The 72,089-nt window shown below is 46.5% G+C and overlaps 1 long non-coding RNA gene across 1 annotated transcript; it reads right to left on the bottom strand.

Annotated features, from left to right (window-relative positions):
• Nucleotides 1-37,890: 37,890 nt before the first annotated feature.
• LOC138513079 (uncharacterized) lies at nucleotides 37,891-56,930 on the bottom strand. The gene is made up of 3 exons (XR_011281692.1): nucleotides 56,822-56,930; nucleotides 56,651-56,714; nucleotides 37,891-38,188 (listed from the first exon to the last, which is right to left on the bottom strand). It is a non-coding gene; the product is annotated as an uncharacterized lncRNA (long non-coding RNA).
• Nucleotides 56,931-72,089: the final 15,159 nt, after the last annotated feature.

Genomic DNA, 72,089 nt, shown 5'->3' with positions numbered 1-72,089 from the left:
GGAGCGAGGGAAACTCCTGCTACCTCAATACCGGCCGTGACTCCAGCGAAGAAGAAAGCCAAGCAGTTTATCACAGCCAATGAGTCAAGGGGAGAGCCAATAAGAACTGGGCTGTAGTGAATGAAAGAACCAAAGTGGCAAAATGAACTAAGTTGAAAAGAACTGTAAAAGTGTTAAGGGGAGACCAGCTGCAGAGGGAACCATCACCACATGGGTGCTAACTTGAGAGACTCTGGTCGATCCCCTTGTGACTGAAACTACAGGCACCAGAAGGCTGTAGGAGAACCGCCAAAAGAGGTCAAATAAAATCTTTGTAAAATCAAAAGACTTTGATCTACAAACTGAGAGAAAGCAAGCAAGGGAAGTTAATCCCCCATTGAGAGGAGGTGAGGGACGTGAATCCTGCAACACTTGAAAGTAAAGTGAATGTGAAGTTAGCAAGAGTGAACCAGACCAAGGGATGCTGACGAAGAGGGGGCAAGTCCCAAGAAACAGTGTGACAAAGGGGAACCCGACAGAGGAATGTCCACTATGAACTGTTCAAAAAAACATTGACATTTGAGAAGGGTCTGAGCCCGAACAAGGGAGACCCAGGGTTGAATCCATCACCCGAGAAAGTAGAGAAAGGGTCTGTGCCCAGAAGAGGGGTCACCCAGGGTTCAACCATTATCACCCTGATCAAGTGAACCCAAAAACGGGAGGTTCACAGTGAACTGCGTTTAAAAAGGCAGAGAAAGGCAAGGAGAAGTGCACTATCCTGCTTGTCAATTGGGGTCCGAGCCCGGTGGAGGGAGAAACCAAGAGACATTGTAAAGCTAGTGGAAGTAAACTATACCCTTGTCATTTGGGATCCGAGCCCGGCTGAGGGAGATGTAGGGGTGAAAAGCCATCACCCAAAGTCTATGAAGGAATGGTTATTTGATTTGTGAAATACAACATGTGAGGAGTTAGCGTCCGGAAGAGGGGGACTCAGGGGTGAAGCCATCACCCAATGTCAACTGTGGAAAAGAACTTTCATTTTGTTAAGGGAACGTTTTGTTTTTGGTTACTTGAAAACGTCAGGCCCTCGAAGGCAAGATACTTTTCAGGGAAATGAGACTTGGCCATCGAGGCTACTGATAGACTCAAACAGAACTGTCATGCAAGGAAAGCTTGTGTGCGTGCTGTGCTCCAAAATCCCACTTTTCTCCATGCTCAAAACGTGGGGAAGGGAGACCCAAGCTACTGCATCCTGACATATTATTTGAGAACACTTCTTTCTTTTCTTGAAAATCATCCCACACCCTTTTTGTATTAAAAACAAGGGGGGGTTCTGGGAGTCCCTCTACCAGCATGGACACGGCCCATTGACCTGATGAGGCCCAACAAGGCTGAAACGCATGCATGAGGTTGCTGTTGGTACTCTTGTTCAGAGGGGAATTGCCCTAGCATTTCAGTGCTGGACTGCCCATGTGGACGGGACCCCCATGTGCAAATGGATTTTTCCCATCTGTGAAAGGTATACTGAGCAAAAGTGTGGCTGCGGACTCTCGAGTGGGTACCCTCCCAAAGAAGAGGTCAATGGGCCGTGTTCGTTCTCGCAGAGGGGCGCCTATGGACATTTTTTTGATTGTTTAAGGGACTAAGGTTTAGTTACCCTAAGTTTCCTAGGGTTATCCAGGTGTGGATCCCTTGCTCACTGTGCTCAGAGAGGCACAGCTTCACCTCACTGATGAGGCCCAACAAGGCTGAAATACGTGTATGGGTTGCTGTTGGTACTCTTGTTCAGAGGGGAATTGCCATAGCATTTCTGTGCCGGACTGCCTATGTGGGCGAAACAAAGGCTGATGTGCAAATGGATATTTACCATCTGTGAAAGGTACACTGAGCTAAAGTGTGGCTGCAGACTCTCGAGTGGGTACCGTCTCAAAGAGCAGGTCAATGGGCCATATTCATTCTCGCAGAGGGGCGCCAATGGACTATTTTGTGATTGCTAAAGGGACTTAACTTTAGTCACCCTAAGTTTACTAGGGTCATCCAGACGTGGACCCCTTGCTCACTGTGCTCAGAGAGGCACAGCTGCACCTCACTGATGAGGCCCAACAAAGGCTGAAACACATGTATGGGTTGGTACTCTTGTTCAGAGGGGAATTGCCATAGCATTTCGGTGCTGGACTGCCCATGTTGGCGAGACAAAGACTGATGTGCAAATGGATATTTCCCATCTGTGAAAGGTACAGTGAGCTAAAGTGTGACTGCAAATTCTCGAGTGGGTACCTTCCCAAAGAACAGGTCAATGGACCGTGATTGTTCTCGAGAGGGGCGCCGATGGACTATTTTGTGATTGTTTAAGGGACTTAGGTTTAGTGAACCTAAGTTTCCTAGGGTCATCCAGACGTGGACCGCTTGCTCACTGTGCTCAAAGAGGCACAGCTCCACCTCACTGATGAGGCCCAACAAGGCTGAAACACATGTATGGGGTTGCTGTTGGTACTCTTGTTCAGAGGGGAATTGCCATAGCATTTTGGTGCTGGACTGCCCATGTGGGCGGGACAAAGACTGATGTGCAAATGGATATTTCCCATCTGTGAAAGGTACAGTGATCTAAAGTGTGGCTGCGGACTCTTGAGTGGGTACCTTCCCAAAGAACAGGTCAATGGGCCGTGTTCGTTCTCGCAGAGCGGTGCTTATGGACTATTTTGTGACCCTTTTTGTATTAGTTGTAAGGTCTGGCAATAGGTTTTTTAGTATAGCCCCTTTTTATTTTGACTCAACACCACTAGGACTGCCTTGTTCTCATTTGATGGTCGATGCTTGCTCCCATCATAGATTTAGGTTTAGATTAGGTGTTTTTCCATTCTGCATACAGTTTAATAAACAACCATAAACTATGATCACTTGTGTCTGTCTTACTTGTTCTCACCATGAGTTCCTTACAGGTGACACAGGAGATGCGACCACCACAGAAAATAACCTAATGGATCCCACAGATCAGAGTGGGTACAATTTTTTGCCACAGGAAAAAGGGAATGAGCCTAGAGAAGGAGGACGAGGTGGATTTCAAAACCCTCAGGAAAGAGGAGGATTTAATGGCAGACAGCCACAACAATGCTGGAAGTGCAGAAGAATGGGACAAATAGCCAGAACATGTAGAAGCAGAGGAGGCATGCAGCAAAATTGGCAAGCTCCAAGAGGGGGGGGTGGACTATGTTCTGCAATATAATACAGAATCGACTATTATGCGCAAGATCACACGCATGCTCAGACATATGCACTGCAACCACAGCAAGCACCATTACAAATGCAATTGCCACAAGGGGAAACCACAGCAAGTGACCATGCAAACAGAACAGGTACAACCCCAGCAAGCGCAAACACAACAGGCTATGTTATCACAATGGAATATGACTACAGGAGTTCAGCAAGCACCTGCTCCCAAATTAGGGAGCGTGACTAGGAGGTAGGAGGAAATCCTTTCACAGGTGCAGGGATGAATTTATATCCACAATAGGACAGCCCACAGAGGGACCTGATGTGTTCAGTACAATCAGTGACACCTACCCCCAAGCAGAACCAATGGTCAAGGTGGACGATAGGTGGCAAGACATTTTCATTTCTTATAAACACTGGAGCAACTCATACCTGTGTCCGTGAGGGAAAATATCTAATTTCAGGATTTGCCATGAATGAGCAGGGATTCTCTGTGGTGATGAGTTTAGATCCTTTCACAGACGATTTACCAACCTCAATAGGAGAACACGATATGTCAATGTCAATATTATATTCTAGGCAGACGCCAGTTAACGTATTAGGGCTTGATTTAAAGATTAAATTTAACATGACAATATCATTTACTGATGAAGGAATAGTGTGTTTCACAACAGGGATACATTATATTAATGTGAGAGAGCGTGTATTAGCCTTCACAGGCCAGAAGGCATCATGAGGGGTCGCTTTTGACCCAGAAGTATGGCGTGTATGGAGCGACCGTTTTATTATCATGGTTGCCCAGATTGATAGATAAGCTATTAAGATTAGCTGACAAGTTTTTGTTCAGACCACAAATACCTCTGGACGATGAAGAAAGGCAGATTATCCCCTTGGAGTTAGAATCGGCAGTGGTCAGAGAGGAAAGGGTGGTTCTTCATGATATGATATGATATGATATTGCCTTTATAACGCGCCTATACACAACTGTTTCAAGGCGCAACGAGGCAAGGGAGGGGAACAGACGGAAGACAGAGACAACAATCTTACTAGGCCAGGTGACATTGATATTGCGCAAGTGCAGGGGAGGGAGGAAGGGGAAAGTGCAGAGGGAAATGGGGAGTGGAAGTGCAGTACATAGGATGAACAGTAAATGATAAAAACAATAGTAAGAACAATAAATAAGAAGCGCGGCCAGCTGGTGGCAGGTACAAGGGTAAGTGCAGAGAGCAGGTGCAATTGCTAGTAGGGGGCTGTGGGAATAAGGAACCAGCCACAGAGTGCAAGGGTTACCAGAGGGGCACTGCAGGTGAGCAACTGGCAGGGAGGGGACCTGGGCCCGGGAACAGAGGGTAGCCAGGTGACCATTGCAGTTTCAGTTACAACCAGGAGTTCAGCAGGGGCGAGGAGGAGAAAAAGCGAAAGCTAAGAGGAATGTCTTGGGGTGCTTGTGGAACCGGAGATGGTTCTCCTCAATTTTCAGAGAGTCAGGGAGGCTATTCCAGAGGGAGGCCCTAGCCGAAGAAAGATCTACCACCAACTCGGTTGCTTGGAGAAGTGACTGACCCTGGGGGAGTTGGAGGCATATGAGCAAAGAGCTCCAGAAGGAAGATATTTAGGAATAGAGTTGAAGGTATTGCGGTCCCAGGCCCCAGAAGGCCTTGTGGACAATGCAGAGGGTTTTGAACTTAATCCTTGCAGCCACTGGGAGCCAGTGCAGAGATTTCAGCCCTGGAGAGATACAATCCATGGGCTTGAAGCCAAGGACAAGTCTTGCAGTCCAGTTTTGGATGAGTTGCAGAGGGCGGGTAGCAGAGGCAGTTAGATTTAGAAAGAGGCTGTTGCAGTAGTCCAGCCTAGAGAGCACCAGAGCTCTGGAGACAGTGAGCTTCTGGGGGAAGGAGAGGAAAGGAAGAATATCTCTGAGGAGGTGCAGCTGATAGTGTGACTTCTTACAGGCGTCAAAGATGTGAGGAGAGAAGGAGAGTGTGGAGTTGAAGATGACCCCAAGGTTTTTAGCCTCACAGGTGGGAGCAGGAAGAGGGCCAAGAGAGGCTGGCCAAAGAGAGACAGGAAAGGAGGGAGTTCGTAGATTCCTAAGACAGTGAGGGAAATGCAACAATGTTTAGGCCTATGTAACTATTGTAGGGTCTAGGTTTTCGATTACAGTACATATATTCGACCATTTTTAATAGGACTCAAAGAAGCATAAGTGGGCATGTGTGATATTTTTACCCATGCCAATGAGGAGAATCTCAGTCTTACTGGCATTAAGGCTGATTTCATTGGCGGCACACCACTCCTGGATTACAGACAGTCAGAGATGAGGGAAGGAGAAGAGGTGGCTGAAGGGAGCCTGAAAATGAGCTGAGTTTCATCCAAATAGCACTGAAAGTTGGGGCAGAGAGCGGCAATGCGTTGGGCAAGAAGTGCCAGGTATTGGTTGAACAGCCAGGGAGAGAGGTTAGACACCTGGGGAACACCACAGGTAGAGATAGAGATAGAGGAAGGACACAAGTTGGACCTGGGAGGGTCGTTTGGAGAGGAAAGAAGTCAGCCAAAACTGATCGGTTATACCCAGGTTACCACAGAGACGGTTGAGCAGGATGGCATGGTTTACTGTGTCAAAGGCAGAAGAGAGATCAAGTAAGATGAGGACACAGGGGGTGTTGGAATCAAGGTTGGATAGCAGATCTTCACGAATGTTCAGGAAAGCAGTTTCCATGCTTCTGGCAGCTCTGAAGCCAGACTGATGGTCATGGAGACAACCAACAGATTCAGTGTGAAGATTAAGCTGGGAAATGGCCAGCTTTTCCAGGAGTTTGCCCAGAAAAGGAGTGATGGAGATTAGGCGATAGTTAGCCAGGCAGATGGGTTGGTAGAGGGTTTCTTAAGAAGAGGGTGCACAAGGGAGTGCTTCGGGGGGGGAGGGAAGACACCAGTGGCGAAGGAGTGGTTGCAGATGTCAGCCAAAGCAGGAGCCAGGGTGTCAATGTGGTCCTTGATGGTTTTGGAGGAACAGCAGTGAACTGTTTTTGACGAGACTTTCATAGATCAGACTTGTCTAGAAACCTTGTCAGGGGAGAACAGGTGAAAGGCAGAGAAGGAGGGAGGAGAGGTGGCTGAAGAAGGGCTGGAGGAAGAGCAGGGAACAGAGGGAGGCGGGGGAGAGGAGGAGAGAGGACAGAATGTTCTGAGTTTTAGAGATGAAATGAGAAGCCAGAGCTGTGCAAAGTGGCTCGGGGGGAACAGGACTGGTAGAGACTGCAGCAGGATTGGCCAGTTCCATGCAGATTTTAAAGAGTTCAGCCGAGTTGTTAGATGCCGCAGAGACGTGGGCTTGGATGTGAGCTCTCTTCTTGGTGTGGACAGAGAGCTGGTATTGCCTTTGGAGCAGGCGGCAGGCCAGTTTGCCAGAGGATGTACCGGAAGCATGCCATTTCCTCTCAGCCACCCTACAATTGCGTACAAGGGTGACAAGGTCTGAGTCGTACCAGGATTTTCACTTGGCTTTGGGCTTCAAGCAGATCCTCATGACAGGGGCAAGAACATCAAGAGTATCGGATATAGCAGAGTGGAGCATGGAAAGTTAGGTGGCAGTGCTGGAGGTGGCTTGGCCTGAGGAGTAGAGAGGGTGCGCTAGGAGGAAAGGAGAAAGTGATCACTCCAGGAGAGAGCAGTGGTGAGAGGGATAGAAAGGGGAAGGTCTGACGAGATCAGAACATCCAGAGTGTGCCCTGCAGAGTGAGTCGGGCCAGAGTGGAGAATAGAGAGTGAGAAAGAGTTGCAGAGGTCGCAAATGAGTTCAGAGGAGAGACAGGAAGAATCCAGGTAGATGTTAAAGTCTCCAAGAAGGAGGAGTTGAGTGGTCAAGACCAGGAGGGAAGCGGTATGCCCACTCGGAGGGGAAGGAGGAAATATGACCAGGTGGTCCATATATGGTAGCCACAGTAAGGGAATGGCCAGGAGAGAGAGAACCTACAGACGAGGCATTTGAAAGAGGAGTAGGCCTGGGTAGGAATGACAAAGGCAGGGATCCACTCAGGGAAGATCAGGGCTACACCCCCTCTGGAACGGTTGGATCTGGGCACAGAGACGATCTTGTAGCCATCAGGGAGGAGAGTGTGAAAGCTTGTGATGGAGCTGGCTGTGAACCATGTCTCGGTGAGACCGAGAACATCGAGGTGAAGCTCTTCCAGGAGGTGGCAGATGTCAGAGGAGTGTTTGACAGCTGGGCGAGAGTTGGGAATGGCAATACGGTTGCCATCCTTGAAAGCATTCCGGGGAGGAGTACAAATCAGAGGTACGCCCTGCAGAGGTGTAGAAGAAGCCCGAGGGGGGCAGAAGAGGAAGGAGGAGAGGGCAAGCTAGCCAAGGAGGAGACAGTAGGGTGAGACAAGGAAGCCGTGGGGGGATGAGAGGGGACATCAGGAGAGGATAGGAAAGGAAATTGATTAGGCGCGTGAAGCATCTATCAAAGAGGAGAAGGTTGGCCTGAGGGCTTTGGACCAAGACAGTAGCATTCAGGTAATTATTAATGATGACCTTAGAGGAGTGGAAGGAGGCCAGGAGAGAATCCCACCACGTGCCACCATTGATGGGAGAAGAAGGGAAAGGAGAAAGCACAGAGACCATGTGAAGAGTCCATAGGTCTGGCGAGGGAACATCAAAAAGGATGTCGGTGAGGGTTTGTCTGGAGAAGGCATTGGTGTAGGTGTCGGCGATATGGAGGACTGGGTTGGAGACCAGGATGTCCTTTTTAAACTTCTTCCTACCAGATTTAATGAGGGGAGCAGGATAGTCTATAGAGAAGCAGTTAGAAAAGATAGGAGAGACAGTGAGCATCATATAGTAGGTAGGGAGAGTACAGAAGAAGGGTTAGGGGATGGGGAGAAAACTAGGGAAGGACACAGAGATGGGTGCAAGCAGATGAGACAGAGAGAGACGAGACAATGGTAGACGCTTGGACAAGACGGCAGGAGCTCAGATAACGGTAGAAAAGTATGCTAGATAATGCTTTGCAAAGAAGGCAAAACCCACAGAATGGCACTACTTTCACAATGTAATTTTAAATACTTTCACAATGCAATTTTAAATAACACAACTAAGTCTGAGAGTCCTGTGTAGCGGGAAGAAAGGCCTAGGTTTCACAATGTAATTTGAAATACTTTCATATCATACTGTATACTTCTTGTAAAAATCATTTTCTTTGATTACACACAAGTAAAATAAAAAAAAATAAAAAAAAAATACTTTCATAATGCAATTTTAAATACTGGAGTAAAACACACCTAAGTCTGTGAGACCTGTATAATGGGATGAAAGGCCTAGGTTTCACAATGTCATTTTAAATACGTTCACAATGCCATTTTAAATACAGAGCAAAACACACCTAAGTCTGAGAGTCCTGTATAGTGAGAAGAAAGGCCAAGGTTTAACAATGTAATTTTAAATACTGGAGAAAAACACACCTACGTCTGAGTATCTGCTGAGTGGCAGGGTTATCAGGGTAGAGTGAAGGCTCTATCCCTAGCCCGGGCCACTCCTACCTTCCTTAGTCACTGCTGGTTGATGGCTGACAACTGGCTTCCCCTGACACCTGCAGACACTAGCTGGAGCCGTCTCTGTGGGAGTCGCCCTTAGCCGCAGGGGCTGCATGGGCAGAGGGCTACCCTGGGTAGGTTAGTGATGACCAACAAAGCCACCAATCAGATGAGGAGAGCGGGTTGGGAGGCGGGAGGGGGCACAAACAAGGAAATGTATACCATGGAGGGGTGGGAGGAGGGAGAAAAACAGCAAAGGCGTTGAGAGCGCAAGTTTAAATAAAAAATACACAATAACACAGTGAGGGCCAGGAGAGTCTCGTGCAGATTATATGCTCACTTGCTGAACACCACCAGAATGGCGAGCAGGACACACAATAGGCTGTTAGGCAAAGGCCCAACAGATCAGCCACCAATCAGGTAAGGAGGGTGGCCTGGGAGGCTGGAGGGAGCACAAACAAGGGAATGGAGGCCAGGGAGGGGTGGGATGAGGTATAACAATGGCAACAGCACTGAGAGCGCAAGTTTGAACAAAAAATGCACAATAACACAGTGAGGCCCAGGAGGGTCTCGTGCAGATGATATGCTCACCTGCTGAACGCCACCAGAATCATTCATGGTACGGATGATGAGGGAAGATGATGAGAACAGTGATAGCCCTCCGTAAAGGATACAGGCTGACAGATTTGACAGATGAGGAGCTCTTTAAGGATGAGTACTCAGATGATGTAAGGAAGGGAGGGGGAGAGTGGGAAGGAAATGGAAACAGACAGGTGGCTACCGTACTAGGCCTGATGACATTTCTGGAGAAAAACAAAAGGTGAGGGGAAGGGTTGCAGAAAGGGAGGAGGGGCAAAACAAGCAAATATCTTAATAGGCCTGATGACATTTCAGATAGTGCTGGAGGGGAGAGGAAAACAACAAGTAAGGGGAGGGGGGAGGAGACAGACGAGTTTGCTATCATACTAGGTCCCGGGACAATTCTGATAGAGTAAGTGCATAGAAGAAAAGTAAGGGCAGAATGGGAGGAGAAAGGAAAAGAGAGAAAGGAAGAGGAGGAGAGAACAGAGAGTAAGCAGTCAAAAAAGAGTAGCGAAGCAAGAGCGGAGAGCGAGGGGCATGGGAATCAGAAAAGTAGAACAAAAAATGGTTATATTGGCCTTGTGGCAATCCTACCGTGCAAGTGCATGACAAGCTGGTAAGTGCAATGGGGAGAGGCTAGAGGGAGAAGTGCAGCAGTGGGGTACCCCCAAGGGTGGGGGCAAGCAGGTACTGTGTCGGCCATGGTGGCATGCACCAGGCGAAGGGATGGAGGGAGGATGAGTGCGGTGGACAAGGAGTACCAAGTTGGTCTAGTCCAGGGAAGGAAGCCCGAGCGCAAGTGCTGGTGAAGGATGCTGGAGGAACTGGTAGGGAGTGGTCTGGCCCCTGTATGACTCTGAAGGAAGAGGAGAAAAGGATATTAAAAGGAGTAGGAGCAGTTAAAATGAACTTAAACCAGGAGCCCTTTTGCCACATACAAAGCAATACCCCATATCCAGAGAGGTGGATGAAGGTATATTTGGGACCATTTCAGCTTTAATGAAGCAAGGAATACTGTTACCGTCCAATTCTCCATGTAACACGGCTGTGTACCCAGTGAGAAAATCAATGGGGGGGGGTTGTGGAGATTTATACAGGACCCTTGCCCCTAAACAATACAGTCAAAGCTGAGCTTCCTTTGGTTCAAAACCATGTGACAATATTATGTAGCATCCCATCTAAGGCCAGGTATTTCACAGTCGTAGACTAAAAGAAATTTCAATTGAAGACTCACAAGATTTGACTTTCTTCTCGTATAGAAACATTTGCGTGAAACATACTTGTTTGCCACAGGGATACTGTGAGTGCCTTTTGATCTTTAACAGAGTCCTTCAGATGGATTTTAGCAATGTGCAGCTCGAAAGTGTAATGGTTCAATACGTGGATGACATTTTGATGTATAGTGAGACAGAAGAAAGATGAAGCAAAGATTCAGTTAATCTCATGATTATACTCTCAGAGAAATTGTATAAAGTGGACAAAGAGAAGTTACAAAATTGCCAGAAAGAAGTCTTTTATATAGGACAGTTGGTTGCACACGAGGGGAGGAAAGTGACACCTGAGATAGCAGAAGCAATTGTGATGAACTCAGATTCCTAAAACAGTGAGGGAAATGCAACAATGTTTAGGCCTATGTAACTATTGTAGGGTCTGGGTTTTCGATTACAGTACATATATGCGACCACTTTTTTAATAGGACTAAAAGAAGCATAAGTGGGCATGTGTGATATTTTTACCCATGCCGAGGCGCCCCACTGCACCCTTTTGCCAGTGGGGAAAGAAACAGCCAGAAATGGATGCGCTAACCCCTGTGCACGCAATTATCTGGAAAATTGCACATGGTTCATGTTCATAAATCACAAAAGGCTGCACAACCCTGCCACACACAGTCAAAGTTGGTGCAGGAGAATGCCAGTGGGTGCTGTTACATGTAACATGAAGCAAGGCCACAGACGTGGGCCAAAAACCGAAAATGCCTTTTAAAATTCAGCTTTCCCAACAAATTGCAACCTTCAAAGTGCTGTTTTGACGCTAAATTCAGTCATTTTCCAAGTGAACTATTGAAATTAAAAGTGTGCTGAAACCACAGATCATACAGTACAGTCAGAAGAAACCGGCCTCACTGACTGACAGCAGCTAAGAAATGTATTTCATGCAAAATAAATCCCAGCACTCAAAGACAGAATAATGCTGAGTTAAATGTGTGTATGCTGCAAAGGAAACTCTGATGTAAAAAACTCAGTTTAAATGTGTGTTTTTCTCTGAGGAAGTGCAAAATTTGCTTGTTGAAAAGCATGTTTTTGTGAAGGGCTTAATTCCTTTAATTGTCAAAATCCATTATAAATAAACTCTGTTCATTTTATATCTTTTAAATGAAAGATTGTAGGTGAATCTTAAAGTAACCCAGTTGGAGTTAACTGGTTAATTCAGATTGGACAGTGCCCAGCCTGGGAAAGATGACACTCCATGTTGACACTAAGCTGCTCCCATGAAGGCTAAATGGGTGCTGGAAGTTCCCGCATATTTAGAACAAAGACCTCATTAGCCATTCATCTTTGGCTGACTCAAGGACAAAGGAAGGCTTAGACACCAACCTCCCAAATGAGGGGCAGGATGTGGAGGAGGTTTCTCAGTGAACTTCAAAGGACTGGCCATTTTCTCTCTTGGGAAGTAAGAAAAAAAACCTGGCATGGATTTTGAATGGAAATTACTTATTTTGCCTCAGAACTTTATGACATTTAACATGGCAGCCAGAATAAGTAGACGAGTGAAAAATACATACTTATAAATCTGAACTCATGCTAGACATTTGAAGATTTGGTAGGAGTTCTTACAACAGAAGGAACCAAAGATACACCAAAACACTGATTGTGGCAAAACTATTAATGTTGCAAATATGATATTGTATACCATGTTCTAGGAGTCATCGCCAAGATATGTAATGAATTAGAAATTGTTAGGCCAAACCGCTATGATTAAAACAGCCAAAATTCCACAGGACGACAAAGACAGCTCTCACAGAGATGGGAATTGGGCGCCCGGATAACCCATGCAATATGTAATGCATGTGTCTGATTTTAGTAGAGGGCATAATTATAAAAATATGTATTTAAGGGAAAGTTAAATTGTGGTTCAAATCAATGAGGGAGTTCCTAAATCACATCATAAAATATGACAGCTCTTTCTGACTGCCAACCAGAACAAGGCAAGTGCCTTTGGCCACTCACAGCCGTGGGGGTGTGGTTTGAAAGTCTGCCCATACCATAAACTTTGAGATGTCACTTGGTAGGATAAATATAGGAACTTCACCACACATAGACACACTGCTTCCTGAAAACATCCTGATTTCTGCGCAGCGCTTTGTTCCAGAACTCTTCATCTTGCAGCTGATTCCAGATTTCTTTGCAAAACCCAGTCCACAGCATTTGATGAACCCAAAATCCAACCATCCCAAACTTAAGGGAAATTAATTCTGATCCGGTCTGGCTTGCTACCATCATGCTTGCCTGCTGAAACTCGCCATCACGCTAATATACTGTGTCACATGACCATAATGGCTAATCCAAATCCAGTCTGAGGTGCAGTCCAAATTGACCAGAACCGCACAGCTTATACAATTCCATCAGATGTGCCCTTCTGCCGGTAGATCCAATCTGATGACCAGAACCCTGATGGTCCAATCTTAATTACAGTGGACGGTAAGTATCAACAGGAATAATAGTAAACCATAGAATATTGCCTTGTCCTATCTCAATCTCAACCCATCCTCTCTTTAACTTAAGAACTTGTACTAGTGTCACACCAGTCTGAAACCTTGCTTTGATTTCTTATAATATTTGTTTGGGAAATCCTTTTGTCTTTTGAAAATCCCAAACCCTTAATATCATCCCACGGGTAATCCGACTGAGTCCTCCAAGACGGACACGGGGGTGCCGGGGTTGGTTTTCGCAGACCACTCTGGGGTTTACTGTGTTTCAAACTGGTAACCAACCTGAATACCCTAGTTTAGAGCATAATTGTCATTCTAAGAACTGATTTCTGTTTTCATTTTCGCGCCTATTTTTTTCAAAAATGCCTCTTTAAAAATAATTCCATAACTTCTTACATTTTATAGATGGAACCTAATTTCAACTCTCACTGAAACCTAAAACCTGTAGCTACATCCACAACCAAAAACTGCATCGCGGAACAGTGTATTTGACCCGTTTTGTAGTGAAATTTTGCCACGAAATTACATTTTAACAAAGGTTTTACATATGCCTTTTCCCATCCAAAGTGTTTCTCAACTCCCATTCTGATCCAAAGTGTGTACTGTTGTTTATCTTGTAGGTCATGTGTGTTAGGACCTATTTAGTATTGCTCCCATAGGAATTTTTTTATCAATTTAAGCATTTTTGCACACTTTTCCTTGTTTCACAAAGTTAATTTCACCTGTCAATTTAAAAAGTGTAAATTTCCCAAAAACAGTTTTCTCTCTTGTTTGGGGAGGGAAGATTGCATTAAAACTCTAGACATTGTTTTTCATTCCTGAATACCTGCGGCTTACTTACATCTGCGTAGAACTGATCATTTGTGCATTAAGAACTTTGCAGGGGTAAATATTAACCTAAACGCTATCTGTTCACACACCAAAACTGGTCTTTTTCTTGCGTTTCCTATTCTGAATTACTATAAGTGAATTCAATTGCTTTACTTATCTTCTGATTGATGTCACCATTTGGTGATTGCTGCCACATAGATATATATTAAAATGTGTGTGTGTGATTTGAAAAATAAATAAATATTTACTTTTACCAACTAGCCTGATTCCTGGTCCAGTGTGACCTGGGGATATTTTGAGATGGGTGCGATATGCGTGGTATATCACTCAGAATATTGAACCTATACACATAATAAATAAATATTTCATTTGTGCATTACATGCTAGGAGAGACTAGTGTGTGCCTGATTGAAATCCTTGATTTTGAGTTCGAGATACCACCCGTGACAGTCTAACACAGCATACTAGCCTGCAGGGTACAGACTCCTTGCTGGGTTGGTGTACTGTGCTACACTGTACAAGCACCTCTCAAAATAAATATTCCAAAAATCAGGCCTGTCTGTAAAAATAAAAGTAAATTTACCGTAAAATAAATCATATGGAAATTGATATTTCTAAAATGGCGATCCCAGTAGAAATTAATATTGCTAGGGAACACCCCCTGCACAAACTGTTTTTCATGGGTGAGTGGCCAGAACTGGATGAACAGATCTGGCTGCAGGAAATCAAAGAACAGGTCACTGCTATAGATCTAGATACATGGCAGGACAATGGCCCATTACACCAAGCTCTTAGTGAACTGTACATGGTCCCAAAAGTAAAAGAGGAGCAGTGTAAAATTGCCAAAATAGTGGCTTACCTTTACCTCCACATAGGGGTAATACAGGAAAAGCATGCAGAAAACATAGTTCTGGCAAAGAAGCAAGTGGAAACACCAGAGACAATCCAAACTAATCTAGACTCTGCAGAGCAAAGGCTACGGAAGAGCCAATAATCAGAGACAGTAGCTAGGCAGTATCTGACAAAACTAAAGGAAGATCTGCCCCCCCTACAGCAAGAGAAGGCAGAGCAAGATAGAAAATTACAGACACTGAAAGATGAGTGTCAGGAAAGGGTTGACTCTTTACAACAGAGTCAACTGAAGCATCAATTAAATTATAATACAGTCTGTGGAGAACAGATAGTCACCTTACAAAACCGCCTAGAATCCTTGAAAGAGGAAAATAATAAATTCATTATTAAAGACCTAGAATCTCAAACAGAATTTGATGGGGAGCGCCAGACATCCAACGGCTTTAAAAAACAAAGGGACAACCTGGCTGCACAGAGGGGCACACTAAGTCAGGAGAGGGACGCCTTAGGTCAGGAAGTCAGCCAATTACAAACCAAGCTAGAGGAAAGAAAGCTGGCCCTCCAGGAGCTCAGTGAAATAAAAACCGAATATGAGAAGCTACTAGAGCACACAAGGCGGGTGGAGGATGCTCTGGAAAAGAACACCCAGACCAATAATGATAAAAATCAGGAGGTGAGTCTCCTACAGCAGAAATTGGCCCAGTATGGCCAAACCAGGCAGGAAGCACAGAGAGACAATGAGGCTCTCTGTGGAAAGAATGATAGGCTCCACAAACAGATAGCCATGCAAGAGCAAATCATTGAGACCAGTAAGGCCTTAATAGAGGAGCAAAAGAGTCAGATTTTGGCATCTCACCACGGAAAAGGGCTGAAAGATAAGAGGTAAGAAGGGACAGAAAAAATCCCTGAGCATAACATCAGGACCCCTGTAATCAGGGACTCTAACCCCTTCAGTACCATGGACTCTGCCACCTTCATGTCCACTGGCTCATATGAACCAAGGGCCAGTGGGATGGTAGACTTCAGCAGAATTGGCCACATGGGACTGATGGATCAGCACCTCCCGGAAATTGATGGATGTGCATCTCTGTTCAGAGCCCCAAATGTTAGGGCTAGCCTCTCTGATCAGGAAGATTCCTGTTAGGGGAGAATCAGGGAACTGGATCCTCAAAAATACTGCCTACCAAAGGATCAGTTTGTCAAATTTGGTGGGGAACTCCAGGAAAGCAACCCCCAAAAGTGTATCTTAAAGACCTCTTCCCAGCTAGGGCAGTGGGGGGGGGGGTTACTCAGCCAATCCTGGGAGCAAGGGAGAGTCAGAAGACTCTTCTGAGCACCACAGGCATCAAGACATTAGGCCCCCACATTCTGCAAGCCATTCTCAAGCTCGCAGAATCAGGGAGAGCCTAGAGGATCAGATAGCCACCTCCTGTAGCAGTGCCTCTGAGTCAGAGGATGAGTGGACTCGGGTGACTAAGACCAAAAAGGCCAACAAAATTAAGAGGGCTCTACTAAAAGATCCCCTAAAACCGATCAAAACCATTAGGAGCGTCATAACTCCCTATCACAAAAATGGCAAGTATTCAGTCTGGGAGAACCTTGAGTTATACAAGTAGATGATGGATACTTTCAATCTGAAAGATAGCCAGAGTTGCATCCAATATGTCAAGTGGACATTTTTCCCTGAGTACTCCAGCTTCTTTGCTGGGCTGGAGGATCAGAACCACTCAAGATGGTCCACCTGCAGGGCGGCCATCTTAAAACATTTGTCTGTCCATAGGAACCCCCAAGAGGCCCGCAAGAGGCCCACAATCTGCAGTGTGGGGAAGATCAGGCCCCACAAGAATTTGCACAAGAACTGAAACGTGCCTTTGCTCAGACCACCAGGAGGGTGCGCACAGACAGTAGGGAGTTCATTAATACCTTCTTTCATGCACTCCCTAAATACATCATGAACTAGCTGGTGAGGGACTTTCATGAGAAGAGATCACTGGACTGGGTCATTGAACAGGCGACCTGTATTTATGAAGTGCAGAAACCTGTAGAGAAAACTAATACCAATAAAAAACCCAAACTGGCCAACACCCCAGCTCCTGCTAAGGTGACAGAGGTGAAGGTTGCCCCCGTTTTAGATCTGGAGATGGGGGCCTAAAAATATTCCTGTACAGAATCATCTTCTAGCCAAAGAACCAGAAGGCCCTCGGGCCAATCCCAGAAGGTAGACAGGGAAGTAATCCCACAAATGGGTCCCCTAACTCCCCGGACTAAATAAGCCCCTGTTACAAGGGCAGCAAACCCATCCTGTGATATGTGTGGACTCCCCCAGCCCAAGGGGGGGATCGAATCCGGTAGGCGCCACCCTGGGAAACTTCCCTCCTAACTTTCCCCAGGAGGGCAGTAATCCCCCAAATGCCGGGTACCCGCCAAACTTCAACCCACAAAACAACCCTCCTTTCTTTCCCCACTTTCCTGAGCCCAGACTGCCCAATCCGGTAGAGGGAAGGCCAAGGGTGGAAGGTTACCATAACTATCCCAACCAAAGGTATTATGGGAGAAGGGACAGTTATCCTTCCTGTGATCCACCTAGGATGGACCAGAGACCCCCATACCAGCCAGAGCGGGTGTCCCAACGTGAGTGTCAGGTCCAGAACTTGTCCCAGGATCTGGATTGCGTGTTGAGGGCTCAGCAGAACCCTCAGATGAACATGGCGGCCCAGAACTCCACAAATCAAGGGTCGGGTACTCCAAAGCAATGATGGGGCGAGAACCCCGACAATTCACCGGTTCCCCAGGAGGAGGCACGGGGGTAGGGGGTGTAAAGCTTTAGAGGAAGCTTCCTTCCCCACTTGTGAAAAGCCCCTGGGAACCCAGGAACGGGAACCAAAATCTCCTGCCCCCGAAGGTCTGCAACCTAAGGAATAGAATAGAGGGAGGGTAGGAGAAATAAAGTACCTAAAAAGACCCATTTTGTGGAGGAGGTTACTGTCCTCCAATTTGAAGGAGAGGGGTCCTCAGAGGACTCTGGGAAAAGGATCTTCTCCTTCAGGGATGGGGGTACTTCTCCCAAAGAAAAATGGGTCCGGAGAGATCCTACTAAAGACTGGGTAAATGTGGGGACTGAGTTAAAACCGTCCATCATTGAACCCAAGAATAATTGCTTGGAAAGCCGCCTTGCCCAAACATATTCTTGTGACTGCCTTCAAAAGGGGGGGCACCCAGAATCAGAACCAGGGGAGCCCAAACCTCCCCCAATATCCAACTGCCACATTTTTCTTACAGATCCCCAAGTTCCCACATAGAATCCTGCCCAAACTACCCCTGTGTCAGAACCAAGAGTCAAGAAATTAGCCCACCAATTGGCCCAAAATGTTATTATCTTTGCCCCCTTGAGGAGAAGGAGGAAAGATTGTATGCCCCGGTCCAAATACAAGGGCAATTACATTTTTGGCACTGGTGGCCACTGGATCCCATTCTGTCAAAGAGGGCCTTTGATCAGCTGAATTCAGGAAGGGGGAGAGATACCAGATCCCTCTCACCCCTCTTCCTGGACAACTTCAGAACTTCGATGGGAATGAAATTCCTGTCGAGGGGACTGCACATTTGGAAATTAAAATTGGGCGACACAAGATGAAACACCCGGTCATAGTTGTGACTCCACAGGGCACACCATATTTACTGGGGAATGACATCCTGCATAGATTGGCTCCCCTAATAGATTGTGTAAACAAGGTCCTTTGGACCCAGACTAACTGACCAATAAAATTAAAACCTAGTGTCAACCATGTTAGTTTAAATGGCACATGCCTCATGGTTAAACAAAAACCCGATCATATTGGGCCTCATTACAACCCAGGCGGTAAGTTCCCTACTTTACCACCATGGTGTAAACTCCGTTTACACCATGGTGGATGGCGGATTTACCGCCTCATTCCAAGGTGAGTGGGGCGGTAAATCCCCATTCCCCATTTACCCTTCCCCATTCCCATTCTTGCCCCATAGGGCATAATGGGAGTGGGGAAGGCGCTAATTACGGCACCGTAAATTACGGTGCCGTAATTAGCACCAAGGCGGGTTAGCGCCTTGCATTTTAACACCTGCTAAAAGCAGGCGTTAAAATGGTAATCAGGCGTTAAGGGTTAACGGCGCCGACGGCGTCGTTAAACCCTTAACGTCTGGGTTGTAATGAGGCCCATTGAGTTCTACTTTCAAAACAACAAAATCCCTGATGTGACAGTCATTGCGGTAGGACAACAGACTGGTGATGGGAATTCCTCTCTATTTCTGAAAATCAAATTTCCTTTACTCTGAAATTCTATACCAATTCACAATCAGAAAATCCCACTTCCATAGTCCAAAATTATGAGAAACCAGCTCAAAGTTTATCTGACATTCAGAAAAATGGAGAACAGTTGTTCATCCCTATTCAGTTAAATGAGGGGAAGGACTCTGTTCTCGCCCGAGTGTGCGTGAACAATGGTAAGGGCTTCATCATCGAAGCCATGTTCCAAAAACTCCCAAAAGATCCAGCCATTCCCACATTTACATTGATAGACAAATGGGAAATGGACTTGGAAACTCCCAATTCCAAACATCTCCTGCCTAGTAGGTATATGCTCAACAAGAGTATAGTACATAACTATTGGGTCGTGCGAGATGTCCCTGCTGCATTTTATTTAGGCAGTGACATTCTCAATCGCTTTGCCATTTGTTTGGACCGGATAAACTTCAAAGCCTGGTCCAAATTAGCGGGTAATCCCATGGACTTTGATGATCCAGAGAAAGCATTTCGGTCAGCTCAACTGCTGCCATATGCAGTTGAAGTTCAGATTGGAGAGGAAGTCACCATCCCAGAACGGACCCGACTATTCCCACTTATAGTAAAATGAAAAGAGGACAGAAACTGCAAAATCCTGATGCATATGTTGACCTCAACACCCATCTCCAACAGCAAGGGTTGGGGGTAAACCCAACACCACTAGTCAATAGAGAACACGACTCCATTAAAATAGTGGTGGATAACAGCGACCTTAGGAGTATCGCTCTGGGCGCAGGCACCATTATTGGAATGGCGGTTGATGACCGACATTTTTCCATAGATTTAGGTAATGAACTGATAGGACCAATCCCCAATGACTGTTTTGACAGTGATAGCGACAATGACACAACACCAGACAGGATCTTCACCCGGCATGGGGGGAATTTCCTGGTGTACTCTTCCTGCCCTTATGGTAAGGAAGAGGTGACCTGTGACTTCAGGAGGGATGAGGTGCTCTTTCAAGTCCACCAGGACTGCCTTCCTGTCATGACCACCGTGAGGGGGCACAAGTTGTGCCACAAGAAGGCTCCCATCAGAACCCTGAGGACCCTTAAAACCACTGCAAAAGGACTCCTGGAGCCAGTCCTGGCACCTCTGGCACCAGGCTCATATGTAGGAATGCAGGATTGTTCAAACTAGGTACCATTTATGTACATGGGCCTTTAAATCCAACATGGTAGCACCCACACAGCCAAGTTCTAAGAACCAAGCCATGCGGTCTAGTGGTTTGGGTGTGTGTGATGCTGGAAATGCATCAGAGGGACAGGGCCTCTGAATCCTTGTCCTTTACTGCTTTTTATCGTGTGTTCTGTCATGTTTTCTGCCCAGGAGTCCATGTGGGACTCCTGGCAGTGCAGTTCTCTCTTTTGGTTTGGTGAACAGACCCATGGGATACCCTTATGGCACCCATGGGTAGGGGTACAACCCTGTACCCCTAGTGTATGTTTTTGGGCACCTGTGGGTGGCCCACAGAGCAGGGTATGGGCTGGTGGCAGCTCCATGCTGAATTTGACAGGTGCTCTGGGTGTCCTCCATTTTGGGATACCCAGGCCCTGCCATTGGGATCAGTTGATTCCTGATAGGAAACAAGATGGCCCCTGTGGCCTCTTGCTCTCTATTGCCTGTTACCTTGTTTTCCCAAAGTCCTGGGAAGCCCTGACTCTATCCCTTCCCCCTGACTGGCTGTTGGGTGGAAGTTCCATATATGGTGTTGTTGTGAAGGCCCAGCTAGACTGACTGGAGCCTTCCCAGTGACTGTATGTTGTGGGTACCTCCTGTGGGTGGGACCTGGGTGAATGGAGTGTGTGACCAATATACACTCCTTGTTGTGGTTGTCTGGTTTCTGGCATGAGAGACAAAGACTGAGACAGCCCTGCCCGAAACTGGCCTGAATGCAGTGTGTAGTGTTGAATGGCTGGGTACTTGTCCCAATCCACATTCCTTGTTGTGAGTGTCTGAAAGGGAGGAGTGTGGCCTGAATGCACTGTGTGCCTGATTGGCTGACTGACTGCATGAATGCCCTTCTGTATGATTGGCTGCTGAGTGTGTGCCAGCAGTGTGGATGAGAGACAGAATAGTATATCTGGGGACCTCTCACCACTGGTTCAGGGTTTTCAGGGAACATTCAGAAGCGTTCAGAAGCGTTCTGGAGCTGAGTCTCCACTCTAAGAGTAACTGGAACTGCTGATCCTCGACGTCCAGCTGGAAGAAGAAGACTTGCTGTTGCATTTGCTTCGACCGATCCGAAGGCTGCCGAAATCGTCGAAGACTGACCCGAGAGAGGACCTGGTAAGGCGCCCTCTTCCCGTGCTCCGAGGGACCATCGAGCACCGCTCCATCTTCGCCGAAGCGCCCTGGAAGACAGACCCTCGAAAGGCTGCCGACCCGAGACGGGACCGCCGAGGAGATCGAAGTGAAGCACACGGACATCGCCGCCGTCGAAGTCCATTGCCGTCGACCAGGGTTCGCAGGTTTGTGTAACCGCTGGAGGCCCATCGAAGTTGTGTTGCCCAGCCGTGGGAACCACTTGACGCCGTGCCGCCGACGACCGGAGCCGTCCGCTCCTTTGCCTAAGAACATTCGAATGGAAGGACTCCCTCGTCCGCACCGTCGACCGCTTTATCCTGCCGGAGAAAGTCGAGGACGACCAACGCGCCGAGGAGAAACCTGCCTGTGGGTTTCCCGCCACCCGAAGGCCACAAAGACTCGAACGACTCGACGCCCTTGCTGGGCCTCCGTCTCCACAATCTTTGCGGTCCAGAACTATTGTCACCGAGGTGCCCCGCACGCCTCTGCCTTGCAGGACGCCGACGAGCACCGCTCGGACGAAGCTGCCGCCTCATCGACGCCGTTCTACCCTGTTTGTCGACGGACGTTCAACGCCCCGTGTCTCCCGCTTGAAAGGGAAGGCATTCAAGAAGGGCCGTCGATTCCCCGTCGCCGAACACCGAGTTCCTCGACGCTTCTCGACGCCTCTCGGCGATCCGTGACTCCCGCTTGAGAGGGGGTCGCTCAAGAAGGATCTGTCGACGCCTCTTCGAAGAACTCGACTCCACCAGGTACATTGAGGGGGTAAAAACATTATAGGAGGGAATAAGACTTGCAGAACAATATATGGACTGGGCTTGTGTTATATCTTTATTTTACAGGTTGCCCAGGTGGGGGGATCTCCACACAGAACTGTGTCTAGTGGTAGGGGCCAGTATTCTGCCTATTGCTCAACCATCTTATTTTCTCTCCTCTCTCTATTGCTGGATTCACTCTATTGATCTGTGTGACATTGTTACAGTATTGTTGATGCACTTTAATAAGATCTAATACAAAGGGTGGTACCACTTTAGGATTGTATATATTTGCCATTGTTGATTTTCCTGAGTACAAAGTGAGTTATTATGATAAGTGTACATAACCTTGAATATTGATTATATAAAGACTGTGTTCTAACCAATACAGTGTGTGGACATTCCTTTGTGGGCGCTTGGGGACTACACTGTACTTAAGAACCAGCCTGCATCACCTCCTGAGAAGCTAGGCCTTGATTGCTCGTCCATTGCTACCGTAATAGAGGATCTTGGCTGGGGCCTTCTGTGCCAGTCTTCTACCATATAGAGAGCAGAAGTACAGACACCCCCCACCGGTCTCCTCTTCACAGTGTGGCAGGCCTGGAACTACTTTCCCTGGTACTACTTTACCTGGGCTATATAAACCACAAACTGACTGCAGAACATGGTTCGTGTTATTCTGCAACCAGCAGCGTGACGCTCACTGTGTCCAGCTCCTGGTCTTCAGCACCTTCCTGAAATCCTGCAAGAACAAGATTATTCTGTCTTACCTGAGAAAACACCATCCAGCACTCAGCATCTCAACTGGTCTGCAATCTGTGGAAACCAAGAGAAGAAGAAACATCACTTACCTGTGAGTACTAGCTTAAGGACTTCCGGCAAACTGCTACCACAGCGGCTGTTCGAACATTGCAACCTGCAATAAAGAGAAAAGGAAAAACAATATTAGAACGCGTGCTTCCAAAACATCGAATTCCATCAGTCTTACCTGAATTCCTTTGCGCTATGCCACGCTTCCATCCGGAGCACCACAGCAACATCTGCAAAGGAAAAGAGACATATTCAGGTTTGCTTTCAATATTAAACAACTGCACAGCGCTGTACTTACCTTAACGGATTCCGGGGGCCTGTTTTTCATCGCGCTCTCATCCACTGTCATGATCTCTGCTTCCAAAAGATCAGGACTTGCCCGACTCCCTTGGAAGCAGACCCATAACCCCGGTTCCGAGTGCCAGCCAGTCCCAATTGGGACCTTTTGGACCCTGTCCTGGCGCCAGTGGCACAAGGTTCATAAAGAAGCCCAGTCCCAGCGCTGGAAGCGCCGGGCTCATAATGCTTGGGTGGACTTACCTGCAGCAGACCATGCTGCTTACTTACCTGCCAGTTGAACCCCTGATCCTCTTCTGTTTGGGACTACTTTTCCTGTTGGGTGGGACAGGAACCACTCCCTAGGTTCAGACCACTGGAACTCTTCTGGAAAGCAGGAACTCATTTCTTACCTAGGCGTGGCTGTGGAAGGAGACACCTAAGCACTACAGGAGGCTATTTAAACCACACCCGATGGATGAATCTTGCTTTGCGTTATTCTGCATTCTCTGCAGCAGAATGCTCATCGTGTCTTTTGCTTCTGATCCTGGGCCTAAGGGAACAAAGGCTTACCATCCTGGAATCCAGTCTTCAGCAGCACCTGTAAAGACAAAGAAAGAACAGGTTAGCACTACGGTCTTCAGTGGCAGCGCATCTCTTACCTGGTCCATTGGCTGTCACCAACGCCTCGCGCTGCATTCCGGCATCTGAAAGACAAAGGCTTACCTACTCTTCGCATGCTCCGGAGGTCTTCGCACTGCATTCCGGCATCTGAAAGACAAAAGTTTAGCAGCTCTTCGCACGCTCCGGAGGCCTTCGGCGCTGCATCCCGCATCTGAAAGACAAAAGAAGGTGCGTTTAAAGACATTGGGCAACTTTATTACTCACGTGCCATTACTCCTTCCCACGCCAAATCCAGTGGGTATTCCAGCACCCTTCAGCTTCTCTAAAGCTCCGAACTTGTACCTGCAAGATAAAAGGGACAGTTAGTGCGCATCGTGAAGCAAGCTACAAGCGCTTACTTACGTGCTTCCAGGCGCTTCTATTCCTCACGCGGGTTCGATCCTCAACTCTCATCAGCCCGCCATCCGCCTTCGCCGGAACCCTGCAAAACAAGAGATATCATTACAAAAGACTTTTAAGACATTTGAAGTGCCCAGAACTTACCGTTCGTGCAGTTAACGACGGACAGCAGTCCTCTGAGGTCAAGAGGCCTGCACCCTTATCCAGTGAAGAAACTGGTTACGGCACCCTGCCCCGAGGCAGATGGAGAGCTCGGTGTTCACTTACCTAAGGTGAGGGTGTTAACCTTTGGGGTTCTACAGGAGAAGAGAAAGGGAAGAGGAGAGAGGCACCCAATAACCCCAGTTCATTAATCCCATATTTTCTATCTGCAGACATCTTACTCTTCGAGTCAGACATACAGTGCACAGAGGTCCAGCCCAAAGAGCCAACCGGGTGTTACACATCACCTTTGAAGACGGCATTCACCCAGTCAAGACCGGCGCCTCTGCGGGAATCAGGTGAGCGTTACAGAACGCAAAGCCTATCGCAAAACTCCCACCCAGGCGCTATGGAAATCTCGGATACCGACCAGCTAGCCCAGTTACTTGGGGAACTAAGAGCAGAAGTGCATTCAGCCCGTCAGGAAACGAATGCTCTAAGAAGGGAACTGATTATTTCCAAGGAGCGAACAGACGATCTCGCTAGACAATTGCTACAGTCACAAGCCGAACAAACTCCGTTACCCGCATCAGGGGCAAATCTTCCTTCATCATCCTCTACGAACCCAGTGCAGATCAACCTACCTGGGAATGTACCTCTGGCTCCGCCCGAACGATTTTCTGGTGACCCAAAGAGGTTTGCAGTATTTATTAATCAGTGCCGGTTGCACTTCTTATGCCGGCCAGCAGCCTTTCCAACTGATCAAGCTAAGGTAGCTTTCGTGCTTTCGTACCTTAGTGGTAATGCGGCAGACTGGTCGATCCCTCTAGTTAATCAAGATGATCCGGTTCTCCATGATTTTCAAGCTTTTCAGCTCAGTATGGAAAAACTGTTTGCAAGACATTCACAGGGGCAGGCCTTGGACAATGAGCTCCTTTCATTGCGACAGGGTAATCAAGACCTTTTGGCTTATATTGCGTCTTTCAACAGACTGATAGTGGAAACTCGATGGCCTGAGGACAAAAGGATAACGCTGTTTTATAGAGGTCTACGTGGAGAGCTCAAAGATGTGTTAGCCCAAGTAGTGAATCCCCCGCAAGACTGTTCGGACTATATTGACTTAGTCGTTCAAATTGACCACAAACTGTAGAACAGGAAGGCCGATCGTTCCAAGTTTGATGCTCGAGTATTTTCCAAACCACCAACTCCTACCAAAGGAGTAGACTCCGGGGAACCCATGCAAATAGGGGGCCTGAAAGGACCACTAACACAAAAGGAGCGGGAAAGGAGAAAACAGCTGCAATTATGCCTCTATTGCGGAAACTCTGGGCACTTTCTTCGAGACTGTCCGGTGAAACCAGCCAAGAAGGCAGTAGGAGCTGCAGTTACCAGGGTCACAAACTCTGAGCAGGGAAACAACCTCGCCCGACAAGAATAGAGGTCCTCTTGCTGAGCGTTAAAACCAGTTCTGTGACCTCGCATTTCGTGATACCTATGGTCCTCATTAGCCCTGGCCCAGACGTGGGTCCCGTGCCTGCTGGGCCTAGAGACCCAAGCTACTCCTCACTGATGATCCCCAACAAGGGTGAAACATGTTTGGGGATGCTTGTGGTCTCGTGCAGAAGGGATGTGACCTAGCAGTTCGGGCTGGACTTCCCCTTTTGGGGTGGGGCCAAGCCTGATTTGCATATGGTCTTTCCCCTTCTGTAATGGCTTGGCAGGCGAAGAACGATGGTCTGGAGGGTTGCCCCGAGCAATGCCAGTGGTCAAGATTCAGTCTAAACCTTCCAGCCATCACCTCTTTGTTTTTGCTTTGTCACCCCGAGTGGGACGGGTATGCCCAGACGTGGGTCCCGTGCCTGCTGGGCCTAGAGACCCAAGCTACTCCTCACTGATGATCCCCAACAAGGGTGAAACATGTTTGGGGATGCTTGTGGTCTCGTGCAGAAGGGATGTGACCTAGCAGTTCGGGCTGGACTTCCCCTTTTGGGGTGGGGCCAAGCCTGATTTGCATATGGTCTTTCCCCTTCTGTAATGGCTTGGCAGGCGAAGAACGATGGTCTGGAGGGTTGCCCCGAGCAATGCCAGTGGTCAAGATTCAGTCTAAACCTTCCAGCCATCACCTCTTTGTTTTTGCTTTGTCACCCCGAGTGGGACGGGTATGCCCAGACGTGGGTCCCGTGCCTGCTGGGCCTAGAGACCCAAGCTACTCCTCACTGATGATCCCCAACAAGGGTGAAACATGTTTGGGGATGCTTGTGGTCTCGTGCAGAAGGGATGTGACCTAGCAGTTCGGGCTGGACTTCCCCTTTTGGGGTGGGGCCAAGCCTGATTTGCATATGGTCTTTCCCCTTCTGTAATGGCTTGGCAGGCGAAGAACGATGGTCTGGAGGGTTGCCCCGAGCAATGCCAGTGGTCAAGATTCAGTCTAAACCTTCCAGCCATCACCTCTTTGTTTTTGCTTTGTCACCCCGAGTGGGACGGGTATGCCCAGACGTGGGTCCCGTGCCTGCTGGGCCTAGAGACCCAAGCTACTCCTCACTGATGATCCCCAACAAGGGTGAAACATGTTTGGGGATGCTTGTGGTCTCGTGCAGAAGGGATGTGACCTAGCAGTTCGGGCTGGACTTCCCCTTTTGGGGTGGGGCCAAGCCTGATTTGCATATGGTCTTTCCCCTTCTGTAATGGCTTGGCAGGCGAAGAACGATGGTCTGGAGGGTTGCCCCGAGCAATGCCAGTGGTCAAGATTCAGTCTAAACCTTCCAGCCATCACCTCTTTGTTTTTGCTTTGTCACCCCGAGTGGGACGGGTATGCCCAGACGTGGGTCCCGTGCCTGCTGGGCCTAGAGACCCAAGCTACTCCTCACTGATGATCCCCAACAAGGGTGAAACATGTTTGGGGATGCTTGTGGTCTCGTGCAGAAGGGATGTGACCTAGCAGTTCGGGCTGGACTTCCCCTTTTGGGGTGGGGCCAAGCCTGATTTGCATATGGTCTTTCCCCTTCTGTAATGGCTTGGCAGGCGAAGAACGATGGTCTGGAGGGTTGCCCCGAGCAATGCCAGTGGTCAAGATTCAGTCTAAACCTTCCAGCCATCACCTCTTTGTTTTTGCTTTGTCACCCCGAGTGGGACGGGTATGCCCAGACGTGGGTCCCGTGCCTGCTGGGCCTAGAGACCCAAGCTACTCCTCACTGATGATCCCCAACAAGGGTGAAACATGTTTGGGGATGCTTGTGGTCTCGTGCAGAAGGGATGTGACCTAGCAGTTCGGGCTGGACTTCCCCTTTTGGGGTGGGGCCAAGCCTGATTTGCATATGGTCTTTCCCCTTCTGTAATGGCTTGGCAGGCGAAGAACGATGGTCTGGAGGGTTGCCCCGAGCAATGCCAGTGGTCAAGATTCAGTCTAAACCTTCCAGCCATCACCTCTTTGTTTTTGCTTTGTCACCCCGAGTGGGACGGGTATGCCCAGACGTGGGTCCCGTGCCTGCTGGGCCTAGAGACCCAAGCTACTCCTCACTGATGATCCCCAACAAGGGTGAAACATGTTTGGGGATGCTTGTGGTCTCGTGCAGAAGGGATGTGACCTAGCAGTTCGGGCTGGACTTCCCCTTTTGGGGTGGGGCCAAGCCTGATTTGCATATGGTCTTTCCCCTTCTGTAATGGCTTGGCAGGCGAAGAACGATGGTCTGGAGGGTTGCCCCGAGCAATGCCAGTGGTCAAGATTCAGTCTAAACCTTCCAGCCATCACCTCTTTGTTTTTGCTTTGTCACCCCGAGTGGGACGGGTATGCCCAGACGTGGGTCCCGTGCCTGCTGGGCCTAGAGACCCAAGCTACTCCTCACTGATGATCCCCAACAAGGGTGAAACATGTTTGGGGATGCTTGTGGTCTCGTGCAGAAGGGATGTGACCTAGCAGTTCGGGCTGGACTTCCCCTTTTGGGGTGGGGCCAAGCCTGATCTGCATATGGTCTTTCCCCTTCTGTAATGGCTTGGCAGGCGAAGAACGATGGTCTGGAGGGTTGCCCCGAGCAATGCCAGTGGTCAAGATTCAGTCTAAACCTTCCAGCCATCACCTCTTTGTTTTTGCCTCATTAGCCCTGAACATCCGGATCGATTACATGCGATTGAAGCTTACGTCGACAGCGGTGCCATCGGCAATTATGTGGATCATGAAATGGTTTTGAGGATGAATCTGACTCTTTGTCCAAAGGCTGTAAAGGACGTCATTACTACAGTGGATGGTACGGAGATAGCCTCCGGACCAGTAACGCATACCACCCAAGAAGTGACGCTAGTAAGTCAAGATGGACACCATGAGAAGATCGTGTTCGATGTGATCAAGGCCCCTCAGTTCCAGATTATTCTAGGAATTCCTTGGTTAGAGAAGCACAATCCTCAGATCGATTGGCGAGCAAGAACGGTTCAGTTTCCAGAATGTGTCTCTACTTGTCACCCTCGACCTGGTGTTGCACTGGCAGCAATTTCCTCAGAGGCTCCTCAGTTACCTCCTGAATACCTAGAATTCCAAGATGTTTTCCGGAAGGATCAGGCTAACTCTCTACCTCCTCATAGGTCTTATGACTGCCAGATAGACCTGATACCTGGATCTACTCCTCCTTGTAGTAGAATGTATGCCCTCACCGAGCCTGAGAATCTTCACCTCCGACAATACCTGGATCAATACCTAGCGAATGGGTTTATTCGTCCTTCCAAGTCCCCTGCTTCCTCAGCTTTGTTCTTCGTTCCAAAAAAAGAAGGGGACATTAGAACTTGTATAGATTATCGCGCCCTGAACCAGATCACCGTTAAGAATAGATATCCGTTACCTTTGATCCCTGAACTCCTGGACCAAGTCAGAAAAGCATGCATATATACAAAGCTGGGTCTTAGAGGAGCCTACCACTTGGTCGAGTAAAAGAGGGCGATGAATGGAAGACGGCCTTCCGCACCAAGTATGGGCTATTTGAATATCAGGTCATGCCCTTCGGACTTTGCAATGCCCTGGCCGCCTTTCAATATTTTATGAACGATGTCCTCAGAGAGCTCATAGATCTGTGTGTTGTTGTTTACATTGACGACATCCTCATTTATTCTTCATCGGAAACTGAACATCGGAAACACGTGAAAATGGTCCTCGAGAGATTGCGTCAACACAAACTTTTCGCTAAGTTGGAAAAATGTGTTTTCAACGTGACTGAAGTTGAATTCTTGGGATTCATATTATCACCTAGCGGAGTGCGTATGGATTCAAAGAAGGTCGATGCAATTCTCAAATGGCCATCGCCATCCTCCGTAAAAGGTGTTCAAAGCATGTTAGGCTTCGCTAACATTTACCACAGGTTTATCCCCGAATTCTCTCGAATAGTCCAGCCCATCACCGCCTTGTTAAAGAAAAACAAACGTTTTGAATGGTCTACCGAGGCGGAACAAGCTTTCCAGAATTTGAAGACTAGATTTATCTCTGCACCGATCTTAAAACATCCTCGCCCAGAACTCCCCTACATCGTTGAAACTGATGCTTCGAGCCTTGCCATGGGGGCAGTTCTATCACAAAAGGACCCAGTAACCAATCAGTTGCATCCCGTGGCATTTTGGTCCCGCAAATTCTCGCCTCATGAAATCAATTACACTATTACTGATAAGGAACTTCTAGCTATCAAGTCCGCCTTTAAGGCTTGGCGGCATTATCTTCTGTGGGCCCGACACACCATTACTGTGATTACAGATCACCGAAACCTGCAATATTTGAAAACTGCAAAAGCTCAATCCTCTAGGCAACTCCGTTGGGCACTATTCTTTGCCGAGTTTGACTTCATAATTACCTATCGACCTGGTACAAAAAACGGTAAAGCTGATGCCCTTTCTCGGATGGGAGTGGAAGAACATTTGATCAATCCTAAACCTGTACCTATCATTCCCAAACAAAGAATTCTAGGTGTAATCGCCACACAATCCATAGAGGAAGTTAAGGATAAAGCCAGGCTACTGGTAACTCCAGCAGACATACAGAATTGGCATCTGCAGGGAAAGGACTTTACGGTGAAGGACAACCTATTATATTTCCAAGAACGGTTATACCTGCCCAGCACAGATTTACAGAAAAAGGTAATCTCTTGTTATCACGATTCTTTAATGGAAGGACATCCCGGTATGACCAAGACCTCGGAAAAGATCAAGCGCTACTTCTGGTGGCCGTCTTGGAAAAAAGATATCAGAGACTTTATAATGTCCTGTGGAGTATGCGCCCAAAACAAGAGTCAAAAGGAAAAACCAGCTGGCCTCTTACGCCCTATTGACATCCCGCCTCGCCCTTGGCATACGCTTTCTATGGACTTCATCACTGATCTACCTGCATGCTCCGGATACAATACGATCCTAGTAATCGTGGACCTATTCTCCAAGATGGCGCATTTCATTCCACTCAAAGGCTTACCAACAGCAGCAACTCTGGCCCGAGAATTTCTCGAAAACATCGTCCGACTGCACGGTTTTCCTTCAGTTCTAATTTTGGATTGAGGTAGTCAATTTATTTCTCATTTTTGGCGAAGTTGCTGTCGGTCGGCTCAAATTGATGTGAGACTTTCGACCAGCCACCACCCTCAAACCGACGGACAAACCGAGAGGACCAATCAAACTCTGGAACAGTATTTGCGCTGCATGCTACAACAAACTGAAAACACTTGGAAAGATATCCTTTGGATAGCCGAATATGCCTACAATAACTCTGTCCACTCGGGAACTGGGAAGACCCCGTTTTTTCTTTTATACGATAGTCACCCTCGAACCTCGGAGTTGGATCCACTCCAAGATCTTGGAACACCAGCAGTAGACCACCTGCATTCTACAATCACCCAAGCCTTTAAGGAAGCCGTTTCTCACCTTCAAAGGGCTAAAGAACAATACAAGAAAGGAGCAGACCAACATCGGAAGGAAGCCCCCCAATATCAAGTAGGAGATCAAGTCTGGTTATCCACCAAATATCTACCTCTAAAAGGACCACGCACATTCAACCCAAGATACCTTGGTCCCTATTCCATCACTACCATAGTAAATCCAGTAGCGGTCAAGTTGGACTTGCCCCCTCACATGAAGATACATCCGGTCTTCCACGTCTCTCTATTAAAACCTGTGCAACCTCAAACCCGACTAACTACATCTCCAAAACCTATTCTAGTTGATGGAGAACTCGAGTTTGAAGTCAAAAGCATCCTGGATTCCAAGATCTCCAAATCTAAACTATTTTACCTGATTGACTGGAAAGGCTACGGTCCCCAAGAAAGATCCTGGGAACCTGCAGAATATGTCCACGCGCCTCGTCTAATCAAAAGATTTCATCAAACATTTCCTAACAAGCCCAAACCCCCGGAGAAGCCCGGTTTGGGAGGGGCCTTGAGGGGGGGTGCTGTCATGATCTCTGCTTCCAAAAGATCAGGACTTGCCCGACTCCCTTGGAATCAGACCCATAACCCCGGTTCCGAGTGCCAGCCAGTCCCAATTGGGACCTTTTGGACCCTGTCCTGGTGCCAGTGGCACCAGGCTCAAAAAGATGCCCAGTCCCAGCGCTGGAAGCGCCGGGCTCATAATGCTTGGGTGGACTTACCTGCAGCAGACCATGCTGCTTACTTACCTGCCAGTTGAACCCCTGATCCTCTTCTGTTTGGGACTACTTTTCCTGTTGGGTGGGGCAGGAGCCACTCCCTAGGTTCAGAACACTGGAACTCTTCTGGAAAGCAGGAACTCTTTTCTTACCTAGGCGTGGCTGTGGAAGGAGACACCTAAGCACTGCAGGAGGCTATTTAAACCACACCCGATGGATGAATCTTGCTTTGCGTTATTCTGCATTCTCTGCAGCAGAACGCTCATCGTGTCTTCTGCTTCTGATCCTGGGCCTAAGGGAACAAAGGCTTACCATCCTGGAATCCAGTCTTCAGCAGCACCTGTAAAGACAAAGAAAGAACAGGTTAGCACTACGGTCTTCAGTGGCAGCGCATCTCTTACCTGGTCCATTGGCTGTCACCAATGCCTCGCGCTGCATTCCGGCATCTGAAAGACAAAGGCTTACCTACTCTTCGCATGCTCCGGAGGTCTTCGCACTGCATTCCGGCATCTGAAAGACAAAAGCTTACCAGCTCTTCGCACGCTCCGGAGGCCTTCGGCGCTGCATCCCGCATCTGAAAGACAAAAGAAGGTGCGTTTAAAGACATTGGGCAACTTTATTACTCACGTGCCATTACTCCTTCCCACGCCGAATCCAGTGGGTATTCCAGCACCCTTCAGCTTCTCTAAAGCTCCGAACTTGTACCTGCAAGATAAAAGGGACAGTTAGTGCGCATCGTGAAGCAGGCTACAAGCGCTTACTTACGTGCTTCCAGGCGCTTCTATTCCTCACGCGGGTTCGATCCTCAACTCTCATCAGCCCGCCATCCGCCTTCGCCGGAACCCTGCAAAACAAGAGATATCATTACAAAAGACTTTTAAGACATTTGAAGTGCCCAGAACTTACCGTTCGTGCAGTTAACGACGGACAGCAGTCCTCTGAGGTCAAGAGGCCTGCACCCTTATCCAGTGAAGAAACTGGTTACGGCACCCTGCCCCGAGGCAGATGGAGAGCTCGGCGTTCACTTACCTAAGGTGAGGGTGTTAATCTTTGGGGTTCTACAGGAGAAGAGAAAGGGAAGAGGAGAGAGGCACCCAATAACCCCAGTTCATTAATCCCATATTTTCTATCTGCAGACATCTTACTCTTCGAGTCAGACATACAGTGCACAGAGGTCCAGCCCAAAGAGCCAACCGGGTGTTACACATCACCTTTGAAGATACGGCATTCACCCAGTCAAGACCGGCGCCTCTGCGGGAATCAGGTGAGCGTTACATCCACTCGCAGCACCACACTGGCCTGTGAGGAGAAGAAGAAGAAGAACACAGGTTAGCTTCAAAAGACAATAAAGGCGCTGCGCTTCGCGCTTTCTCTTACCTAGAAACTTACTTCCCCATCTGGCTCGCCAGCATCAAGACCTCTGCACCCGAAAAGAAGGAGATAAAGACATTAACGAATTCCCGCCATAAACAGAACAAAGACTTACAATTACCAAACCTACCTGCCTACCAGCAGATTCGGGTCACAGCAGGCCTGGGCCCAAGGAAGGCGTACTGCACCAGTGACGCAACTCGGGCAGCTCGCCAACCAACGTCAAGCACCCCTGCAAAAGAAACGCAGGACAGATAGTTCACCCTACAAATAACTAACGTGAGAAAAGAACCCAGTGGGAAGGGAATCGGTCAGAGGGAGGTGGGAGATTCACCCATTAGAGACAGTTATCACAAATCCTCCCTTCTGTAATTGCAGATTCATTATTCAGCACTGGGCAACTTAGCATCCAGGGTTCCAGATTTCAGAGCCTTCCAGATGCCCCCGGGGATATCAGGTGAGCGCAACGCTTCCCCACCTGAAGCCATCAGTCCAAGTCAGTACTTTAACCAGGGACTTCTCCAACCAGCTGGAGGAGGCCGCTGAGATAGCCAAACCAGAAGTCTTCCCGGGCTTCAGGCAAATGGTTGAAGAGAGAGTCAACCTAGCTGATGCCTGCGAGACTCTGGAGCAAAAGCTAAAGTTGAAACAAGTTTTCTTAGATTTTCAGGATCTCTTTTTGCGGTGGACTCATATGACTGTGGTCGCACCGAAATCCATACAACAACAATTCCCATGGACCCTGGCATGACTCGTGTGTTTGTGAAGCAATATCGCTTGCCTCTCGCATCCATGGAGTCCCTCACAGAAATAATTAAAAACCTTGAGTCCTGTGGGATAATTTTTCCAGTCCACAGCACCTTTAATAATCCGGTGCTGGGGATTTTAAAACCAAACGGCCAGTGGAGACTCCGTGCTGAAATAATGGAGCTAAACAAACGGGTCCACACTTCCCGATGGCCTCTTCCCTACATTGACCAAAGGCAGGCCCAGATCCAGGGGTCAAAGGTATACACTGCCATTGACCTGACCAATGGGTACTGGACCGTACCTGTCAGTAGGGAGGACCAATACAAGCTGGCCTTTACCTTTTCGGGGGCAGCAGTACACGTGGACCCAGTCGCCCTTCGGATACATCAACTCCGGCAATGAATTTAATATCTTCTTGCATAAGGCCATGCCCGACTTTGGTGAAAGGGGTAATATGGCCTATGTAGATGATGTTCTGATCAAAAGCTCAACTGTGGAGGAACACATAGCAGAGATCTGTTATGTTCTGATACAGTTGATGGCTGCCAGAGCAAAACTATCTTTCCAAAAGGCACAGTGGTGCAGGACCCGTGTCAACTTCTTGGGCATGAGACAACTCCTGAAGGTCTCTGTCCCCAGGAAAAGAAAGTAGAAGCACTCCTGAAACTAAAAGACCCCACAACTCTGCGGGAGCTAAGGAGCCGCCTTGGACTGACTAATTACAGTAGAAAGTTAATTGAGGATTACGCAGAGATCACAAGACCCCTGATCCATCTGTTGAAGGGGGGGTCAACTGGGAGTGGGGTCCAGAACAAACTGTGGCAGTAAGACAACTGAGTAAGAAGCCTCTCACAAGTGCCTTGTCTAAAACAAGGAGTCCTTCTTGGAGACAGGGTTCTCAAATACATGCTTGAACGCAGTGGTAATCGCCCAGACATGTATTGAATTAGAAATTGTTAGGCCAAACCGTTATGATTAAAATGGACAATATTCCACAGGACAACAAAGACAGCTCTCAGAGAGATGGGAATTGGACGCCCGGATAACCAACAAAACATGTAATGCATGTATCTGATTTTAGTAGAGGGCATAACTATAAAAATGTGCATTTATGGAAAAGTTAAATTGTGGTTCAAATCAATGTGGGAGTTCCTAAATCGCACCATAACATATGACAGCTCTTTCTGACTGCCAACCAGAACAAGGCAAGTGCCTTTGGCCACTCACAGCCGTGGGGGTGTGGTTTGAAAGTCTGCCCATACCATAAACTTTGAGATGTCACTTGGTAGGATAAATATAGGAACTTCACCACACATAGACACACTGCTTCCTGAAAACATCCTGATTTCTGCGCAACGCTTTGTTCCAGATCTCTTCATCTTGCAGCTGATTCCAGACTTCTTTGCAAAACCCAGGCCTCAGCATTTGCTGAACTCTTTAGCTAGGCCCAAATCCAACCATCCCAAACTTAAGGGGAATTCATTATGATCCAGTCTGACTTGCTACCATCACGCTTGCCTGGTGAAACTCGCCATCACGCTAATCTACTGTGTCAAGTGACCAGAAGGGCTAATCCAAATCCAGTCTGAGGTGCAGTCCAAACTGACCAGAACCGCCCAGCTGATACAATTCCGCCAGAAGTGCCCTGCTGCCGGTAGACCCGATCCGATGACCAGAACCCTGACGGTCCAATCTTAATTACAGTGGACTGTAAGTATCAACAGGAATAATAGTAACGTATAGTATATTGCCTTGTCCTATCTCAATCTCAACCCATCCTCTCTTTAACTTAAGAACTTGTAGTAGTGTCACACCAGTCTGAAACCTTGCTTTGATTTCTTGTAATAGTAATAGTTTTTTTGAAAATCTTTTTGTCTTTTGAAAATCCCAAACCCTTAATATCATTCCATGGGTAATCCGACTGAGTCCTCCAAGGCAGACACTGAGGTGCCGGGCTTAGTTTCCGCAGACCACTCTGGGGCTTACTGTGTTTCAAACTGGTAACCAGCCTGAATACCCTCGTTTAGAGCATAATTGTCATTGTAAGAACCGATTTCTGTTTTCATTTTCACGCCTATTTTTTCAAAAACGCCTCTTATTCCATAACTTCTTTAATTTTATAGATAGAAACCTAATTTCAACTCTCACTGAAACCTAAGGCCTGTAGCTACACCCACAACCAGAAACTGCATCACAGAACAGTGTATTTGACCCATGTTTATTAAGAATCGCACAGTGTAATTTTGCTGCGAAATTACATTTTAGCAAATGTTTTACACGTGTCTTTTCCCATCTAAAGTGTTTCTCAACTCCCATTATGATCCAAAGTTTGTACTGTTGTTTATCTTGTAGCTCATGTGTGTTAGGACCTGTTTAGTATTGCTTCCATAGGGATTTTTTTTATCAATTTAAGCATTTTTGAATACTTTTCCTTGTTTCACAAAGCCAATTTCACCTGTCAATTTAAAAAGTGTAAATTTCCCAAAAACGGTTTTCTCTCTTGTTTGGGGAGGGAAGATAGCATTCAAACTCTAGACATTGTTTTTCATTCCTGAATACCTGCTGCTTACTTACATCTACGTAGATTTGCTCATTTGTGCATTAAGAACTTTGCAAGGTGAAATATTAACCTAAACGCTATCTATTCACGGTTCTACGTTATTTAATCGCGGGACTTTTCATCGCAGGGTTTTTTACCATGAATTTATTTTCGAAAAAAAGACCCATCACATTTTTTTGGGGGGGGGTTACCCCCCAAAACCCCTGTTCACTTTATTTCTTTTTTTATTCCCTTACACATTTTTTTTTAATTTTGTACCCCCCCAAAAAAAAACTATGAGTTTTTTTTTAAAATAAATTTGCGGTAAAAAACCCTGCGATGAAAAGTCCCACGATCAAAGGACGGTATACACTGTTCACAAACCAAAACTGTTCTTTTTCCTGTGTTTTCTCTTTTGAATTACTATTAGTGAATTCAATTGCTTTACTTATCTTCTGATTGTATTGTCACCACTTGGTGATTGCTGCCTCATAGATATATATTAAAATTTGTGTGTGATTTGAAAATAAATAAATAAATATTTACTTTTACCAACTAGCCTGTTTCCTGGTCCAGTGTGGCCTGGGGGTATTTTGAGGTGGGTGTGATATGAGTGGTATATCACTCAGAATATTGAACCTATAGACATAATTAATAAGTGTATCATTTGTGCATTACATGCTAGGCGAGACCCGGGTATCTGCCTGATTGAAATCCTTAACTGGCAAGAGTAAAAGAGTAAAATAACATGGACAGATGAGATGACTGTATTTGTTGAGGAATAAAAAAAAGCAATCACTACAGCCCGGTGTTGGGAATTCCAGATTATCATGAAGAGTTATACTTATTTTCTCATTCAAATGGAGAAGTCATGATAGCAGTCCTTGCACAGAAAACAACATTAGAACATGGACACAAACCTGGCCTACCATAGTGGGATTTTAGATCCAGCTATCGAAGGGCATTATACCTGTCAGCAGCTGCTGCTGCATTCATGATTGAAAAAGCTTCAAGTATAACAATGGGCGGTTCAGTAACACTATTTGTAGAGCATGCATTGTTTGCGATTTTAGAGAAACCTAAATGTACATTGACCACATAGAGAGCATCAGGATACAAGCTAATTATATTGACTCCTGCGATCAAAATTGTCAGTTGTAAGACAGTGAACCCTGCAACATTTATAGCAGAACCAGTAGGGGAGGATGATTATGCACATGATTGCACACAGTCTACCAAAAACTATAATGAAATTCCCCTAGTTAGAGAAAAGGCTCTCAGCAGGAGGGGAAGTTGTTTTTATTGATGGTTCTTCCAAAATTGACCAAACGACTGATGAAAGGCATACTGGATCCGCGGTAGCAAAGCTGAATCGAGAGGGTGAATTTGAGGTGGTGACAAGCTCGAGATTGCCTTCACATTATTCAGCACAAGCTTCAGAATTAGGGGCGCTTATTGCTGCGCTTCACAGGTTCGAAGATGAGAAAGTTATGGTGTACTTTGCCGCCGCCTATGTGACGTCAACTGTACATGTAGCTTTGTCATGCTGGAAAAGGAGGGGCTTCCTCCATGCAGACGGCACTCCAGTGCAACATGCGGCCCTATTGGATAAACGTATTGATGCATTAGCACTCCCATTGACTCCAGCAGTCATAAAATGCACAGTCCACACTAAAAGAGAAGACGTAATTTCCTGCAGAAACAAAGCTGCAGACTTAGAATAAAAAAATTCAGCTTATTTCCCAACCATTTCTAATTTTGAAATAGAAAGTGTTAAACAGATGATAGAATGATGGGGTTCCATGTAATAATGTCCCCTCAAAAATATCGCCATGCAAAAATGTCGCCGAAAAATTGCTGTTTATTGTGGGGACATAATTGCATGGAACATGCGGGGGACACCCCCGCAATCCCCAAACCCTTTTTTGCTGCCCCCTATCCCCATATATATGGTCATCCATATAATATCGCCACAACCTTTTCCCGGCGATATTATATACGGCGACCATATATATGGGGATAATATTACCTGATACCGATGATGCATGTTGGTAAAGAAGGGCTTTAACATGTCTTTTGTCCAATTAACTGAGATTCAAGCTCAAGCACCACAAGAAGAAAATTATTTGTGGAAGGAATGGGGTGTTCTTTAACCCCTACAATGGAAATTTGGAGACATGATAGCACTGGAAAGCCAGTTATGCCTCTAGCATGATTGAGGGTAGCATTGGAGCAACTCCACTACTCTGCGCAGGAGAATCGAGAGAGTCTAGCTGCTACTACCGCAGAAGAGTGGTTCTCCCCAAATATGTTAGAGCATATGGCACAATTTATTGTAAATTGCATTGTGTGCCAGAAATGTACTGCAGGGCACACTTGGTGAACAGTGAGAACAGCAATTCCTAGACCCAATGGCCTATTTCAGCATTCACATATAGATTATTTAGATATGCTGCAGACATGCAATGGTGACGGAAATATGCTGGTCGTGGTATGTCCTTTTTCTAGAAGGATCGAGGCAAGTCCATGCACACACCCTGCCGCCACCTGCGCTGCCATGTTCCTTGTGCATGTGGTGTTTTCAAGATGGGGTGTGTGTGAGGTTTTGCAGTCTGACAATGGACTACGCTTTGTAAATGAACTTTTTGAACAAATAGTTCTCCTATTAGGCATTACCCATAGATTTTCCTTAGCTTATCACCCACAAGCAAATGGCATCTATGAACGATTAAATGGATTATTGAAGGAAAGGATTGCAAAGATAAAGATGACCTTAAAAGGGATGGCTACATTGCCTACCCCTTGCCTTATACGCTTTAAGAAATCAGCCTGGCTCAGATCACCATCTAACTCCTCATGAGTTGGAGACTGAACACTGCATGAGAACCCCCCTCAAATTACGTTAAAAACTGAATCCCATAGTGTAGCGAAGACACTAGTTGACGAGATGCATGATTACTTAACAAGAATGACTTTAAGTGTTTCTGTCATGTCTCAACAGGTCAAGAATGGAAGGGAGGAGTCAGAGAGAAGCGACAAAGACAACCAACCTATTGAATCAGATGATTTGTTAAAACAACCCCGCCTATACCCAGGGGACTAAGTGTTGGTACGAAGGTTTGTACGCACTTGGAGTATGCCCCGCTTTGAAGGACCATATGAAGTGGAAGAGGTTACCTCCAAAAGCTTGCAGTCTTAGTAGTCATTAATTTCGATTTAAAAGGGATGTTGGGGAAGATGATGAAGATATGAACACATATCTTCATAATTCAGTTCATTTAAAAAATAACCTATGGTATCAGCACATGAAAGAGGTGGGAGAGAGAACATCAGATGACAGCTTGTATGTCTGTTCCTTGATACCGTATACCATGATTGCAGCAAGGACATTTATTGCCAAAGAGCTGCCTGCACATGATGCAATATGTCTCAGTCATCTAGCAGTGTGTACAAGCAGAGGGCAAGTTGAAGGAAAATGGGCAACTTTCCGATGGCGATCAAGAGGAACATTTCCATATGAAGATACTTATGTGAAGAAAAAATGAATGGAAAGTCGGATGGGGTGGACAAGCAAAAAACTCATGTATCCATCCCAGATTGGAGAGCGAATAAAAACTGTTGAGATGAAGAGGATGGATTGCTTAGATATGACTGAACGAGCGGAGACCAGGATGCTGGGAGAAACCTCGGCTATTGGTCTATGGCTGTGTTGCCACCTTTACTGGATGGAAAGAAGGACTATTATCTTTCCTTGCACACTTATGTATTTATTTATTAGCATTTCTAAAGTGTGCAACAGCCCTTAGGCATCATGGTGCTGTTACAGAGATACTTGCTTGTTACATAGGATACGAGAAGCTTAATGGTTACATGGAAGCAAAAAACTTAGTTACATGATGTACTGTCTGGGAGAGAGGGTAGGTACAAGGCGGGAGGTGTGAAGGGGTTGGTGGGGAAGGGAGGCTATGTCGATGAGGAGACTAATGGAGCTAGTTGAACAGAGTAGTTTTGAGGGTTTTGCGAAAGGTAGATAAGGAGGGTTCAGCTCTGAGTGCGTTGGGTAGGGCATCCCATAGTTTGGGTGCTATGTGAGGAAAACCTATACCTCCATTGTTAGCTCTTTTGATGGGAAAGATGCAGAGTTGGTTGGCGTGGTTACTTCTTTTGGGGCGTGTCAAGGTGTCCCAGGTAATGGTTTCTGATAAGTAGGAAGGGGCAGAGAGACTGATGTATTAGTGTGTTAGTTGGAGGACATTGAAGTTGACCCTTTCCTTGACAGCAAGCCAGTGGGCTGCTCGCCTAGCCTGTGAGAGGTGTTCTCTTTTAGGGATGCTGAGGGCTGTGCAGAGCATGTTGTTTTGTACTATTTGGAGCCTGTTAAGATTTTTTGATGAGGTGCCTGCGAGGAGAGCATTACAGTAATCTAATTTTGCTCCTATTGTTGCACGGGCAACGGAAAGGCAGTTTTGGGTGGTTATAAAAGGTTTATGGCATTTATAAGTTTGGTGGTGTGGGCAGAGTTCGAGGCAATGGTGCTGACCTGTCGAGTCATCGAGAGGGTACAGTCAAGGTAGACTCCAAGGGTTTTTACTGAGGTGGAGACAGGTATGTTGGTGTTGTCGATGGTAAAGTTGTCATATTTTTGAAGAAAGAGTAGGTTGTGGGATCGATCAATTGGTTGTGCGCTATTCTTCACTTTTGAAATATTGTACATGTATTCAAATTGAATAGCTAAGCAAAAATGTTTCAATTACACCTATTTAGAAAACATGGGTGGCAGCAAGTTGTCCTCAATGCCACAAACTTCCCACAAGGTTTGGAGTAATTAGACAAGCAGAAAAGGGGGGGTTGGGAGGGTAACTTGCACATTTAACACCCCATTAGGTTAATCAAAGTCCACTGAGGTGAAAAACATTGCTGTATGACACTTTAAGTTCTCAATGTTAAAGTTGATTTTATTTTCCTTTGTGATTTGTGATCAGCCGACACGTGTTTCGACCCAAACTGGTCGTCCTCAAGGCTGCACTTATTTATAAATGTTAAATATTAATGAACCATGACATGCAATGACATTGTGTTACATTCACACAACATTATATAGTTCATACTACAACACGAAAACAACATATTCCATATAGAAGCACACATTAAAATGCATTATTTATCCAGTGTTAGAGAGAAAGAGGAACAAACATACCATATGTTGGCATACGCCAGGTCAGGAAAGGAAGGATGGAGTCAGTTAGTGGAAAGATCCATGTAGAACCCATGTTATTTTGGGGGTGGGGGGGATAGATAAACAGGGAATACTGAAATTAAGAGTTTGCCTCATACTGAACATAAATTCCATTATAAATATATTATTCATTAACAGTTCATTCAAAGTGTTATGTCCATGCTATCGTGTTAAATATTGAAAGCAATGTCTCCATGTCAATATTATTGAACAGTGAGCACATTCCGTCCAGCACAAAGTGATTAATATGAGCAATTAGTCATAGAAAGAGAAACTCAGCTTGGAGAAATAAAAGGGTACAGTGTGTCCACTCCCTCATGCTTAGTAATTAAAACAAAGAAATAAAGAGTTGCCATAGCCTGCTTACCGCAGCTACATTTTTAAGGGTCCAAACCCTCAATATAATGGCAGGTAGTATCCAGCTTCAAAGAAACTGTCCCAAGTTTAAAGTTCCAATGGCTGTCATAAGCAGCCCGATATGCTGCAGTCAAGAAAAAATGAGCATCACAAACTGAGACTTGCTATAGTTGTGAGCAAATGAAATAAAAAGACCATAAATGCCTTGTGGTGGCAATCTCACAAAGGAGAGAGAAATCCCACCTGTGCAAAGTAGTTCAAGTTGTCTTAATGATTAATATGCTGATCAATCCAAGATGAGATGGCTTATTATGGCCTACAAGACGCTTGCAGGTCCTACCTGCTACTCTCTTGAAAAAGGAGGCGTTTGCCTAAAAGAAGGGAAGTACAGTTTTCAAATTGGAGAAAGTATCCCCTTTACTGCCATGACAATATTATCATTAATCAAGTTTAATAACAGTCTGAAAATCAATTATAAAAATTATGTTAATTGAATTCCTAAGAGCTATTGAAATCAGCGCAATCCTAAAGTTGGCTAGTAGAAAAAATATACCAGATTTACTGCGGTGCAGCATATGCTGTGACAATAGCACAGGAGAAAAAGAAAGAGGCACAATGTAGATTACCCCTGCTTTCTGCGCAGGGAGTATTAATTCTATTAAAGACTAAGGAGGCGAGCATTATGCTTCATCTTCTTTTATTACTACTCCTCAGCAGTTCAACAACATATATAAAACCATGGAAAGTACCCAACAAACTTTCCCATTTTTTTTTTTTTTTTTTTTTTTTTTAACCTCAACCCCCATGAGTCTCTGTAGTCCGTGCTCATTCCACCAGTCCTGATCTCCTTCCTGTACTTAGACTCCTCCTCTGCTTTTACTCGCTCTGATATTCACTCCTGTCCATTAACTGATCCTCGTCAACGGTGCGAAGAATCTTCAGGACTTCAACTCAACTGCCGGTGCGCTCCCGGCCTCCTGATGGTCTCTTCTACAACCCTGTCTTCAGTTATTCTTCTGCTCTTCCCCTTTGAAGACACAATAATAAATCTTAGGGTGGTGCGTATGTACTGTACTCTCGCATATAAATTTCTCAACAATTTACACAGTACATCAATCGGGCGGGAATTTAATGCTCGCCTCCTAGTCTTTAATAGAATTAATACTCCCTGCGCAGAAAGCAGGGGTAATCTACATTCTATGACAAGACAGGAGGCGAGCATTATGCTTGTTCAAAGCTTCCCCAAGACTGTACCAGCCAAACCCTCTGCTGGCTTGAAGTAAAACTCTTTAAATGTACGATCGCTCGCCCAATCCGCTGCTCTCATTATTTCACTCAAAGGCACTCCTGCTCTCGCGGCTGACGAAGCCATCGCCCCTCTCACTGAATGCGCTCCATACGTGTTCACATTCACACCTGCTGCGCACATGATCTCTTTGACCCATCTGGCAATGGTGGCCGATGCTACCGCGTGGTAAGGCTTCCTACGCGCTATTAACAACTGAGTAGTGCTAGCTGCTCTGTTCTCTGCTGTTCTGCCCTCGTACTCTTTAATACATCGAGCTACGCACCATTTCGAATTGTCCGGAAAATAAGGGTAGTGGACTGCGAAGGTGCCTGTCTTAGTCCTCCTGACTATGGAGAATGTAACTCCCTCCGGTCTGAAGACTCGTCTGTTAATCTCTAGTGCTTTAACGTCTGACACTCGTTTACATGAGATCAGACATAATAGCATAGCTAATTTACCTGATAACTGTTTGAGAGAAAGGTATCTATCTGCTGGCCAGCCTGATAGTAATCTTAGCACTGTCGCCACGTCCCATGTAGTACTATACTTAGGCTCTGGTGGCGCTCTAAATCTCGCTCCTCTGATGAGCCTCACTACCGCGGGATGCTCCCCTGCCGGTACTCCCTCAATTGACATATGCCCCGCTGATATAGCCGACCTGTACACTCCTATCGTACGGAAAGCTTTCCCGTTCTGCAATAGCTGCGCTAGAAAATTTAGAATCTCCACTACAGGTGCTGAAACGGGATGAACACTTCTGTTCTTGCACCAACTCGTCCATTTTGCCCAAGCAGCGTCGTAGCTCCTCCTAGTGGAAGGAGCCCAGGATTCAGAGATAAGCTGCGCAGCCTGCTCCGAAATTCCTGGCAGAGCCCAGCGTCTCCTGATATCCTGCACGCGACTAACGGGAGTGTCCCTCTCACTCTCAGAGGATGACACGACCCAACTGGGTCCGTGAGCAGTCGCTCTCCTTCGGGAAGGACTCTGGGAACGTCTGCTGCTAGCTCCATCAACGTTGGGAACCACACTTGAGACTTCCACAAGGGTGCTACTAATACTAGTTCTGCCTTCTCCCTCCGACACTTCGCTAGAACTCTGCTCAGCATCGCGAAGGGGGGAAAGGCGTAATGTGGACCCCCTGTCCACTCTTGCAGAAATGCATCCGTCCCTAGAGCTCCCGGATCTAGCCTCCAGCTGTAATATAAGCTCGTCTGAGCGTTGAGCCGGGAGGCGAACAGGTCCGTATGCAATGGACCCCACTTCCTGTCCAGCCTCCGAAATACTTCTGGGTCCAGTCTCCAATCGCTGGAATCTGTCAGGTAACGGGAGTTCCAATCCGCTACTACATTCAGTGAACCCGGCAGATACTCTGCAGTCACTGACGTTTCTGACCGAAGGCAAAAGTGCCATAAGTCTTTCGCTAACTCCGCCAGCATCTTGGACCTCGTGCCGCCTAAGTGGTTTATGTACCTCACTGCCGAGATGTTGTCCATCTTCAGCAGCACACAAGACTTCACTCTCCCTCTCGTGAAGGCCTTGATCGCGAACGATCCCGCTAGGAGTTCCAGACAGTTTATGTGAAGCTGGAGCTCCTCTTCGCTCCACTTGCCTCCGGTTTGTAGGCTCCCGCATCTTGATCCCCAGCCCTGCCGGCTGGCGTCTGACTCTATGATCAGATCTGGCTTGTCTCCGAATATGGCACGCCCATTCCAGGCGTCCATATTCTTTAACCACCACTCCAGCTCTGTAATGGAGTCTTGATCTAGAGGTACCTGTTGGTGATATTTCAGACCCTGTTGAAGATGCCTTATCTTCAGCCTCTGCAGTGCTCGGTAGTGTAGAGGCCCCGGGAATATGGCCTGAATGGATGCTGCTATCAGCCCGACTATCCTCGCCAATGTCCTGAGGGATATTAGCCTTCTCTCTAGGCATATTCTGATCTCTTTCTTTATGTCTCTCCTCTTCCGCGCTGGCAGCTCTAGGGTCGCTTTCTTTGTGTCTAGCACAAAACCTAGGAAGTCTAATCTCTGCTCTGGCGTGGTATCCGATTTCTCTATATTCACTAGGAAACCTAGCAATATCAGAAGGTCCTGTACCCATCTCGTTTGGTATAGCAGCACATCCCGATTTTCTGCTAGCAGCAGAAGGTCGTCTAGATAGATGATCAGCCTGACGCCCTTCTCTCTGATCGCTGCTGCTACGGGTTTCATTAGCTTTGTAAATGCCCAAGGAGCCGAAGCCAGTCCGAACGGCATCGTCTTGAATTGCCAGAACTGTTTGTGCCAGCGGAAAGCTAGGTAAGGTCTGTACTCCTCGAGTACCGGAACCGTGAGATAAGCATCCTTCAGATCTAAACGCGTCAGCCAGTCTCCTTCCCTTAGGGAGTCTCTGAGCTGATGTATGCCCTCCATCTTGAAGTGGCGGTATACGATCCATCCGTTCAGCTCCTTGAGATTTATAACTGGACGCACCTTTTCTTTCCTGTGCACTAGGAACATATTGCTTACGAATTTGGGCTCCCTCGCGCATCTCTCTATCGCCTGTTTGAGCGCTATCTGCGCGATCTCGCCGTCTAGCCATGCTTGCTCCGCTTGCGCTAGTCTCTGGCCCTGTGGCCTGTGCCGCTGAATCGGGGTTTCTATAAAATCTAGCTGCAGCCCTCTGACGGTCTGCAATATCCAGGAATCGCTTGAAATCATGCGCCAATTTTCTAAAAATATGCGCGTTCTCCCACCTACTGGGGGATACTGAATCGCTCTCACCTGGCGTAAATCCTTGGCCTCGGCCTGATCCCCTGAATCCGCGACCTCTCGGGAATCTTCCTCTGGACGGGAAGAAGGTATCCTGGCCCTTGTTCTCCCAGTATTGTGCTCTGGGATTATGGGGTCTTCTTCCTCCTCGACTGCGACCGGCTGCGCAACCCCGACCGCGGCCGGTCCCTCCAAAAACTCTACTCGGAAAGATTTTGCGGATTGATGCTTGGGCTTTCTCCAGGGAGGCGTATGTTCCGACGAATCGGCCCATCTCCTTCCCAAAGGTCTCTCCGAATAGAAGGCCTTGAGCCCCTTCTCCCGCTTCATACGATGATAGATCGCTGAGTTTCGAATCAATCTTGAGTAGTAGCCCCTTTCTCCTCTCTGAGGCTATGGCGCAATTTGCATTTCCGAGCAGACAGACCGCTCTCTGCGCCCATCCGGCGAGAGCCTCCGGGTCCACTGCTTCACCAGTGTCCTTGGACCTCTCTGCGAGGTCCATTATCTTTGCCAGTGGCCCTGACAGGTCTAAGACCTTCTCCTGGCAGCTTTTCCAGGACCTATCGATACCTTTGCGGGGATCCTTATTCGTCTTTGACACGAAGGTCAGCATTTTCGGGTCGAGTTCGGGGGCCTCTGCTACTTTGCCCGGGAGATCCGGTCGCGGACACTCTGCACGCAGCCGTTGTCTCACTTCCTTGTCTAATGGCTTGCGCAGCCTAGCCGCCATGTACTGAGCTACTCGGGGGGATGGCTGCCACTCGGTGGACCTTGGATTCCTGATGCTGTCCGGGTCAAACATATCCTCTTGACCATCAGTCAAGTGTTTCTCTTTCCGAGCTCTCTTGCCCCCACTGGGCTGGACCCAGTCTTCCTCGGTCTCCTCGTCTCCTTGTGAGGTCTGATCCTCTCCCTGCTCATCCTCCGAGCCTGGGTCATCTCCAGTATTGTCCTCCCCTGGAGAGGGGGTCATGAGGTCTGGCACCGCCTGTCGTCGCAGATAAGCTTCCTTCAGCTTTGCGAACGCATCAGGCACCTCTGGGGCCTCATCTTCTGCCCCGTCCCAAGAGCCCCGGGGGTCGACAAAGGCTTTCCTCTTAAGGGCTAACTTACTCCCCTTGTGTCCCTCTATCAAGGGATCCGTGGGCGTGCGCTTGCGGTCCGTGGTGCTGTCCTCAGGCTGCGAAAGCATAGCTTCCAGCGTCTTTAGCCTTTCTTGAAGGGGCCTGACGCCCTCTGCCACTGCATCAATGAGGGAGCTCCCTAGCACTTTTTTGAAGCTGGCAGCGAGGTCATGTGACTGCTCCTCCTCGCTCCACTCAAATTCTGACATTTTTTTTTTTTTTTTTTTAATACAGTGCTGTGTGCCAATTTACCTGGATCAGGTGTCCTAGCACGCCCACTGCTCCCTCCTGATGGTATAGAGACAGTATTTTCAGTGGCTGCACCTTGCTTGTCCACAGCTCAGTGGCTCTTGAGAGGTATTCTCTCCTCAGTAGCGCCGGTCCTCTGCTAGAAGCCGTATCGTTATTACTATTAATATATTTTTTCTTATTTTTTTTTTAAACACGTGAGCCGCTGTGAGTTGCCTTTCTGAGGCACGGAGCTCTCGAGCGATCTGATCGCTATGGCCTGGCGCTTCCCTTGGTCAGGGGAATCTTGTCAAAACTAGCGGCGTCTTCAACGCCGTGTGGTCGCGGAGTTCGAAGCCGTCGCAGAATGTACTGCGCGGCACGTCCGTGGTAGGCTCCTCCCATCCGCGGGTGGGGGCTGCTATGGGAGCGTCGCTCTTCGCGCTCCTCACGCGGTAGCTCCGCCCACCCGCGGGTGGGTGCTACCTGCGAGAGCCGTCTGGCGGCCTCGTACAATTCGCGCGCGTCGGCTCCTCCTACCCGAGGGTGGGGGCCGGCTCGCGCGTGTCCCGCGGCCTCCGCCGCGTAGTTCGCGAGGCCTGACTGAGCCCCTGCGGTGTCGGGTATGCGACACGGGGCCGTCCGCCTCGCGAACCGGCTTCTAAAGTGAATCCCTGAATTCCTGAATCGGCTGCCCGCGTATACGCGAGCCCCCCACGAAGAAACTCGCCTATGCGTGCTATCAATAAACTACCATTTTAAATATATATATATATTTTTTTTTTTTCGGTTCCTCTGCATAAACAACAATCTCTTATACACTCCAGTCGTGTCTCAACTTATTTGCCAATAATCACCCACTCTCACACAGGCATTTTACCCGAGTCGTACAGAGAGTGGAGAAAAGGTACTTATCTGCTTGAAGAGCAGTAAAAGAAGAGGAGGAGTCTAAGTACAGGAAGGAGATCAGGACTGGTGGAATGAGCACGGACTACAGAGACTCATGGGGGTTGTAGTTAAAAAAAAAAAAAAAAAAAAAAAAAGGGAAAGTTTGTTGGGTACTTTCCATGGTTTTATATATGTTGTTGAACTGCTGAGGAGTAGTAATAAAAGAAGATGAAGCATAATGCTCGCCTCCTGTCTTGTCATAGAATTGCCAAATATGGTATTGAATCTAGTTGCAAGTTACCTGAAATTAGTATATGGTGGGGTCAATCCCTGCACACAAAATTCAGGGCTAATGCCAGAAGCAGCGAGTAAACGCATAGTATAAAAGTAAAAGATGGTGCCCAGAAACGTAATGACGTCATATGGAAACAAACAGGAAGTTAATTTACGTCACGATTGGGCAATAAGTATTATTGATTCAAAACACACACCAAGACGGTATAACAATTAGAAAGATATCCTATGAACCGATTGCACTAATAATATGAGACACTGTATTTCCTAATTCCCTCTATTCAGACAAATGTCACTGCTCATTAAAACGAAAAGATGTTTTCGTTCGCATAGCGGGCTCAATTGGGCTAAGTGAGTTTGATAGAATATTTTTAAGGCGCATGTGGTTTATAAAAAAGAGCAGATATTTATACTGTCAGGCAGATCAAGTGAATAATATAATAATGAACGTGGACAATGAAGATAAGTAGACAAAATTGTCCATGTTGTAGTATATAGATGCAAATATACTACCATTAGGTTACAAGAAATGGCCAGAATGTGTTGATGCTAAATAGGTGATCTTAAATTATAAATTGGCTAATAAATGTCTTTCAAGTTGAGAAAGGCCTATAATTCAGAAAAATTATTACATCACTGTTACTGGTGCCCTGCAACTGGCTGTCTTCCTCTGAATCCGGGTTCGAACTAGCTGGTGTAGTATTGAAAGAACTTGTTTTCTGTCTGGGAATATTGTCGTATTTGGGTTGGAAGGTATAGACCCTATCTAACCTGTAATATTTGTCGTCTCTGAAATAGTTTCTAAACTTCCTAATTTTAATGTCATCCTGGTATTCACGTAAAATTGGACAAGGATCTGGAACCTTATTTGTCTGAGAAGCCTAAATTCACTTTCACTAGAGCCCAAACAATAAAGCAGAAAGTGAGACCTTCCTTTTTGAACACCAGTGATGACAAATCCAGTACGAATTGGCTTGCCACCAAGATAGGTTTTGTTAAATGTGGGAGCTGTAATCATGGTAGATATGTTTACAATATGTGTGAATTATTTTCTGACAACAATGGCAGAACTATACGCATCAATGGATGTATTAACTGTAAATCATGTTATGTAGTATATGCTACCATATGTGTGTGTGGAAGGCTTTATGTGGGGAGCACTATTAGACAGCTGAGAATTCGGGTTTGGGTTAGGGAACACCTGGAAAGCCTAAGGAGTACTGACCCCACGTTGCCTCTGGCAATCCACTGGCAGGAACAACACCAGTTGGACAATAAAGAAGACATACGTTTTATTGGACTAATTAAGACTACTATGGGTAAAAGAGGTGGTAATATGAAATTTCGAGAGAGTAGCCGGTAGGACCTGCAAGCGTCTTGTAGGCCATAATAAGCCATCTCATCTTGGATTGATCAGCATATTAATCATTAAGACAACTTGAAGTACTTTGCACAGGTGGGATTTCTCTCTCCTTTATGAGATTGCCACGACAAGGCGTTTATGGTAGCAAGTCTGAGATTGTGATGCTCATTTTTTCTTGACTGCAGCATATCGGGCTGCTTATGACAGCCATTGGAACTTTAAACTTGGGACAATTTCTTTGAAGCTGGATACTACCTGCTATTTTATTGAGGGATTGGACCCCTAAAAATTTGACAGTGGTAAGCAGGCTATGGCAACTCTTTATTTCTTTGTTTTAATTACTAAGCATGAGGGAGTGGACACACTGAACCCTCTTATTTCTCTAAACTGAGTTTCACTTTCTATGACTAATTGCTCATATTGATCACTTTGTGCTGGACGGAATAGGCTCACGGTTCAATACTATTGATATGAGACCAGGGACGTCATTTCACCAAAATGCCAGGGATAACGGAAGTGACATCACATGACCGTTGACCCACTTATGACATCACAGGAAGTGATGTCATTTGACCCCACCTCGAAGTGATATCACGTGCAGCGATGGAACACAACCTTTCACCCGTTGACAAAACAGGAAGTGCCATCACATAACATTGTACACTACAAAGATATGGTTACGATATCACTATAATGTGATGTACATTTCATACAAGAATGGATCGCCATATGTATCGTTAAGATCAGTGTGTATAGGCCCATATTACCAAATTACTGTGAATGCAAGCAGACGTCCATGACGAAATAATAGTGATGTGTTATTATATAGCACTTACGCTTAAGCGCTTTATATAGAAAAAATATACACTCAATATCACCCAACCTGTGTTGGTACTCATTTATTGACCTCAGAAGGATGAAAGGCTGATTTAAGGTGTTTAAGAACAGACTAAATCAGTGACTCACCCCCTGAAGTGTGCCTGAAATAAACCTTTAATGAGTCTAGCAATTACTGTATGGAATTCGAGAAAGACACATTATTTGGTATTCCTATTCTTTCTTATTTAGGATCAGTGCTGAAAGTGTTAGACTTGTGGCACTGATGTTCTTATTTTTCTTATTTTTTTTAAGGGGCCTGAACAAGAAAGCCAGCCACTCCAGAACCAGAAGTAAATAGCCACATGGGGCTGGCCACAGCCCAGGAGCTTATATCACAAAAAATAAAAAAATAAAAAACATTTTTTTTAGTTTTTTTTTTTAGAGGTCGCAAGGGAGACCACAGAGGTCGCAAGGGAGACCTCAGAGGTCGCAGTTGCGACCTCTGGCGACCCCCAAATGACATCTCTGGACTTCCTGGAAAACAGAGTAAACCCGCCTTCTTATTGCTACTGTCTATTCCAGGTGTAAAAAAATGCGTTCAAATATGCAGTTATATGAAAATTACCTGTCAACAAAAACTATTGTTTTTAGCACTAATTTTTTTAATCTGATTTTAATCAAGATTGTCATGCCTTTTGTCTCTGCTATATAGTATATGTATGGGCCTATATGGTATTTGATTTTTCCCAGTGCAGGCTATCATTGTTAGTATTGATTTTAACAAGTCTATTTAAATCGGAGATTATTATGGTGGCATATAGTTTTGTGCTATATGCCATATGTACTGGTTTCCTGGGTTTCTGGTCTCTTCCAATGTGTATCCCCTTGCCAAGGGAACTATTGTCCTATTAAGGATTCCCGCTTTATTTATTGATTGTACTGTCTTTATGAATTGTGGTGTTTTATGGATTGGATTATTCCGAATTAAACTGCTTTGAATACTGAATACACTGAAAAAAGTGAAATGTTATCATTGTTCATGCTGTGTGGATCATACTCCTTTAATGAGTGGCTATTCCTCCCATATTGTCTTTACGGAAGACTGTAATTTCACCAATGACCTCAGGGACGTAATTTCACCAAAATGCCAGGGGTAGCGGAAGTGACATCACACAACCCTTGACCCCCTAGTGACATCACAGGAAGTGATGTAATTTGATCCCACCCCCATGTGATATCGCGGGATGCGATGGAACGCGACCTTTCACCCGTTGACAAAACAGGAAGTGCTATGGCATAGCATTGTACACTACAAAAAATATGGTTACGATATCACTAAAATGTGATGTACATTTCATAATAGAATGGATCACCGTATGTATTGTTAAGATCAGTATGAAAGGCCCATATTACCAAATTACTGTGAATGCAAACACCATGACCAAATGATAATGATGTGTTGTTATATAGCACTTACGCTTTAGCGCTTTATATAGAAAAAATATACACCCAATATCACACAACCTGTGTTGGTGCTCATGTATCGACCTCAGAAGAATGAAAGGCTGAGTTGAGGCGTTTAAGAACAGACTAAATCAGTGACTCACCCCCTGAAGTGTGCCTGAAATAAACCTTTAATGAGTCTAGCAATTATTGTATAGAATTCCAGAAAGACACATTATTTGGTATTCCTAATCTTTCTTATTTAGGGTCAGTGCTGAAAGTGTTAGACTTGTGTCACTCCTTTTCTTCTTTTTCTTCTTTTTTAAGGGGCTTTAACAATAAAGCCAGCCACTCGCCACTCCAGAACTAAAGAGCCACATGGTGCTGACCAAAGCCCAGGAGCTTGCATTACTAAAATGTTTTTTTAAAAAAAAATCTTTTTATTTCTTTTTTTTTCCTTTTTTTTCTAGAGGTCGCAAGGGTGACCACAGAGGTCGCAAGGGAGACCTCAGAGGTCGCAGTTCCGACCTCTGACGACCCCTAAATGACATCCCTGTATGAGACATGCTTTCAATATTTAACAGGATAGCATGGACATAACACTTCGAATGAACTGTTAATGAATAATATATTTATTATGAAATTTGTGTTCAGCATGGGGCAAACTCTTAATTTCAGTATTCCCTGTTTTTCTATTTTTTTCCCCAAAATAACATGGGTTCTACATGGATCTTTCCACTAACTGACTCCATCCTTCCTTTCCTGACCTGAGGTATGCCAACATATGGTATGTTTGTTGCTCTTCCTCTCTAACACTAGATGAATAATGCATTTTAATGTGTACTTCCATATGGAATATGTTGTTTTCATTTTGTACTATGAACTATATAATGTTGTGTGAATGTTATACAATAACACAATGTTATTGCATGTCATGGTTCATTCATATTTAACGTTTATAAATGAGAGCAGCCTTGAGGACAACCAGTTTGGGTCGAAACACGTGTCGGCTTGTCATATTTTTGGTTAAGTTTCGGCAGTATTTCCTTATGACCTATTAGGATGATCTCGGTTTTGTCCCCATTTAAGCAAAGATCATTGGCTTCCATCCAGGTTTGGAAGGTGGTTTACATTTGAAGGAGGGCTGCATTGTCTTGGTCGTATGAACCACTAAGAGGGAGGAGTACTTGTGTATCGTCGGCATAGTTTGTGTAGGCTATGCCGAGCGAATCCAGTTTGTCCAAGAGTTCTTTCGATAATAGGTTGTAAAGGGTAGGTGCAGTACATGATCCCTGGGGCACTCCGCAGTGGATGGTGGTGGGAGCTGCGCTAGCCTGGTCAGAATAGACCTTCATGGCTCTGCCCTCAAGGAAAGAGGTTATCCATGAAGTGGCTTTTTTTGAGAAGTGGGCTGCATTGAAGAGATGGGAGGTCAAGATGTTGTGATCAACAAGATCAAATGCAGCAGAGAGATCTACGAGAAGCAGGAGGGCTGGTTTGCCATTGTCCATTATCTTGGTGATTTGTTATTTTAGGTCTATGAGGGTGGTTTCTGTGCCGTGGCCTTTGCGGAAGCCTGATTGTCTTTTGCCTAGGATGGCGTATAATTCAAGGTAGTGTTGGATTTTGGTGTGGGCAGCTTTATCTAGGATTTTGAGGAGGAAGGGGACTGTGGTGATGGGTTGGTAGTTGTTGGGGCAAGCAGGATCTAGGGAGGTCTTCTTTATGAGTGGACGGACCCATGCTTCTTTTAGGCTTTATGGTACAATTCCTTTGGCGAAGGAAGCATTGATGAATGCTGTGATAACCGGGGTCAGCAAGTCTGTGCACTATATGATGATGGCTGGTGGGCAGATGTCCCCTTTACAAGTGGATGGTTTGATGTATTGGAGGAGATCTGCGACTTCCGTTCCTGTGACGTCTCTGAATGAGAAGAGCGGGGTATCGGGGTGAAGAGTAGGTGAGATGGGCAGGGGCAGTCTGTCCTGTTTGGGTAGTGATTTGCGCTGTGATTGGATTTTATCTTGGAGAAGCTTGACTTTGTTAAGGAGGGCTGCTTGAATGCTAGAACACCAAGCTTTGTCTTTGGTGATTTTTTCTGGGCTGCTGGATGAGGTGATGAGATCTTTGAAGATCGAGAACATTTCCTTAGATTTGGAGTTGGCTGTGGAGATTCTAAGGTGGAATGGTTCAGATTTGGCTTTAAATATAGCTTTTTTGTATGATGATGAAATATTTTTAAATTCTGTCAGGGTGGAATGGTTGGGCGTGGATTGCCACTTAGCTAGGGCCAGGCATTTGTTGGCAGTAGCGCTGATAACTCTCCTGTGAACCAGGAGTTGGTGTGCATAGATGTTTTTTCCTTCTTTTCCTCCAATGGGGCTATAGACTCAATGGCTTTGGTGAGGGTGTGGGAATAGATATTGGCAAGAGAAGAGGGGTTGTTGGCAAAGGGAGGTTTAAGTTCTGGAACGTCAAGAAAAGGGAGGAAGTTGACTTTGGTTTGCTTTTTGGAGCTTCTGACTTTAGCTGGGGGGGCGTAAGAAAGCAATTTGGTGGGAGGTCTCGTAGGAATAGTGAAATGGATGCAGTGATGGTCCATCCAGGAGTGAGCCAAGATATTGGTGATGGAGGCTGAGCAGTTGTGGTCAGCAATCCAGTCAATGGAGTGGCCTTTACAGTGAGTTAGCTCTATGACTCTATGGGCGTACCCTCAGTCTGTGAGCTCTTTGGCAAATGAGGAGGCTGTTTTGTCCTTTGGGTCATGCAGGGCTAGGTTGAGGTCTCCGAGTAGGATAGTTTTAGTGGAGCTCTTTAAGTTATTACCTAGGATTTCAAGGAGGTGCCTTTGGTAATCTGGGGCTGTACCAGGTGGTCTGTATGTGATCAGTATATTTATTGTACAGTTGGGAGAGAGTGTTAGTCTGTTATTGAGGAGGTCAGCGTTATTTTCCCGCGGTTGGTTGCAGAGTCTAATGGGAAGTGTCTCCTTAGAGATAAGAGCTACGCCTCCTCCTTTGGATGTCTTGCGGTCCTGTCTCAGGATGGTGTATCCTTGGGGGAGAGTGAGAGAGATGGCTGGGCCTGATGCTTCATGGAGCCAGGTTTCCGTTATGGCCTGTAGGTCGAGGTCATTGGATGTGATGAGGTCATTACTCTCAAGTGCGTGCGCAGGGAGAGAGCGGGCGTTGATAAAGGCACATTTGAGGGCAGGGTTGGGAGAGAGTTTTTTGAGGGTCAGAGAGGGATGAAAATTGGTAGCATGACAGGTAGGAGTGGTTAAGGTGGGGTTGTGCGGAAGGGTGAATTTAGTGCTGGAGGTGGAGAGGATAGGGAGTTGGGTGGGGTGCAGCAGGAGGGGCGGTTGGCGGGTTGGTATCTGTAGTATACGTGCAGACATGATGGAGGTGCAGGAGCTTAGACAGTGATTTCTATAGTTTGTGGTGAGAGGGATGCAGGGGTGTAACCAGTAGGCATAGTGCAAATGGTGAATGACTGATGCCTAGAATCATGGGCCAAGTATTCCAAGTTACTAACATGGGTCGGCAACAAAGCAGGACCAGCATCCATAATACCATTAAAGAATGCATCAGCATGCTTCAGGAATGCATGCTCGGTTCTGGTTGGAGAGAACAAAGGATGTGGACAGGTGCTCAAAGTCCCAGGCATGAATGGAGGAACTGCCGTATTGATTGACTGATATTGGACCTGTGTATCCAGAGTTTAAATGCAGTTGCCTAGAAATTGGGAAGAAGTATGTTCCATTGTATTAATACATGTTCCATCATTAGTGATTCCTCAAAGTGATCTCAATATTGATGAATTTCCAATAATTAATGAACACCAGAGAAGGAAGAGGTCGCTTATTCTTCGCTGACTGAAAAGGGAGAACTACTTCTCGTCAAAATCAGTAAAAGTGTCATGGTACAAACTCCCAAACCTCTGGGGCTTATGGGCCTACTCCAGTCACTGGCACCCTTAGGGGCTAATCAAGACCCAAAAGTGTGTCCTAGGATTTCCTGGACTTATTCCTGGTGCCGTTGGCGTCAGGCTCATAACATGTGCTAATTGCATGAGACTACATTCACAGCCTAATAGGGCTGAGCCTGTCTGTATACCCTGGGTGTGGCTGAGGGACTACTTTAACTAAGATTGCAGGGTGTGGCTGAGGGACTATTTTACCTGGAACTACTTACAGGGTTATTTAAGCCACACCCTACAGGCAGAACACGCTTTCCGTTATTCTGCACTCCTACAGCGTAACGCTCACCTTGTCTGCTCAGTACTCGAACTTCTAAAGCCACGCTCGTCCTGAGACCCCGATCCAACGGCACCTGAGAGAAGGAAAAGAAGAGAACAGGAGTTAGTACAGCAACAAAGGCCTTACCTGCAGTATTCCATCCAATCGGCCCGCCTTCAGCTGCTCTCCGGGCCGCCGCACCTGCAGAGAAGAAGGTATCTGCATGGACACCCAATAATCACCCGGGGTCTGCATTCTTCAGGAATTTCGTTGAAGCAGTTCTTCCCATCGCCATCCTGGAGCCGCGCCTGCAGAAAAGGAAAAGAAACAGCAGGTTAATCGCGCACGGAAAAGAAACCGCTAGACAGACATTCAGCGCTGTGGGATGTCTTAACCCACTAATCCAAGCCCTGCAACATCACTGTGCATTGCTGGCAGCAGAAGCATCATAATGGCCGCCGGAAAGCATGCTGCTTGCCAGAAATCACCAGGAAGTGCGCAGTGAAAACCTGAAAAATAGGCCACCATCTACTTTTGCCTATGTCAGTGGTAACACAGGAGACCACTGCCAAAACCCATCATTTGGCTGCTCACAGAGCAAAATCATTGCAAAAGAAAGAGAGCTGGTTTCAAAATCCGTCTTTTATTTGGTGTCAAATTTGTAGAAATCATGGCTTCCAAACCACCCAAAAAGATCCAACCTCCTTGTTGGGTGGTCAACATCCTTCTCCTTCTGGAATCTACATAAATATAAGGTCCACAGAAGTGTATCTATATCTGAACAAAGTATACTTTTGAGGATTGCTTGCTGGAAGAAATCTGTCAAAAATGGGTGTAATACCGTTACCCACCTCTACCAGAAGCCGGCGTTTTAAAACCATTTTGGGTAAAGTTGAACATGGAACTCAAACTATGCCAAAGAAAGACTTGCTATCAGAAGCCTAAGAGGTGGATACAATTTAAAACCATATTCTGAAAAGGCTTGAAGCAAGAAATTGTTTAATGTATGTGTTAACATTATGAGTTATATTATAAGAAAAGACAATTTGTAGACATTGGGTTAAGAGTTAAAGTTTCCCACATTGTGTTCAAACAAATTCCACACCTTCTCCCTGGACAAAGGAGACTTCCCCCTACCCTGGCCTGTTGCTCTCAGTACAGACAAAAGAATCCTTGGGCTGAATAGAAAATGCTAATTCGGGTGTGACTGACAACAAACTGCCGGCAGGAAGGAGAGACATATGACCTCTGAGTCAGCCCAGACCTTGGAGGCGGAGACAAACCATTCTGTGGATTCAGAAAGCACAGCAAATGTATGTTTTAGAAAAATGCTAATAAAATATTGTACCGAACGGACAAAAATGTGAAACTTTGAGATTGTTAAAATGAAAAATTCGCTCACAGTTGAATACTAAGATGGACTATGTGCGATGTTCTGAGACCAAACCCTGGAATTATTCATATTGTAGCCACTGTGTTTATGCCAGGAATCGGAAAAATTACAGAATTGTGCTCAGATGGGGTGTGCATGCATGCCTACAAATTGGTGCAGAAATAATATTGAGAAACCCACCAAAAGCGCATAAAGTGGTCATTTCTGAACCAAAGCTCTTAGGAAGATGAGAGTTGAACAGAAATGTACCTTAGTTAATCTGTCATGTGATTTATGTAGTATTAACAAGTTGTGTATATTGTAAATATGTGTTTTATGAAAAATAAGATATACTGTACAGAGACAAAGGGGAGTGTTTCCCCCCAAGCCATAAAGATGGCACAGGATGACACGCTGATTCTTTCTCCAATCAGGGGACAGGGTATCCTCTAACCTATCAGATCCTTAGAGGGTTGGGCATTGTAGAATCAGCCTACCCACCCACTTTGGAAATACATAAATAGGGACTGCTGAGGACAGATAGGACACACACTTTTTTCCACTACTCAACTGAATTCTTGGCGAAGCACCCTGCAAGAAGATCCAGACCAGATCCAGACAATATCCAGACAGAGGGCCTCATTACACGGACAGCGGTGGACCAAGCTGCTATTATCACCTTGGTCCATGCCAGTAAAATACCGGCACCGCCTAGGAGGAAAGGGGAATTACCGCCCTATTCCAAGGTTGGTGGGGCGGTAATTCCCCCTTCCCCCATTGCCCTTCCCCATTCCCATTTTTGGCCCATAGGGCATAATGGGAATGGGGAAGGTGCTAATTACGGCACCATAAATTGCGGTACCGTAATTAGCTCCCTGGTCCCTTTGCGGGTTGGTTTTTAACGCCTGCAAAAAGCAGGCGTTAAAGTCTCCAACCCGCAAAGGGACCTCGTAGTAAGGCGGTAAGGGTTAACGGTCACCGGTACCATTAACGGTGACCGTCAACCCTTAACGCCATCCATGTAATGAGGCCCAGATACTCTAGAACCAAAATCTAGAACTTTAAAGCAGAGAGGCCTGACCCAAAAGCTGAACCCTTCTCAGCAGGCCTTCAGAATCTTTTGCAACCTGATTCTAACCCCTTAACTTCCAAGGGGTTCTCACATTCAACAACCGGGCTGAGCTGTTTTGCTATTCTAGTCAAGAATCCTGTGCTAGAACCAAGATCCGGACCCAGAAAGAAGAGCTGTATCCAGAACCTGTCAGATCCAGTCCAAGAGACCGTGCAGACCGCAGTGCAGTGCTGAGAGCAGAACTGAGACCTGTCCGGTGGCAAGAGAATCCCAGCCAAACCCTTGACCAGATCTTTGACGGGGCCCACTCCATTCCCAAGCCATAGGAGTGATTATTCAGTCTAGAACTGTACATAACCAATCTCTTAGTTTAACGTAATACTATTCCATCCATTTCAGTCTGTCCAGAACTGCATTACAGAACCTCTGTTGTCTATCCTAAATTCTTCTCTCCTCCACATAATACTTGATAATTGTAGCAATAATCATCTTGGTGCTAATATATATTTTCTGGAGAAAGGCAATTGTCTTGTTCAGACAGAAACCATCCGGAGGCACCTCTGGATAGGTGGCTGGGCTGTCGTGTAGTTTTCGGCTCCATAGACTCTTTAGTGTTAAGAAATCTTTGGGCCTCATTACACGGTAGGCGGTAAGGGTTTACCGGTACCGGTAAGGGCACCGGTACCAGTAAACCCTTACCACCTTACTACGAGGTCCCTTTGCAGGACCCGACATTAACGGCTGGTGTAGACCAGCCGTTAAAGTTGGGACCCGCAAAGGGACCTTGGTGCTAATTACGGTACTGCAATTTACGGTACCGTAATTAGCTCCTTCCCCATTCCCATTGAGCCCTATGGGGCAAAAATGGGAATGGGGAAGGGCCATGGAGAAAGGGGGAATTACGGGCCCACCAACCTTGGAATGGGGTGGTAATTCCCCTTTTCTCCATGGTGGTACCGGTATGGTACCGGCGGCAACCATAAATAGCACCATGGTTTACTGCATTACGTGTAATGAGGCCCTTTGTTTCTAATCGTTAAAGCGCATCTGTCATTTTTGAAATCTTGACTTTGTTTCTGAAAAATCTACCTTAATTAAAACCTCTGTAACTTTTGAACCGCACGTCCTAGAACCAAAATTTAACTGTCATTTTAAAGCTGAGATCCAAAATGACATTCCAATTCTGTAATTGCGTTTCCCGCATGTGGAAAAGTTGCCGCAAATTGCAATTTAGCTCAATTTCACCACATGTCAAAATAGCTGTTTCTTGTTTTCAACTGCTGAAATTCATTTTCAATCTGATACTCCTTCATGAATCATTGCTAGTGTTGACCTGAACCAATCCAAAGTAATTCTCACTTATCCTGAATCTCCTTTAGTGAATTAAAATCATTTTAGCATATTTTTCCCATTCATTGCAATCACATTTATAAGCAATAGACCTGTTTTAAAATCATACCTGTTCTCTCTAAGCTTGCTGGGGGAACTGGAATTGAACTGCATTATTGATTGTATTCCTGAAACCTGTGTGGCCTCATTTCCATCTCTTCATCTTGCATAGTGGGGGGAGTGAGTAATAACAGGGGAAAAAGTGATAATATTATCTTTTGATTGCAATCATATCAAGTTTATTTCTGTGTTGCATTCTTTCTTATTATTGCATTTCCTTGAATCATACAAAGTATTCTCTGCTACATTATCCTTTCTATTTCTACTCCTAACTGATTAAAGAGATTGTTGATAGTGTAATATTACCCATTGCTGATCACTGTACATATTCATAGGTGTGATATTCAGATATTATTCTATTCATAAAAGTGTGATATATAAACCTTTTAATTTGCAAAACAAACCTACTTCTTGGCTCAGTGAGGTCGGGGAAATTCAAAGAGAGGGGCGTTATATAAGGGTTCATCATCCAGATTTAAAGAACTTTGACATAAAAATATATAAATAAGGGCTTCCATTGGGCATCCCATACTAAGCATTGACTTGGTTGGAGTGCTGTATTGAAGTCACTTACAGCGCCACTCACCGGCGCTAATACTCACCTGCGGGAAATCTGCTCAGCATCTTAGGAAGAGTCTAATCTTCATCCGAAAACCGCTCAAGATCGCGCCTGAAAGAAAAGAGAAACACAGGTTAAAACTTGGGCAATAAGGACATTAAGCACCTATACCAAGCATCCATTGGCATAGAGACTTACCTGCTTAATCCAGCTATTCAAAAACTCAGCAACAGCCCCTGCAGGATCAGTGAAGTAACTTGGTCCTGGGAAAGACTGTGCATACCGCGCCCCTGCTAGAGATTGCAGGACGGAGAGCCTACCATTAAGAACTCCAAGGCAAACGCCTCCTGGGGTGATATCGAGGGAGAAGATGCGGGCAGGCATCATTACTCAAGCTGTGCAATGCCAGTGCTGACATCATTCGTGCGGCTACGTGCTATGCCCCCGTGGAGATAAGGTGAGCGTGACAAAAAGCCTATGAAGACATCCCAGATGAAAATAAACTGTTCAGCAAGACAGCAATGATAATGACATCCATATTTATGCCAGGACTTCAGGCTGCAGTAATTGCCAAGTGAATGCAGATTACCAGATGGGAACTGTTGCAGACAATCAATGCAACAATAAAAGGATTTAATGCAATCACAGAAAAATTGAGAGCCTTCAAGATGATGACTCTTCAGAACAGGTATGTCCTGGACTTACTTACAGCAATGGAAGGAGGCGTGTGGACCAAGGTCGGGCTTTCTTGCTGTACATTCAGACCATCCCATGATGGAGAGAATGGAGCTCTGACAGAAGCAATAACTATGCTACCAACTCTGTATATGAAGACGGAGGATGAAGTTGATGTCATGGGTATCAGGCAGGTAGTTGGGGTAAGCTGGGTGGAGGCTTGGCAGGCCTGGCATAGGCACACAAAGAACCCATAACAAATCCCTCCCTTCATTCCCTCCTAGTGTTTGTGTTACGCTCACCTGGTTCCCACGGGGGCGTCGACCGGAACTGGGCCGCTGTTGTTTCCACCAGCGTGACATGTAACGCCGAGATGACTGACTGGACTGGCCCGCTCAGCCTAGTTTGTCTGGCTCGCAAGAATATTCTTCTGCAAAGGAGAAGAGGAATTAACCACCTGTGGAATTGAGTGTCAACCCACCTTCCCCACTCCCGTTGTCTTCCCACAGATCACTCTTGATGTCCCCTCCTTAGTCTCACCTGATGGTTTGGAAGGATGAGCTCTCCATCCTGCATTGACCGCAGGGGCGCGTTGATGACCAGTTACTTCACTGGTGTAGAGGAATTGGTGAGTTCCAGTATTAACTCTAAAGTCCAATTGTTCATAAGAGTTAAAATGTCTGATCTTCACTCTGTCCGATTCCTTGCAGGTTGCCGATTAATCCACTCGAAGATTTCCAAATGGCACTTGGTAAGATTCAGGTAAGTCTATTGTGGTTTTCCCCTTAGGGGCCGGGGTACGGCGATGAAGCAGAGTTGGCTGTGCCGACCCGAGATGAGGTGAGGCCCCTTTGGTAAATCAGGTAAGTTTTGTGGGGGGTAACTGGTATTGTCTTTGCTTTCTCCCCTTAGGGGCTGGGGTACGGCGATGAGGCAGAGTTGACTGCGCCGACCCGAGATGAGATGAGTACCTCCCGTGGTAAATCAGGTAAGTCCTTGGGTGTAGCTTGTATAGCCTTAGAGAGTCCCGTTGCTCACCTTGCTGTCTTTGTCTCCTTAGGTGTCGGAGGGCGGCAGCGAGATGGAGAGAGCATGATGGAATGCTGAAGTACCGCCAAGCAGGTGAGTTCAGCGCGGCGCAGTAGGAATGCGAATCGATGCTTCAAAGACTACTGTCTTTCAGTTCCGTGGCGAAATGGATCAGGATTCAGGTAAGGATTAAAGTTAAAACTCCTGTTCTAACCTTTATCCTTCTTTTCTTCTTGTTTCAGGAGTCCCAGGACTGAAGCGGGCGTGGCTGAAGACTGGAGCTGCTGAAAACACGGTGAGCGTTACGCTGCAGCAAGCAGAATAACGCGAAGCAAGTGTGGCTGTCTGGGCGTGGTTTAAATAGCCTTGGAAGAAGATCCAGGTAAGTATTCTTCCACAGCCCCACCCAAGTAACAAAATAGTCCCTTCAGTAAAATAGTCCCTCCTAAGCCTCATTTGGCTTGAGTCTTCATGCAGCATGGTCTGCCTCAGGTGAGTATGCAGCATGGTCTGCTTCAGGTAAGTTATCAATAATGAGCCTGGCGCCCATGGCGCCAGGACTGACTTTATCTTTATGAGCCTGGCACCATAGGCGCCAGGACTGCACCCAAACATCCCCTAACTGGGGCTTTTGGGCAAGCTCCAAGTGGCATGATGCCTGCTTCCGGGGCTGCTGGGCCTGGTCTGGTCTTCCGGGGGCAGGCATCATGACAGCTTGTAGTAACTTCCTGGTTACCACTTCCTGTTGCCAAACAGGAAGAGCATGATAACTCATGAGCTCTCTAGTGTTTGGGTGTGGCTGGCTATATAGGGCACACCCAAGATTCTTCCAGTGCTTCGTGTTGCTTACTGTGAGCTGTATCAGCAACACACTTGCCGTGCTCTGGATCAGCCAGCATCTGCTTACCTGCTCCGGATCATCCTGTTTCTGCTTACCTGCTCCGGATCATCCTGCTTCTGCTTACCTGCTCCGGATCATCCTGCTTCTGCTTACCTGCTCCGGATCATCCTACTTCTGCTTACCCGCTCTGGATCATTCAGCTTTAGCTTACCTGGTTCTTACTCCACGCCGCAGCTATCTCCAGTCAAGAGGGGACTTCTGCACCGGCATCTGTAAGAACAAAGAAGAACAGCGTTAACACGCACACATCAGTAACGCTGCACATACTCACCGAATCTTCCCGCGATGCTGGAATCCAGGTTAGTTGCATGAGCGCACAAACCCCTGTAAGAAAGAAGAGACATTATTCATTGTGCTCGCTCCAATAACGCGCACACTTATTTCACTGCGCTCTCTATCCCTCTACGCGGTGCATACCTACCAAAAGCCTCCGTGCAAACTTACCTAACCACCAAGTCTCCAGTAGCGCTGAACCTGGACTCGAGGCGCTAATACCACATAATTTCTCCAGCAAGGAAAAGGGAGACATTACCAGGTGCGCTCGAATTGAAGGCGCTGCGCAAACCTACCAGCAACTAGCTTCTACACGCAGCGCTACTCACCCACAAAAATACCAGCAAACAAAGACAATACGGACAATTTTGGACACTCAACATTCGCCGCGCAACGTTTACTTGTGGGAAGGACTTTCTAGCCAGTGAAGAAACTGGCGCCTTGAACTCTCGGCCTCGCTGTGAAGTCATAAAACAGTGTTTGGCATGTGAACTCAGCCTAGAGACATTGGCACCAATCACATGAGTGAATTGCACCCCTGCAAATGCAGGATGGAGTGCACACCCTAGTAAAGATCAAGGTAAGCCCATAGGGGGACATCACAGCACACAGTAAAGAGAAGGGAAGGGCCCAGGGGAATCGGGTGAATTCAGGTCTGAGTGTACACCTTGTATTTGACAGGTATTCCTCCCGGTGAAACAGGGGAAGTGAAGACTCGTGGTCAAGGGAGGCTCGTCCATCACTCCTGCAGAGACACAGGTGTGACAGAACACAAAGCCATCCTCAATACCTCTGCCCGAGCGATGGAAACCTCCGAGGTAGACCAGCTTTCCCTATTATCAGGTGAACTACGGGCCGAGGTGCATGCAGCCCGCTCAGAGACAAATGCCTTAAGGCACGAACTGGTAGTCAACAGGGACAAAACAGACGATTTGGCAAGACAGCTCCTACAGACCCAAGCTGGTGTAGCACCTCTACCAGGTGGAGTTCCACAAGGGCAGCCTGCCGTGGCACCTGTAGCCACACCCGTTCAGGTATTGCTTCCAGGCAACATCCCTTTAGCACCCCAGAACGCTTCTCTGGGATCCCAAGAAATTTGCAGCGTTCATTAATCAATGCCGGCTTCATTTCATATGCAAACCGGACACCTTTCTCAATGACCAAGCTAAAGTAGCTTTTGTCCTCTCCTATTTAGGAGGGCACGCAGCTGACTGGTCTGTCCCGTTAGTGCTTAGGGACGACCCTTTACTGAGAAATTACCCAGATTTTCAGCATGAACTGGAAAAACTATTTGTCCATCGGACTCAAGGTCAGGACCTGGATGAGGAGCTACTCTCTCTGCGACAGGGTGATCAGGATCTAATCTCATATGTCGCCACATTCAATTGTTTAATAGCCGAATTAGGTTGGCCAGAGGAGAAACGAATAACGTTATTTTATTGAGGACTGAGAGGAGAATTAAAAGATGTCTTGGCGCAAGTAGTTAATCCTCCTGAAGATTGCAGGGAATACATCGACCTAACTATGCAACTAGACCACCGGTTACAGGATCGCAAGGCTGACCGAACCAGATCAGAGCATAGACCAGTGTATGTCCGACCAAAGGAAGCGTCCCATCGACAGGCCTCAGAAATACACTCAGAGCCCATGCAATTGGGTGTTCTCAGGGGACCACTCACCAAGGCGGAGAAAGAACGGAGGCATCAGGAAAAACGTTGCTTATATTGCGGCCAATCTGGTCACTTCCTCCGGAACTGCACGATTAAACCCCCACGGAAGACAATGGGGGTACTAGATAACATAGGGGAAGACACAGGTGCGGTAGCGGAAAACTCCAACGCCCGGCAGATGTAGAGGTCGGTCTGTCGTGCCAGGAACAGAGCACTCAGATCTCACATTTCAGTATTCCTGTGGTTTTGGTAGACCCTTCACAGCCCACCTGAATGCATGCCCTCAAGGCTTTCATAGACAGTGGGGCTATTGGGAACTACCTGGACATAAACACTGCAAAGACCTTGGGATTAGCTGTGGATGGCACACAACTCCTTTCGGGACCAGTAACACAGTGTACTTCTACCATCACCTTAATCTGCCGAGATGGCCACAGAGAAAGTAATAGATTTGACCTTATCGCTGCACCCCAATTCCAGCTGTTTCTTGGGATACCGTGGCTAGAGACGGGCAACCCAAAGAAAGATTGGCAAGCTCGAACCTTACTCTTTTCCTCATAATGCGCCTCTTGTTACGACATCAAAGGGATCAAAGGAAGCACATTGTTAGCTTCACAGGAAAAGATAGCAGGTTTAGGCTTGGTGGGCACTTTACCAGAGGAATACCAGGAGTTCCAGGATGTGTTCGCGAAGGAGCAAGCTAATACTCTACCACCACATCGAGTTTACGACTGCCGGATCGACCTGCAACCAGGGGCACAAGTACCGTGCAGCCGCATTCATGCATTAACCGAGGAAGAAAACACTCATCTACGGACATAATTGGATCAATACCTGGCCAATGGCTTCATTAGACCATCTAAGTCACCAGCCGCCTCCCCACTCTTCTTCATAGCGAAGAAAGAGGGGGACTTAAGAAGGCATATTGATTACCGGGCCCTAAATCAAGTCACCATAAAAAATAAGTACCTGTTACCTCTGATACCAGTACTCATAGACCAGGTGAGACAAGCAAAGATTTTCACCAAGCTAGACGTACACGGCGCATATCACCTGGTATGCATGAAGAAAGGGGACGAGTGGAAGACTGCGTTCCGTACCCGCTATGGCTTGTACGAATACCAGGTCATGCCCTTTGGGCTTTGCAATGCCCTGGCTGCGTTCCAGCATTTTATGAATGATGTGTTACGGGAACTCCTCCATGTCTGCGCAGTTGTCTACATCGATGACATTCTGATCTACTCCACCACTCCCCAAGAACACGTAGCCATGTGCGAGCTGTACTCCGCAAACTGTGTGAAAAACAACTGTATGCAAAGCTAGAAAAATGCTCCTTCCACGTCACCGAGGTGGAGTTTCTGGGATATGTACTGACACTGCAGGGGATCAAGATGGACAATAGAAAAGTGGAGGTAATCCTCACTTGGTCCTCACCCACATCTGTAAAGGGAGTACAGAGAGTTTGCAAACTTTTATCGACGCTTCATACCAGGATTCTCACATATTGTACATCCAATAACGTCCTTGCTGCGCAAACACCGAAAATTCGAATGGACACCAGCGGCGGAAGAAGCTTTCCGAGCTCTCAAGGAAAAATTCACCCCAGCCCCAATTCTGCAACACCCACAGCCCGATTTACCGTACATCGTGGAAACAGACACTTCAAGCATTGCCATGGGGGCCGTATTGTCTCAACAAAATCCTGAAACCGGATGCCTTCACCCCATTGCCTTTTGGTCAAGGAAATTTACCCCAGCAGAATTAAACTATGCAATTTCTGAGAAAGAACTCCTAGCAATCAAAAGTGCACTGTGTGAATGGCGACATTACTTACTAGGAGCAAAACACACCATCACAATAATAACAGATCATCGGAACTTGCAATACTTACGCTCAGCAAAAGCTCAGTCTTCTAGGCAGCTCCGTTGGGCCCTATCCTTAATGGAATACTACTTTGTAATCACCTACCTCCCCGGTGTTAAGAACGGGAAAGCGGATACGTTATCCCGCATTGGCACAGGAGAGGAAGTCTATAATGCCCCTAACCTTGTGGAGATCATACCCAACCATAATATTCTCGGCCTCTGCATCGGCCCATCTCCGTTAAATACTCTGCAGGAAACAATAAAAGAAAATATATCTGACGAAGACCTACTGGCTTGGGACACGAAGGGAGATCAGTTCACCATTCAAGACAAACTACCATACTACCAGAAACGCCTCTACATTCCAACTAAGGATCTGCAACAAGCAATCATATAAGACTACCATGACTCGCTGTTAGAAGCCCATCCGGGTATAGCCAAAACCATGAAGAAAGTAAGCAAATCTTATTGGTGGCCAACTTGGCGAGATGATATTGCTCCTGTGAGGTGTGTGCACAATACAAAACATCCAGGCAAAAACCAGCGGGCCTCCTTCAGCCAATCACCATTCCGCCAGCGCCCTGGCACACACTATCAATGGACTTCGTCACTGATCTACCCCCTAACTCAGGTTATAATACCATCCTCGAAGTAGTGGACCTCTTCTCCAAAATGGCCCATTTCATAGCTCTAAAGGGTATTCCTTCAGCTCAGACCCTGGCGCAGGTTGTTCTAGACCGAATCGTCAAGTTACATGGATTTCCTACCATAATCGTTTCTGACAGAGGCAGCCAATTTGTATCTCGTTTTTGGAAAAAATGTTGTGCCCTGGCAAGAGTAGAAGTCCATCTGTTTTCTAGTCACCACCCTCAAACGGACGGCCAAACCGAGCGCATGAACCGATCATGGAACAGTATTTGCGCTGTCTATTACACCAAACAAGCCAAAGCTAGACAGATATCCTATGGATGGCAGAGTATGCCTACAACAACTCAACACATTCATCAACCCAAGCAACACCCTTCTTTACTATATATGGTTGAAACCCCAGAACGTTGGTCTTTGATCTGCCAGAAAAGATTGAAATGCCCGCAGTAAAAAATCTACATGCCAGCATCATGAAAGCAGCCAGAGAAGCCAGCAGGAACCTACAGCAAGCCAAAGAAACACAGAAAAGAAACGTTGATCGCCATCGACGAAAAGCTCCAGATTATCAAGTGGGAGACTCGGTCTGGCTGGCAACTAGACACATTGCTTTAAAGGGTCTCAAGAAATTTCAGCCTAGATACATCGGCCTGTATACAATAGAAAAAGTAATTAATCCAGCAGCCATGAGACTGGCGTTACCTCAACATATGCGTATACATCCCATATTTCACGTGTCACTATTAAAACCAGCACACCCAGGAACCCGAACTTCCACATCTCCCGCACCCATACAAGTGGGTGAAGAAGCACCAGAATATGAAGTAAAGAACATATTAGATTTCAAACAAGTATAAAAGATCCAGTATCATTTGATTGACTGGAAGGGATGCGGACCCCAGGAAAGATCATGGTAACCCAGCATGCAGAAATTCCATCGGGACCATCCTGAGGAACCAAAGCCCTCATACACACCATTGGGAGGGGTCTTGAGGGGGAAGACTGTCATGGGTATCAGGCAGGTAGTTGGGGAAAGCTGGGTGGAGGCTTGGCAGGCCTGGCATAGGCACACAAATAACCCATAACAAATCCCTCCCTTCATTCCTTCCTAGTGTTTGTAGTAACTTCCTGGTTACCACTTCCTGTTACCAAACAGGAAGTGCATGATAAGTCATGAGCTCTCTAGTGTTTGGGTGTGGCTGGCTATATAAGCCACACCGAAGATTCTTCCAGTGCTTCGTGTTGCTTACTGTGAGCTGCATCAGCAACACACTTGCCGTGCTCTCGATCAGCCAGCATCTGCTTACCTGCTCTGGATCATCCTGTTTCTGCTTACCTGCTATGGATCATCCTGCTTCTGCTTACCTGCTCTGGTTCATCCTGCTTCTGCTTACCTGTTCCGGATCATCCTATTTCTGCTTACCCGCTCTGGAACCAATCAGCTTTAGCTTACCTGGTTCTTACTCCACGCCGCAGCTCCAGTCAAGGGGGGACTTCTACACCGGCACCTGTAAGAACAAAGAAGAACAGCGTTAACACGCGCACATCAGTAACGCTGCGCATACTCACCGAATCTTCCCGCGACGTTGGAATCCAGGTTAGTTGCACGAGCGCACAAACCCCTGTAAGAAAGAAGAGACATTATTCATTGCTCTCGCTCCAATAACGCGGACACATATTTCACTGCGCTCTCTCTCTCTATGCGGTGCATACCTACCAAAAGCCTCCGTGCAAACTTACCTAACCACCAAGTCTCCAGTAGAGCTGAACCCGGACTCGAGGCGCTAATACCACATAATTTCTCCTGCAAGGGAAAGGGAGAGACATTACTAGGCGTGCTCGGGTTGAAGGCGCTGCACAAACCTACCAGAAGCCAGCTTCTACATGCAGCGCTACTCACCCACAAAAATACCAGCAAACAAAGACAATACGGACAAATTTGGACACTCAACATTTTCCGCGCAACGTTCACTTGTGGGAAGGTCTTTCTAGCCAGTGAAGGTACTGGTGCCTTGAACTCTCGGCCTTGCTGTGAAGTCATAAAACAGCGTTTGGCATCTGAACTCAGCCTACAGACATTGGCACCAATCACATGAGCGAATCACGCCCCTGCAAATTTAGGATGGAGTGCACACCCTAGTAAAGATCAAGGTAAGCCCATAGGGGGACATCACAGCACACAGTAAAGAGAAGGGAAGGGCCCAGGGGAATCGAATGAATTCAGGTCTGAGTGTACACCTTGTATTTGACAGGTATTCCTCTGGGTGAAACAGGGGAAGTGAAGACTCGGGGTCAAGGGAGGTTCGTCCATCGCTCCTGCAGAGACATAGGTGAGTGTGACAGTTGATAAGACAGTAGGAGGTGACTGGCTTTCATCTATGTTTTTGTAGATTCCAACCTGGCTGGCAAATTTTTTCAAATTACTTGGAGCAATACTACTGTTGACATTGCTAGGATTCTGTCTTATAAGAATCATCTGGGGACAGTGCCAGAAAGACAGCCAAGAAAGGTATTGGGATGAAGATAACGATTGATATAGATGCTGGAACGGGTGAAGAAATGCAAAATGAGGAAAGTACCCATGAGAATATAAAGAAAAGCACCCTTCTATATAAAGAAATATGTGGGACGTTGGAAATTCTGTCACCCATCAGGAGCATGCTGCCATATGACCTGCAGTGTGGATGAACACATAAGGAATGCAAGTCACCTGAGGAGAGGGTGACAAAGATATGGATTCTAAAGAAAGGGCAGTATGAAGAGAAGATGAAGGAGATTGAAGAGAAGAATGTGGTCGAGGACTCGGCCATTGTGGGATAATGTAGAGGGGCAAGTAGATGCATATACCCTATCTCCCGCCCCCTCACTGCTGTCATACTGGAGCAGCCAGAGAAGAGCTGTGTGTGGGATCCCATGTGTTGTACTGCATCAAGTGTATGAGAGACAATATGCACTCAGACAACTGTATTGTATGTACCCTCGTACTGAGAGAGTGGAAGGATGTCTGCACACACCATTGGACATCTGACGAGGGCAGAATGATGCCATGAAGAAGATGTATGAACACATACATAAACAATATGAAAATACTTAAGAATAACAATGAAACTGAAGTGACAATAGAAACATTTATGAAATGATAAAGTAATCATGTATGCAAAAGAAGATAAAGTAACTTGCTGACCAGTAAGTGTAAATACGCAGTAACGCAAGGTAGACAACACATATAGAGGTTTGCTATAGAGGAAAATATAATGTGGCAAGGACGGCCATTATAGGAAAATGGATATTCGCTCTTGGAAAGATTCATTCCAGCTACCTGAGAAACAGACCACGGCTGCAGATTCAGGAGACTATGGAAAACAGTTTTGTGTGCAGAACAAGGAGGAGTTTAGGTTGGCTTGGGATCAAGGATGCTATTTCAAGAAATAGCTGCAAAGCACAAAGGGAGGCAGACGGATAAGCCATGAACATTCTATATATTTCTCTTAGATTAAAGAAGAAGAAAACATTTACAAGAGCCAGGTATTGGACAATTAACAATGTATAAGGCTCCTACAAGATGGAGCGAGTAAGTCTCTAGAGGCCAGAAGGAGCAGTAATACCCAGCATAATTGAATCAAATAGCAGTAAACAGGAGGTTAAAATGGACACATTTGCAGTCTCTTTGCACGTGATGCAGAAGTCGAAAACAAGAGCTTTCATTAAGCTGTGGTTGAAGATAGCTATGTGCTCATACACCCTTGAATGTCCCAGAACAGAGAGAAGACTACAAGGTCAATGACAGACGAAACAAACTCTTTGGCTTATGGTTGGACTGATGAGAGATGATGGACTAATTGGGAAAGTGGGGAGTAATCTGACGTGACTCAAGCACCTGGGTTTCATTTCTCTTACATGCTGCTAGCTGAGCTGAAAGTCCAAGGTTGGGTGGGAATGCCAACCAATCAGTCGGTCTA

This window comes from Ambystoma mexicanum, chromosome 12 (genome assembly GCF_040938575.1).
Source record: "Ambystoma mexicanum isolate Mex_15411 chromosome 12, UKY_AmexF1_1, whole genome shotgun sequence".
Lineage (NCBI taxonomy): Eukaryota > Metazoa > Chordata > Amphibia > Caudata > Ambystomatidae > Ambystoma > Ambystoma mexicanum.
The sequence above is the reverse complement of the archived record's forward strand: the minus strand, read 5'-3'. Positions and strand labels throughout refer to the sequence as shown.